The following is a 72089-nucleotide window of genomic DNA, read 5'->3' on the forward strand; positions in this document are numbered from 1 at the left end:
ATATTACACCTGTCAGACCTGCTACCCTGGCCTTTTCCTCTGGCAGTCCTCCCCTCCCTCCCTTTTCCCCCATGTCCTACAGTGTCTCTCTTTCCCTTCCCCTTATAAATCTACAGTTGTTACAGACCCAGTCCTGACATGGTGTCTAGTCCTGCATGATACTAGGGAGAGTTCTATCTTCTTTCCTTAGGGAAAGCTGAGCTTTCCAAGAGCCTCTCTCTGAAGGAAAACTGACTCTTATACCAATACCCTCCTAAAATATCTGCTAATATCAAATATTGTGGACTTCAAGAGGTCATGGATTAGGAAATCACGTATGAAAAGAAGTTTGGAAAAGAATCAACCAGAATGCCATTAAATTTGGTGGGTTAGATTGTCTGTTTTATTTGTCTATCCTCAGGAATGGTTAAGGAAAGGTATTTTCAACTTTTCTTACATTTTTAGAGTTTTTATATATTTATAAATTCATCTTCAAAAAATTTTTAAAAATGCAGATGATTAAATATTTAGAATCTTTAAACCTTTGATTTTAAGGTACTATACAAAAAGAGTGTCTTATTTATATCTCAAATTCCCATGATGAGACTGTGACATTCTAAATTTTCTTCTGTAAAATCCAAGCTGAGCTTCAAGTGTTTAGCGCTATTGGTACCATAATCTTTGTCATGTTAAAAGGCAGAAAATGACCCTGGAATTTGTTGAATGACTGTCAGTTTCTCACAGTCAAGTGATAAGAAGATAGAAGAAAAAAAAAAAAAATTGACACCTCCTTAGCACTGCTTCCCCAGGTTGTCTTGATAACCATGAGTATCATGGTGAAACAGATTAGGTCAAGAAGCTTAGACCAAGGACAAAGAAGAGAGAGAATAAGGGCTTAAACCACGCTTTAAAGCAAAGAGAATGGAGCAGTGCTTAGGAGGGGCTTTCCTCAGCCACCCATTTGCTGGGACTCTCAGGTGGAGAGATGTCAAGGGGTCTCTGGAGGCGGCTGAGCTGAGTGGTAGGGGGTCCAGCTCTGTCCAAGTCACTGCTCCAAAAACTGGAAATAAATCAAGCAGAGCACTGTTAGTCTTTATTCAAAATACCTGGCCTGAGAAGACTCCCAAGGAACATTCTGATTTGGGTTAGAAATGTTTATTGTTTTATGGAGCTCTAGCATGGGAAGGTGTGTTGAGGTTCAGCTACTGTCAAGAAAAAAGGAAATGTTCTTGAAAATTAGCAAACATAACTTGGGTCATCTAGATTTTCTCTAAATGAGGGAAGAGATACAGGGGCTGATTTTCTGTACAAGGTGGGGGTGGTTGGGAGAGAGGTGGAAAATTGCCACAGGGGCAAATACAAGCAAATCCCAGAGGAAATGTTTCCATCTCCAATCTTTCAGGTGCTTTCATATAAGAGATAGGGAGATTATTCTCATTATACAGGTTTGAGTGAGGTTCATCTCAGGGAAGCATGAGGGCAGACAAACCTGCATTATATAGAATGCCAAAGACCCCCAATGAACTTTGATCTTATATGTTGTCTCCCCTTGATTGTGAAAAGAGCTTTTAGCATGATGAGATACTAACCCCTCATTATGTGATATTATATGGCAAAATGGATTCTTGAAGAAGCAATTCAAGTCACTAATCAGTTAACTGAGTCAATAAAATGAGAACTTCCTGGGAGATTATTGAACTGGGCCCAATCTAATTACATGAGCCATTTAGATGCAGTTTTCTCAGATTGACAGTGTAAGGGGAAGTCAAAAGATTCAAAGCACCAAAAAGATTTATTGTGTCTTTGCTGGTTTAGTAGATGGAGGTGACCCTGTACCAAGGTGTGCAGTTGAGAGTGGCACCTCAGTGGACAGTCAGCAGGAAATGGGACCTCAGTCCTACAACTACCAGGAACTGAATTCTGCCAATAACCTGAAAGCAAGTGGGAGTTTGTTACACAGCAAAATTAAACTAATACAGTAGGGTTTCCAGGGGATAAAATATGTGGGGCTTAGGCTGGAATCACTCTTGTTGAGTGAAAATTACCTTCTCTGAGTATCAAAGGCCCTATGCCTGTCAGATCTTAATGAACACAGTTAGCTTATCTTCTGGTGTATCCTAAGCCTGTATCAGGCCATGCTTAAGGAAAATATTGTGAAAGAGAATTCTCTGTCTGACCCTATTGTACTCTGAAGTTAGAAAAATAAGGAAAACACCAGTGTTGAAAACATCCACCAGATGCCAGGTCTGAGGACAGACCAGCAAGGTCTTATCAGAGAGATGTTTAAAGATTCCAGGAGCTCCATTTGCAAGGGATGGTGTGTGATCCTGACAGATCTTAAAGTGTGCTCAGTGGAAAAACAGCAGCATGGGCTTACAGGCTACTTGGGAGATGGTCACAGTGCAAATGAAGGAGTGGTTTGGTCAATCCGTTGAAATCATATCAGAGCAATGCAGGCAGAGGACGGGTCAGGAAACTGATGGCAGGGGAGGGCCAACAAGACAAGGACCCAGTAGGAAATCTGCAAGTGGGGGTGTTCAGAGATAAGAACAGCATGGATTTTGAAAGAAAGCAAAAGAAGAAAAAAATATACTGGAAGAATGAAGTATTGAATTTTAGCCCCTCTTTCTTTGACAGTAAGATATTGGACAAGTCAGTTAAGTTCGGTGATTTCAAACTGCTTTCCCCACTTGCCCCAAGCAGAGTTGCTCCATATTTTGCTCCATTGTCTCCCTTGTCCCTGTGTCCCACAGATTGCCTCATTACAGGTTTACACTCTCCCTGCCTGCCCCCTGCTGCCCTCCCTCTCACACCAGCCATCATTCTTCCTGGAAAGACTCAGTTCCTTCCCCTTGTGCTCGGGATCATGGGAACAGAGCATCTGGTTGCTGCTGGGGAAGGGCAAATCCTGCCTTTGACTTGGACAGTTTGCCAACGTGCCTGGGGGATGGGACCACACCTGTGACAATTCCCAGGGTGTTCCAGGAAGAGGCTACTCCTGATGCTGTAATTTCCTTATGTCAGGACACAGCTTTCACCCGTGCCTTCCCCTTATAATTCAAATTCAAGGCTTTATAGAGGAGGAATCTAGAGGAAAAAAAGCTACTTCTGAATGGGATAAATTTACAATGTTTCTAGAGACTTCTTGCTCAAATTAAGTAAATTAAATAACTGGTGGCTTGATGGAGAATGTGTTTCTGACCCTTCAAAGATAATGCGATTTAGAGGAGGGAGAGACCATGGATGCTTTTCTATAATATCTGGTTCTTTTCCTAATGCTTTTATGTTCTTTATTTCCATGGACACACACTGAGTCATGAGTGAGAGGTGGAGGCTCTATCCTTCCAGTCTCCATCCAGATTTTAATTTATCTGACCCCATGTGTTTGGGACCATGGGTGGGGCTTGCTTACAACTATGTTGAGATGAGAAAGTACAACATCCTTTCCCCTCCATGTTAGTGAATTTGCTGTATGTAAATACGTAAAGGACAAATTAATTTGTGGGTCAAAGGACTTGGTGCTTGATGTCTCACCTTTATTCACTTTTTAAGCTCTTCTCATGGGGTCTGTAGTTATAGCCATGATCGATAGGTGGTTATTTATTAAAATCAGTCAGGCCTCAGAAAGCTGGATAGGTTGAATCTAAAGATACTAAAGAAAAGGAAAACAGAAAGTTTTAGTAATATAAAAATTACCTGGAAGGAAAACTTCTTGGTTTCAAATCAATCCAACTCCAACACTTTGTAGCTATTTGATCTTAAGTTTCTTATCCTCTGTGATCTTCAAGTCCTTCCTCTGTTAAATATGCTCAATAACATCACCTGTATTTTCAGATTGTTATGTGATGGAGATGAATTAGTCTACTATTTGTAAAGCATTTAAGATAGTAGCTGCCAGTAGAACATGCAATAAAATTGTGTGTTAAATCCTCTAGACTTTTGCTTTGAAGTAAAAACTGTTGTGTTGTAAGTAGACCAGAAATGGCCTCAGTCCATCATGTGCTCTTTTAGCCCCTTTTCTCCCAGGTCAAATTTTTCTAGACAGGTTCTTACCCACAGGACTGCCAAGAATTAAAGCAATTTGGAGATAATCTCTCTATAGAAAGTTTTCAATACCTAGTACAAGGGTGGAACGTAGTGAACAACTACCAGAAGACAGCCAACAGCACCACTTATCAGTCACAGCCTTGAACTGCCCTAAGCCTTACTGGGGGCTTATTAAGGAATTACTCTACTTGGGACACATGAACTCTAGAAATCCAGCATTCTGCTTTCCATCTAACAGAAAACTTTCAGAGGACGTGTGATGGGAAAGAATTGAAATGAGCTCCTCTGTACATGGTGAAACGAAGTCAGAAGCGAGTATGTTGAGGCCCCTGAGGACAAGGAGGTACATATTGAAGCGATGGGAGTAAAGCTTCCCTGAAAATGGCATCACTATGGAGAGAGCAAAAGTCCTCAATTTTATTACCTTGCATGTGAAATTTGGCCGGCCATATATGTAAGGAAAAAGGATAATTATCTCAATAAGGATGCAGCTATTGGGGGCAATAAAGACTTTGATGAGACAACTGTGTCAATTGTTGTTTTAAATCTTCCTCTTTTATCTTGCAGCAGCTCCCTCTCTATATCACACTAGCCACAATATATTTATATGCATTTTAAAGTATTAGATCTTTTATTCTGGAAACTCATTGTGTGTTTAAAGTCTTCTTGAAAAATGAAATAACTCAAATTTAAAAAAGCAACAATCCTGATTGTATTAATGTTCAAAAATAAGTTGCTTGCTTACTTTTATCAAGAGAAATATATCATGGTACTGTTGGGGATGGGGAAGTTTCCCCCTCTACCATTCTTGAGTCCTTGTGGCTGAAATAAAATTGGAACAAGACATTAGCTGGTGAAAAATAAACAAATTTTAATTTATGTACATGGAGGCCCCATAGAAATGGAACCTAAGAAGGGGACAAAGTAGGAGGCTTTTATACTTTTAGACAAAGAAATAATAAATTTGTGAGGAATTGACAGAATAAAGAAACTTAGGCTTTGGGTACCTAATTAGTGAAGAACCTAAACAGAGCTTGGGCTTGGGGCAGTAAATTAAAGAAATAACAAAGTGTGTTTCCATGGGCCTCTCAGCTGAAATTCCCTACCATTGGTGGAAAGGGTGTCCTCCTACCTCCAGATGCAGGGAGTGTACATTTCACCTGAGACGTTTACTTCTTGTTTTCAGGGAGACAGAAAGGAGGGTCAGAGTGTCCCTCTTCCTTAGCTACTTCTTAAGTAACTTTAATTCAATAAGATCAATGTACCATTGAAGTACATTTATGGGCAGCCTAGCCTGGTCCCCAACATCTACTTCCTCTGAAACTTGGAAGTTTCTCATATTTAAAGCTGAGCTGTTGACCATATAGAAAGAGAACAGGTTAGTAGGATTCTCCATTTCATTGAACCAACTTTTTAGTTCTGAGAACAGATCAGTTAAACAGTTGTATCTCATTTACGAGGTGATGATGCAGATGGGCTCCCCAAGCCAGATATATGTGTAAGGAATCAGGTATTTAATAAGAGACACTTCTGTGGGAACAAAAGGAAAACAAAGGTTAATGAGACAGCAGATTATAAACCAGTTTCTGAGCCCAGGTTGCCGTCAGTCAAGCAGATTGCTAGATGTCAGGGACAAAGCATCTTTTGCAGTTTGAATTATCTCTGAGGAAGTAATAGGATGTGTGGGTAAACTTTCTGAGTGGTTTATACAGAAACAGGCACAAGGATTGTTTAAATATGAGCTGTTGTAGCTATTGTAGTGATTTCTTTGAAATTTATATCACATCATCTAGCTTCAACTTTCAGGGCTTCGGGAAAAGGGCAGTTTTAGTTCTCAATAATCCCAAGACAAAAGAATAGGGAAAAATTGGAAACTTTAGAGAACTGTAGTTAGATATTGGAGAAAACTAGAAAAATGCAGTATCCAGTCCAATTTTCAGGTAAGTAACAAAACCTCAAAAGAAAGTAATAGCACTAGAATTTAATGTCTACAAGTGGGTATTATAGTTTAATTGAAACATATTTTTTCTCTCTAAAATCACCTTCATTTTACAAAGCCAAATAAAGACTAATTTGTTTGCAAAATGTTTTAATTTAATAAACTTGACCTGATTATTTTCATAAGTCCAGCAAGAATAGTGATTGACCATATAGGCTCTTTTAAGTATGTTTTGCTGGAACTTGTTATAAGAAGTCTCCATATTAAACTTTTAATAACCTCTCAGGGCCAGTAAGTCACACCAGATGCTCGCCATCAGGTTTGCCTATAATAACTATTGATTTTCTGAATTCCACTCCTCTCGAAGTCCCCAAAGTATCCTAAGTTTCCTGGGTCTTCCAGGAAGGATTCTTCCTTATTTACCAGGTAAGGCTGCTGGGAACCCTGTTAACATGGTACAAGGAATTTTTTCCAAGGGGCCTATTGGCTCCAAGAAGTCAGCCTTAGTTCCTCCAAGCTCTCTTGTCATATTTGTTTATGCATGTCTCTTTCCAATATGACATTCCAGTCAAAGCCTTGGTAATATAATCAGTGTTTCTAATTGCATTGTATTATAAAGAGAACAGATTCTTATTGAACTTATGCAAATAACTATACTGCCAAGAAAATAAGAATGCTGACTGAGAGTTTCTGAATTCTAGAAGGATCAATTAGGGAGAAAAAGATCAATGTCTCAACTCTGCTTATAACAGTATGTCTTACCAAATCGTTGTAAATATTTTTTAAAATTTCCTTGTATCTATAAAACAAAAGATTAAAAAATCAGTAGTATTTTAGACAAAAGTTATAAAAATTATAATCATTTATTAGTTCATTCATTCCCATGTAATTAACTCTTGCTTTTTTAGTCCAGTTTTCCATTATTTCTGTTGACCTTGCCTCATAATTGAGGGTAACAGGGACAGTGCTAATCCAAGATGTTTGCAAGTTTGTTGTTAAGGCTCATAGTATTTGCCCAGTGAAGTGAGTTCCTGATCACTGGAGATTGTGGTAGGTAGACCCCAAGCAGAAAACACAGTTTTAAAAGTCTCTTTACCATTGTGAGGGCATCAGCTTTGCAACAGGGGAAGGATTCAACCCATTTGAAAACCATACATACAGTAACAAGAACATTTTGATAACCCAGTATTAAGTGATAGTTGAATAAAGTCCATCTGTGGATGTTCAAAAGGTCCAGAGAAAGGAAGTCTGAGGCCACTGAGGACAAAATTATTTTTTCCCCAGTGTTATGAACCCAGCAGCTCAGACATTGCAGGTAGAATGTTTTCTCAATTTTATAGAAATCTTCCTGCCAATGTCTATTTACAATTTGAATTATTTTAACTGCACTATTGTGGGTGAAGAAATGCAAGAAAAAAAAAAAACAAAAAAATGAGGTTTTCCAGAAAGCCAAGAAGAACCAAATGGCCGTTTTGGTTTCCCATAGCCTTGACTGTTTGTTAATTTACAGCTATTGCTTATCCATCTTAATTTCTCTCATTTAGGTGCAGACTGTTGCTTTGTCACGAGCACCTTGAGATCACAAAAGTCTGCCAATAAGTGTTTATTTGTTTTGTTTTTGTTTTGTTTTTGTTTTTGCAGAAGCAGAATGAACTTCAACCACATGTGCCACACCCTACAGATTCTGTTGTTGCTGCTCTTTCACGAAAATCAGTTAGGGCTTTTCCCTGATACTTGGGTTCAGTCCCTTGATCATAAGCCTCAATTTTAATGACAGAAAACATCTTATGTCAGAACATATCTGACTTCCACGACTTTTATGTAGTTTCTGGGAACACTTATAGTACAAATCCATACAAACACAACAAAAAGAAGACAATGTTACATCTTATTTGACAATGTGTCCCATGTAATTTAACATATCAAATATACTTAGTTTAACATTGCTCTTTTCATAAAGGAGAGAAAAGAAATTTTTTAGATACTTCAAGAGCCCTCTAACGTATTTCATATCTCAGTTAGTTCTATATCAAAAAGACTTTATTTAGAATTTGCTTTTGGGAAAGTTTGTCAAAATTATCAAAAAAGCTTAAAAACACTTAGTCAAATAGGTGACACTAGAAGAAATCAGGGTTATCCATTTAACTAAAACAACAATTAAATACTTCATAGGCAAATATAGAAGGTTATATTAAACTTTGCTCTTTATTATTGAGAGAACTAGGCTTCCTTAAGGAAGCAAAGGCCTGATAAAGATAACATATAATGTAGCGATTATTTTGATAAGACACAGGTTGTTTTTTCTAGCAGATTACTTAAATATAAAGAAAAACCTTTCATAATCTCTTATTATCAGGAGCAGACCAATAGAAAACAAAAAAACAAACAAAAAAAAACCCTTTGTCCTTTTAACAAAGAGAGAAAACCAATTCTAATTTTCTACCAGCTTGATTTTGATATTAAAACTCACCTATTTACTTAAATTCATTCCAATCTTACTCAGTCCTGACCACACATACAGTTCCTTTCCAAAGATTCCTTTATTTACAAATATTTTACAGTTTTCGAGGTCCATTTTAATTTGTCCCTGCTTTTCTTTCCCATTTAGAAATAACCTACTTTGGGGCAAAATCATTTTCTTTTTCCTAAACAAAAAACATCTCCATCCCTTATACCTTTTCTTACTCCCAAACACATCCTTTTTGTATTATTATATCTGGTAGTTTTAAACACATATATTAATTGAAGTACTTAAACCTTTGAAATCTTAATTTCTTTAGTGAAAATAAACAGTTGTGAATTGTATTACCATTTTGTGGCTTAGCAAGCACAAATACATTTTATAATTTTAGAAACATATATTATTTCATAGTACAGTCTTTCAGTAAAGCACAAGATATAATTACTAACAAATACAAACAAACTTAGTTTCTGTGCTAAGAAATAAAAAGTAAGTATAAACATATTGTTTAACAATTAATGTTTCAATATTTTATCTTACATGGAAATCATGCAGATATTCAATGAATTCCCATCATTTAATTTAACTTAGCAAAAAATCTAAGGATGTAATTACCAAAGAGACTAAGAAATTATTTCAGTAGACATTTTTAAAACAAATATTGTTAAGAAGTTCACCTAACAACTCTTAACTCATTTACATCTGTTTAATCTATTTGTTCTTAATAATCATACTAGATTACTCATGAAAATTTCCTGAGACATTAAAGCAGTTAGACATTATGTCATTTTTTTATTTGCTTTTCTAACAAAGTTTGCCTCAGAAGCAACATTAGCCCATTTGACAAGTAAACCCAGGTGGAATAAAAGTTGTTTATCTGCATTATATTTAATGTTAATTCTGAAGACATACCTGTATTTATTGAACCAACAAGCTTAAAATTAGCTTTTATTTACTAAAGATTATCTTAAATCATGTGAACTTGAAGCACATTCAAGTTAGCTTTTAATATCTTTTTGACAATTTTCTTATAGGCACTTGTTTGTTAAAGCCAACTAAGTAGAGCTGTTTGCCAAATTAATTTGGCAATCCTACCCAGGGGTAACATACACATACAGACAGTCACGACAAGAGGTCTCATATTTTCATGTTAAAAATTTAGTCATGACGCAGATGCAATACAAAACTCACTAGTTTATAGAAATCATTATTCACTGTGATGGCTAAAGTCCTTAATTATTTTAGAGAAGATGTTTAATATCTGTATTTGCCCTGGACATACAATTTTAAGTAGGTTGTTATTTATAAGAGTTTAGGAACAAGAGTACTTTTAGCATTTTGTGCTGAAAAAGGCCCCCTTCTCTCTTTTCTTTTTTTTTTTTTTTTTAAATTGTAGTTTCATGTTCTACCCATTGAGTTACTTAATAAGGGCTCAGTCTCAAGCTATGTGAGGTACCTTTACATTTCAAAGACATGGTAAGGTTTATAACTTTAAGGGACAGAGAAAGAAAATGTAAGTTTCCTCCTAAGAGTTTTGGAATATATTGGTCTATTATCATAAGTTTTAGGGTAATTATTGTTAAAATATTTTTTCTTAAGTGTAGGACAATTTTCATCCAATATCTTGATCTTTTATAATATCTAAATGCACTTTGAGAGGAATAAGTGAGGCTTTGGGACTAGTAAAGATAGGTGGGCCTCGACATGTTTCTAGAGTTGTACTTCTGGTTTTATAGAGATTTGCAAGAAAAAGACAGATTCTGTTAGCCCTTGAATATTGGCCTCCAGCTGATTTATTTCTTCACTATTTGTAGGAAGGTCTGGGGAATTGCTGAAGTAATGGGGTGATTATTAAGAAAGGGAATTTATATTAGATTTTTGTTTAAGTTGGATTTCTGTTCTTTTAATAAAAGATTCTTTAGAACTCTTTTTTTCCCCTTATAATTTGATTCTCTCATAAGTACCAATCTGGCAGCTGTTTATGATGACAGCTTTCAAACATTTATTTCCTTTTAAGTATAGCCAATTGAAAGGATCCGTCATCAGGCCATTGATGAGTAGGCTCATATACTGATTTCAACGAGGGACTCAAACCAATAAACATTTTATCATGGCTTAACCAAAGAAACAAGACAAGTGTCACGAGCTAGTATATGGCTCTCACAAGATTTAGAAAGTTCACTTCCAGTGTTTGTTAGTCTAAGAAAGTAAAGTCCCTTTGTTGCTATAGGCGGTAAGAATGGTGTAGAGAAAACGGTGTCTCCGGCGTCGAACAGAAACACGAGGTGCCCCCAGACATAAAGGCGCTGCTAGTCAATGGCACCATGCAGGGGCAGCGGGAATGGGACGGTTCCAGCACTGACAAGCAATGCAGGCTGAGACGAGGAAGGCCCCTTAAGCATTGGGGCTCCTTATGACAAACTCCCCTGAGAGCTTGCACAGCCGGACAAAGAGAGAGTGGTGCTCGTGACTTCATGCGTTGGAACCCCAGTCAGTTCCATTGGCCGAAACATGCACCCCAGTAAATGCACCTTCCTGAAGGCAGAGACCAGAGAGAGTATTTTCACTGGACGTAAGCCAAGCTCTCAGAACACATAATATGACTGAAGGAAAAAAACTTCAGCTGTTTTTTCATAAGGGACCCACAGTAAAGCTTGTCTAATTGACACCAGTTTGGTAAGAACTATTAACGCACCAGTCTGAGATTGGCTCCGAGGGCCGACTTAGAGGGCCTATGCCTGTGTTCTGCCCTATGGTTCTTGCTCCTTATGAAAAACATCACAAGAGACAGAGACAAAGAAAAACAGTGACCAACTCTGGGAGGTAAAAGATTCCCAAGAGTTGCTCATCCAAGGATCTAGCTTCACTAAAATATTCTCTTGCTTATCTAAATTTAGAGAAAGAGAAAAGGGACTCTCATCACTTTCCTTTCCATCAGACCCTACAGGCAGAGATTTGAGAGGCTGACATGGTAAGAAATCTGACCTTCTACAGGCCTTTGTCAGATTTCCCAGGATCTGTCAGTTACAGCAGGCTTAGGGTGGGAAGCAGGGTCCAGCCAGCCTCCTGCCTGGCTCAACAAGTGTCTGGGAGGGGGACATTTTCCATTCTACCCCTTTAGAGTTCTTGTACCTGGACTAATAATAAAATTGACACAAGACAGATTAACAGGAGAAAATGAGATAACTTTTATTTCATGTGCATGGAGGTCCCATAGAAATGGAACCTAAGAAGTGGCCAAAGCAGGCAGGCTTTATACTTTTACATAAAGAAAAAATAAATTTGGAGGAATTGACAGAATAAAGAAACTTAGGTTTGGGAGGCCCAGTTAGTGAAGAACCTAAACAGAGTTTGGGTTTGGGGTAGTCAATTAAAGAAGTAATAAGGTTTTTTAACATAGGCTTCTCAGTCTGAATTCCTTGTCTTTGTCATAAGAGTGTCCTTCTACCTCTAGATGCAGGGAGGCTGTCTTTCACATGGCATTTATTTCCTGCTTTCAGGGAGACAGAAAGGAAGTTCAGAGTGTCCCTTGTGCTTAGCTGCTCTGATGGTAACGTTAATTCAAAATAAACAAGATATCATTGAGGCCCATTTTGGGGTGACCTACTCTGGGCCCCAGTAGCACCAAGTATACTGGACTCCACACATCTGCATCCTCTGATAACTCTGAAGAATATGACTGAATATCTTATTTATTGAAAAAGTAAAAAGTTTTCTGTCCTTGCTTACAAGCTCTTAAGAAAGTAAAACTATTTTTACTACATGCAGAAATAAAATGTGCTAGTGAAACAAACACATGTAAATCTGACAATCAGGGGGAAAATTTATCATTTATAAGCCTGTGTTGATTTGAAACACTTCCAATGGTTGCTTCTTCCCTGTCATAAGACAGCTTATTTGGAGCCCGATGGTGTGGGGAGCCGTCAGCCTGAAGCTGGCAAGAGTTAGCTACCAGCTGTTTTCACTTCATATCAAGATCCGGAGAGTGGCTAGGATCTACTGAAAAGATTTCACACTTCTCTTTCTTGGTGAGCATTCCTGAGTTTCTCCTCAAGGGACAGCTGGCACTGCTGGGATGGAAAAACAGATTGTCTCTGTAATGTGCCGAGCTCAGATGATGTTGGTGGGTGGGGGTGGAGGAGTGTCCCGCTTGCCAGGAGTCTAAGTGGTGACATGCCACATTTAGTAAGCTGCCAGCATGTGCATATTTTGTTTAATCAGCAGTTTTGTAAGTCACAGCATATGCTTTGTCACTTCTTGTTGTTTTATTCGTAAGCTACTATGTTCTTTAGTGAAATCTTACGTCTTCTCTGAGTGAGATTTGCTTATCATCAGCAGCTCAGCACCACATGTCATGCCCAGACTTTCCTGTACATGCCTCCCACCCCCTTGCTCCAGCACCTTGTCTCTTGCCATCCTGAAAATACAGATTCCTCTTTGAGCTTCCCTATGGGAATGGAGTAGCGGAATGGGCCAGAGAAAGCTTAGAGACCAAGAGTGAAAAACATTTATCCAGAATGAGGGTTGCAGCCTGTTAAATTCTGGTAAGAAAGGCAGTGGAAGCCAGAGGCTCACAGTGGAGTGGGTAACAAAGACTTAGCGAAATCTGGGGGCAAAATCTAGACAGAGACAGAGAACAGACCAAGGATGCCACCAGCAAGAATAGCACCTGATGCTGAATTGAAAAGTTTCTGAGTAGGGGTCCTTGTCTGTGCTCCTAGGTTGTCAGGTCCCCAGAAGTATTTGACCACCAAATGAGGTGACACTGCCCAGTTCACCAAAATGAGCTGTCATCCCACTTGACTCTTTGAAACCCAAGTTTTTATGAAGTTCCCTACTTGGCTTATTCTGGGGATTCCCAAGAACATGCCTGCATGTTCCCCAGAAGGGGTCTCCTGGATCTTCAAAAATATTCCACCCAATGCAGAGCTTTATGAAAGTCAGAGCTATCAGTAAGGGTTTCTTGTTTTTTTCTCTTCTGAAAAATTTAGTCTAAGATGATATTGCAGCTTTCTCAAAAGGAGCAATATAAATGAAGAGGCAGAAGCAGGTCCTTTTTCTAACCTTCACTACAATCAAGATACTTAACTGTATCACAAGACTCTCTCTTGTTATCCCTGAAGAAACTCACCTACTCTTCTCCCTCATCCTTAAACCTTTGCTATCACTAATCTGTTCTCTTTCACTATAATTGGGTTATTTCATGAATGATTTATAAATAGAATCAACTAGTATGTATCTTTTGATATTGGATTTTTCACTTGCATTATTTCCTAGAGGTTTTCCAAATTATTGTCTTTATCAATGTTTGCTCCCTTTTCTTGCTGAATAGTGATTGTGGTGTGGACAAAAGGTACTTTGTTAAACCATTCACATACTGAAGGGCATTTGGGTGGTATCCAGTTTTGTGCTATTACAAATAAACCTGTTATAAACTTTTCTTTACAAGTTTCTTTGTGTAAATACATATTTTTAAATTTCTCTTGGATATTTGTTTAGCAGTGCTCAGGGGGAAGCTACAGCATTAAATACCTACATTAGAGAAGAAGACAGTTCTCAAATCAACAAACAAGGTTGTTGCCTAAAATCTAAACTAAACCCAATAGCAGGAGAATAAAGGAAACTATCCAGATAAGAGCAAAAATCAGTAATTAACGTTCTGATAGAAACGCAGCTTAAAAGACTTTGATAAACTCCTACACCTCTCAAAAGAGGAATACACATTCTTTTCAAGTGCACATACACATGTACCAATATCAACCATATTCTGAACCATAAAACAAATCTCGATAAATTTAAGTATTCAAATCATACAAAATATGTTTTCTGACCTGAGCTGCAAGCAGAACAGTAATTCAAGCCATAAAACCCGAAGATAGCTCTTTAAGATGGTCCATAAAATTGACAAAACCTCTAACCTAACTGAAGAAAAAGAGTGAGATCCCAATGGCTAATACCAATAATGGGAACAGAGACATCACTACAAATCCAATGAAACTTAAAAGGCACTGGAAATGTTATAGGTAACTTCACAGCAACAAATATGGCAAATTTATATGAAATAGACAAGTTCCTTGAAAGACACAAACCAAAAAGCTCATTCAAGCCTTCCCATAAAGAAAAGTTTGCAAAGAAATTACTTCACTAGTGAATGCTACCAGATAGTTAAGGAAGAATTAATGTCAATTCTATGTAAATTCTTTCATTAAATAGAAGATAAAAGAACATTTTCCAGCACATTTTATAAAGTCAGCATTATCCTGATATGAAAACCAGAAAAAATATATGAAAAAACTAAGCAAAAATACTCATCATGAACAAGACTATAAAATGTCCTACAAAATTTTAGTACATTGAATAAAGAAATATATTAAAGAATAAACCATGACCAAGGATAATTTACCTCAGAAATATATGTTGTTTTATCACTCAAAAGCATCAGTATAATTCAACATACTAATAGAATATAAAAGAAAAATACGTCTGGATATTATTATTTTAAAGGAGCGAATACTCCAACTGTAATCCAGAATTACAAGGTTCTCTTTAGAATCCCTCCTTATCTTATTTGTAATTCATTCTCCCATAGACAGATAACTGGCTCTGATTACCTACAGTATATTTACTTATGTATTTACCCAACTCCAGTATCTATATAGTGTATTTTCAGATTGTTATTCTAGATCCTTGTGAGAAACAAACTTATCTGCTAGAGTACAGTGTGTGCAGTTCTTTTTGTCGTTAGTGTGTATAAGTATCTGGTCAAAATATTGTTTTCCAAAGTCACATATATGAGCTCATTTTCCCCACCCTCCTAGTATGGTTATTTGGTTTATTGTAAAGGAAGTTTGGTCCATTTGCTTTCATCTGCATTCTATCTTGGGTTTCTTACAATTTTATCAAAACATCATGTTGTATATCTTAAATATATAACATTTTTATTTGTCAAATAGATGTCAATAAAGCTAAGGGAAAAAAACAACAGAAAAAATAGCCATTCAATGGGTAGTCTTTTGAGAAATGGTGTGAGAAACAATTTGATGTCCACATGCAAAATAAATTGTCTGACCAAGAATCTATCTTATTCAAAAATGAACTCAAAATGGATTTCAGACCTAAACACAAAGTATAAAATTATAATAATTGAAAAAGAAAATATAGGAGATAATCTTGTAAGTTAAGCAAGGATTGAAAAAACAATACAAACTACATAAGAACAGAAATAGATAAGTTGTACTTGATAAAATGAAAAGCTTTTGCTCTTCATGAGACCCTGTTTAGAATATGAAAGGCAAGCTACCAACTGGGAGAAAGTATTTCCAAAACATATATCCACAAAGAAATTTTATCTAGAATATATGAAGAACTCTTACGACTTGATAATACGACAAACAACCTAATACAAAATGGGCAAAAGGTTTAAATAATTATTTCCCCGAAAAGATATGCAGATGGAAAATTAGCACATGAAAAATTTCTCAACATCATTCATTATTAAGATAGGCAGATTAAATCACAATGAGAAGTAACTATGTGCTTATAAGAATCGCTAAAATTAGAAAGCGGACCATACTGAGAATTCAAAACAGCTGGAACTCTCAAACACTGCTGGTGGTGATGTAAATAATATTATGACTTCAGAAAATGTGTGGCAGGTTTTAAAACATTAGCGATATGCCTTTTGTGCAACACAGATATTCCACTCCTAGCTATCTACCCAGGATAGATGAAAGCATTTGTCTCTACATAAATTTGTACAATAACATTCACAGCAGCTCTATTTATAATACACAAAACTGAAAATCACCCAACTGTCTATCAATAGAAGAATAAATTGTGCCATACCCACACAATAGAATTTACTCAACAATGAAAATAAATGAAGTGTTGAAACAAGCAATAATATGAATGAATCTTGAAATAAAATTGCTTAGTATAAGAAACCAGGAAGGAAAGCATGCCATGTATTATTCTACTTATACACAGTTCAAGAAAATGCAAGTTAAACGTATCTATAGTGTCTGAAAACAGATCAGTGGTTACCTTGGATTGAGGGGATTGGAGAAGTTGAGGGTGAGAAGTAGGGGTGGGAGAGGAAACCTTCATGGTGATGGCTATGTTTATTATAGGGGTTACTTTGATGGTTTCATTGGGTGCATCTGTATGTCAAGACATCAATATTTAAATGCACTTTAAAAATGTACCCTTGACTGCACCTCAGAAATACCTTGAAAAAGCTGAAAAGTAAAAAACAAAACATAAAGGTTATTCATTGGATCAAAGTTTCACTGGGAGGCTGGAGCACCAGGTCCGGACAGCAAGAAAGGAACCAGGAAAGTCTGGCGGCTAAAAGCAAGATCATGTAGTTAGAGCAAGTTGATGATGAAGCTCTGTGTGAGCCACAGCCATTGAACCCTCACTACCAGCACTGCAGGGCCCCCAGCTCCATACCCACTGGGAATGATCTCTAATTGCTTCTTCCTCTTTGTGCCACTACCTGGCTGGGTGTCCCATAGTCATGCCTCCATCACAATGAAGGATATCCTAGCCTCCAGAGAACTGGAAGGTGGAGGATATCTGTCACCTTTTCTTCTGTACTGGGAGCTGTGACCCTGCCTCTCGCCATGACCCACACCAAGGGGTGTCCCTCGACACAAAGGAAGCCCTCTCATTCTGAGTAGCCAAGAGGGGAAAAAGACAAATGGCTCCCTGAGTATTCACATCAGTCATCGTTTCTGAAGGATCAGGAGCCCTCGAATCCCAGGTCTCTCTCTGACTCACTCCTGTGTATACAGCATTCTGCATCACACAAGCCTGCCTCTCTACTTGCTTAGGGACACAGCTCAGCTACCCAATTCTGACCCTTGTGTTATTACAACCCTGCATTTTCATTTGCAAGATGTGTTTCCTCTGTCCCCTGCGATGTGCAACTGTGGCAGTCATTTAATCTTAGAGGATGCAGGAGTAGATTAAACTTTATTTTTTCTCCTGATGCCTTTTTCTAATCCACTCTGTATTTAGAAGCAGCTTGCTCCTGCTTCGAGTTTTCCCCAGCACTAAACCGTGTGCTCAGCCCACTCACCCCCTAGTGGTAGTTTGTTTAATCCTCCCATAGTTACCTAAAAGCCTATTCTTTAGAATAGTGGGTTTTTGTTTGTTTGTCTTGTTTTGTTTTTGTTTTTTTGTTTTTGTTGTTTTTGATGTTGTTGTTGTTGTAGAGCCTCTAGTTTATTATGAAAGGGTTCTTCCAGTATGTACACAGGAACCAAACTTATCAGTTTATCCTTCCCACCCGACTCCCAAAGCCATACCAGCAACAACAGAGTTCCTTCGTGTTACCTAGAAGAACCGCAAAACTGCTGGGGTAAAAACGTTATCTATGCACCCTGTGTTTATGACTTTACATACTCTGGGGCAGTGTGATAAAGCTCTCAACACAGCGGTCTATCCAGGTAAGGTCATCAACCAAATGCATTCTCCCAGGGCTAAGAGAGAATCTCACTACACATGAGGGTACTGAGACCCAAACTCCAAAAGCCAGAGCTAGGGTCCAGGGCACTGGCTCTTCTACGGCACCAGCGGCACACATCAGAATGCCTGGGAGGCTTTCAACACTACACCTGTAGGACCCCACTCGGAGTCAGAGGGTTTGAGGACACCCGGGCAGTCAGACGGCTCTGCCACGTGATCGGGTGCAGAAGAATGAGTGCTCAGAGAGCAGGGACACAGGAGGTCATCGTCATTCTTTGTCTTCCTTTTTTCCCAGTTGTATTTAACCAGATATATACGAAAACATACAGTTCGCTTTTATTTATAATCAAATGGGTTCTATACTTTCAAGTGCCTAATTCCCACTTTAAAACTTCATACTGGATGATGGTGGCAAGCCGAGAAATTAGTTTTCTATGCATTAAACCCCACACTGGGCTTCAGGAGATAGATTATAAGAGAAAATAACTCACTATCATCCCCCTTTGCCATGAGACCAGTAGCTCTGGTCTGCCAGGTATTGATAAAATAAGAAAAGGCAGCAAATCAGTGGACCAAAATCTTATGGGAGAGACGCCTGGCTGAAATACCAGACCACACCTTAGAGGAAGACTGGCGATATTCAAAATTTTGGCTGCTATTTACAATAAGAAATATATTTTATATTTCAACACTTTTAAATCATATGTATGCTGAAAACCAAAATTAAAAGTTCACAAAACACTGTTTACCCGCTTTATGTTATATACTGTGGAATTTTCTATTCTATTCTCCTTGTGTTTGCAAAGAATATGTTAGTTATTGCCCACTAAATTGATTTAATAATTTCAGACACCAGTAAGTTGCAAGCCATGATTTGACAAGTGGTGCTTTCAACTATTAATAAAACTGAAGTAACGTAGTGATCTATTAACAGGTATTTCTCCCAAGTAGGAATACACAAACATACCCACAAAAACCTATGGCCAAATGCCTGTTGAACTGCAAACCCTATTACTTTCCTTCATTTTTGTGCATTTGCACACAGAGTCTGAGAATAGCCCTGCAGTAAAGAAACTTGCTTAACTTTGCATAACAGTGTTTCCTGAACTTAACCACGAAAAAAGTATTCCCAAAGTATTTGCAGACAGCAAAATGAAACAAATCTAGGACTAGCTCTTGAAAGAGTGTTTGAAGGAATGAGATTCGGGGGAATTCTGCTTTAGACATGAAGTAGAAATCCATAAATAAATCCAAGTGCCAAATATGCTCATAAATTGTAGCACAGACCTATGCAGCTGGGGCGCAATGGTCCCCCCGAGGTGCACTCTAAAAACTACTTGGGAAGAGTACACAAATATGGTTTGGTGGTGTCACCGGGTTGACGTGCGTTGTAACAAAATAGCTTCAACGGAGGAGGTCAACAGAAGACCCCGACCAGCAATCTCAGTCCCACCGTAGTAAGCAAAGAATCGCCAACTACCACTTTAAGCTTAAGCACATAGCAAAGTTTATTTAAGCATAGGTACACTGTAAAAGAGGGAGTGAGAGAAAGAGAGCGAGCGAGAGCGGGCTGTTTCTGAGAGCAGCCTGTTTCAGCGAAGTGAAGAAAGCCCAAAGCAAAGCTTATCTAAGCAAACTTACACTCTCAAAGGGAGAGAGCGGGCAGTTTCTGCGAATTGAAAGCAGCATTCCTGTACAGGTTTAAGGGCGCCTTTAAGGAGCATTCTGCAGGGAGGCGGGGGTGAGTGACAGGGGATCATTATTTGATTGAAGGTCCTGATCCATGTAACAAGTTTACTGCTGCGCCTGCTCTCAGCCTTAAATTGCTAAGAAATGCCCACGGGGTTGGGGCGGGGGGGCAAGACCACATGGAGATTTTATTATAATGATGGTATAATGAGTTTGGGTTTACTATAGGTCATACACCTGTCTGGTCTGGGCATGCGCAACCCAGAGAAGTTCCCTTGTGTTACTGTGCCCCTCTGTATCAGGATAAGCTGCCCACCACACTACCCTAGTTTTGCCCGTTCTGGGCGGGGTCAGGGGAGTGTCCTCGGATGGTTGGGTGCGACTCGGTGACTTCTTGTCTTTCTTGCCACTGTCACCTCCTTGCTGCTAATGTCTGACTAACTACCTAACATTGGTAGGAGGTTTGGAGGTGGAGAGAGAAGAACGCTGTTAAAAGTAAAAGGGGTGAATCACTAAGGTACATTCAGGGATATTAGGATACTAGAGTCACTTGGTTTACAGGTCTCTTATCCAGATGTTCTCTGTGTCTGCGATTGCTATCAAGTTCTTTTGTCTCCTGAACTCTAGATGGAAGGTAAAATCAATGATAGAGGCACCACCAGAGACCCAGGAACCTGTGGGGGTGTACTGATCCAACTGGAGAAAAGGTTTTGTTCTCTTCTTTGCCCCCCAGTGACTGGCAGATATCCAAATCAGGACAGGTTAAATGCATCATTCTTGACGCAGAGGAGGACTGAATACATACCATAAGAGCAGTGAATACAACAGCCAGCTGGACAACTCCTGCAAGTCTGGAGGACAGTCCAAGGGCAGAAGCAGATGTGGTGTGTGGGGCAACATCCAAGGAAGGAATCTAGGTCTGAAAACAAGCCAAGGTCAAAACAAGAGGCTGAGACAATTAAGTCTTGTTTGCTGCAGTAAACTTCTGTTGGGGTGCCTTTCTGGCTCCCTTCTCTAAGAACTAGGTCTCATCCACAGGTCCTACTTAAGTGGTGAGTGCAGTTCCCATAATAACACCAAGTGACTCAAATTCCTTGCCCCAGTTGATTGGCCTGGTGTGAATAACCAGGCCTAGCTAGATGAATCAGATATTATCCTGAAAATGAATTTGTTCACCAAGAATATAGTTAATCTTTTGAGTCCCTGCAGTGAAGGTTTGGAAGAACTCTAATGTGTTAACCATGTTTGATCATGCTGCATGTATCCGAAAAGCAAGGAAACTGACTGGATCAAAGAGAATGACCCAAACCCCGTGAAATAAAGAAAGAAAATGAAGGAGAGCATAACTTCACTTTCTGACATTTTTCTTCCTTTCTCTAGGCCTTCGTGAGACTTGGCTGTGCCCTAACGTTGGGTGCATTGAGATAAGCCCATATCCTTCTAAAAACATCCCCTTTTGCTTGAGTGAGTAGCAATGTATGTCAGCATCTTATATGCGAATAGCCTAAACTTATATGCAAATAAGCCAACCTAAAAGAAGCCTGTGCCCTATCTCAGTCAAGGCCCCTTTGAGCTATTAGTGACCCAGTAGAGTATGAACTGTGGAAGAGGAAATTGTGGGGAACTCAGGAATTGGATAAGATACAAAGTTTCTCATACAAATTTCATGCATTGGGGGATCACACACAAATTGGAGAACCCCCACCTTATTACACCCAAACTGAGGTGGAATAGTGTCTAGAGAGAGAAAATAAGAGCTAACAATTATTAGGAGGGGGAGACTTTTTTATCAAGTGTTTCAGGAGAAGAAGAGCTCTGGTCAGCTTGAAAGGCACTAAATTATGGAGGGTTCAGTGGGGTAGAATGGAACCAGGGGGAGGAAGGATAGAAACAGCTTTCGTACCTCTGTTCTAGACTTCTAGACAGAAAGCTTCATGAGAGTTTACCAGGGGAAGAAAATTTATGACATGGTTCAGGACACAAACTGGTCAACCATAAAGACTATGAATTTAGGAAATGATCCTCTGTGATCAGTATCTCGGGAACTTAAGTATGACCATAGGTACAGTAGGCAATGTTGATTGCCTTGACAACATCTATTCTTATATATAGTGGTGTATATCTATTAATCCCATACTCCTAATTTATCCCACCACCCCCCTCCCCTTTGGTAACCAAAAGTGTGTTTTCTGTGTCTGTGAATCTGTTTCTGTTTTGTAAATAAATTTATTTGTATTTTTTTTTTTTAGATTTCACATATAAATGATATATTATGTGTCTTTCTCTGCCTACTTCACTTGGTATGATAATCTCTTGATCTATCCATGTTGTTACAAATGGCAATATTTCATTCTTTTTTATGGATGATTAATATACCGTTGTGCATGTGTGTGTGTGTGTGTGTGTGTGTGTGTGTGTGTGTGTGTGTATGTATATTTATATGTGTATACATATATATGTGTATATATATATATATATGCATATATATATGACACCTTCCTTATTCATTCATTTCTTGATGGACACTTAGGTTGCTTCCATGTCTTGGTTATTGTAAATAGTGCTGCTATGAACATTGGTGTGCATGTATCTTTTCATATTAGAGTTTTATCTTTTCCAGACCGATGTCCAAGAGTAGGATTGCTAGATCATATGGTAGCTCTATTTTTAGTTTTTTAAGGACCTCTATATTGTTCTCCATAGTGGCTGCACCAATTTACATTCCCACCAAGAGCATAGGAGGGTTCCCTTTTCTCCACACCCTCTCCAGCATTTATTATTTGTAGACTCTTTAATGACAGCCATCCTGACCAGTGTGAGGCGCTACTTCATTGTAGTTTTGATTTGCATTTCTCTAATAGTTAGCGATGGTGATCATCTTTTCACGTGCCTATTGGCCATCTGAATGTGTTCTTTGGAGAAATGTCTATGTATGTCTTCTGCCCATTTTTTGTTGGGCTGTTTGGTTTTTTGTTATTCAGTTGACTGTGCTGTTCATATATTTTGGAAATTAAGCCCTTGTGGGTCGCATCATTTGCAAATGTTTCCTCCTAGTTCATAGGTTGCTTTTTCATTTTTTTGATGGTATCCTTTGTTGTGCAAAAGATTATAAGTTTGATTAGGTCCAATTTGTTTACGTTTGCTTTTATTTTTCTTGCCTTGTGAGACTGACCAAAGAAAACATTGCTAAGATTCATGTCAGAGAATGTTTTTCCTAAGTTCTCTTCTAGCAGTTTTCTGGTGTCATATCTTATATTTAAGGCTTTAAGCCATTTTGAGTTTATTTTTGTGTATGGTTTGAGGGAGTGTTTTCACTTCATTGATTTACATGAGGCTGTCCAGCTTTCCCAGCACCACTTGCTGAAGAGACTGTCTTTTCTCCATTGTATATTCTTGCTTCCTTTGTTGAAGATTAATTGACCGTAGGTGTGTGGGTTTATTTCTGGGATCTCTAGTCTGTTCCTTTGATCTATATGTCTATTTTTGTGCCAGTACTACACTGTTTTGATTGCTATAGATTTGTAGGATTGTCTGAAGTCTGGAGGGTTATGCCTCCAGCTTTGTTCTTTTTCCTCAGTATTGCTTTGGCAATTCTGGTTATTTTGTGGTTCCATACAAATTTTAAGGTTATGTGTTCTAGTTCTGTGGAAAGTGTCATAGGTAATTGTAAAGGTATCCCATTAAATCTGTAGATTGCTTTGGGTAGTAGGGCCATTTTAACAATATTAATTCTTCCAATCCATGAGCATGGACTATCTTTCCACTCTGAGTCATCTTCAGGTTCCTTTATCAATGTTTTATAGTTCTCAGCATACAAATCTTTCACCTCCTTGGTCACATTTATTCCTAAATATTTTTTTGATGCGTATTACAAGGAATTGTTTCTTTTCTTATTCTTTCTGATATTTCATTGTTAGTGGAAAGAAATGAAACACAGTTCTGTATGCTAATCACATATGCTGCTACCTTGCCGAATTCATTTATCAGTTCTAATAGTTTTTGACTGGAGTCTTTTGTGTTTTCTATATAGAGTATCATGTCATCTGCATTTAATGACAATTTTACCTTTTCCCTTCCGATCTGGATAACTTTTATTTATTTTTCTTGTCTAATTGCTGTTGCTAGTACTTCCAATACTATGTTGAATAGAAGTGGTAAGAGTGGTCATCCTTGTCTTCTTCCAGATTTTAGAAGGAAAGCTTTCCACTTCTCATCATTGAGTATTATGTTGGCTGTGGGTATATCATAAATAGCTTTTATTATGTTGAGATGTGCTCCCTCTATACACATTTTGTTTAGAGTTTTTATCATGAATGAATGCTGAATATGTTTTTTAACATCTTTATTGGAATATAACTGCTTTACAATATTGTGTTAGTTCCTACTGTATAACAAAGTGAATCAGCTATACGTATACATATACCCCCCCCCCTTTGCATCTCCCTCCCACCTTCCCTATCTCATCCCTCTAGGTGGTCACAAAGCACGGAGCTGATCTCCCTGTGCTATGCGGCTGCTTCCCACTAGCTATCTATTTTACATTTGGTAGTGCATATATGTCAATGCCACTCTCTCACTTCATCCCAGCTTACCCTTCCCCCTCCCCATGTCCTCAAGTCCATTCTCTATGTCTGCATCTTTATTCCTGTCCTGACCCTAGATTCTTCAGAAACATGTTTTTTTTTTTTTTAATTTATTTTAGATTCTATAGGGATGCTGAATTTTATCACATGCTTTTTCTGCATCTATTGAAGTGATCATGTGTTATTTGGCCCCTCTTTTCTTGATGTTGTGTATCACACTGATTGATTTGCCTATGTTGAAACATCTTTGTGACCCTGGGATGAATTCAACTTGATCATGGTATATGAGCTTTTTTATGTGTTCTTGGATTTGGTTTGCTAATATTTTGTTGAGAAGTTTTGCATGTATATTCATGAAAGATATTGGCTTGTAATTTCCCTTTTTGGTAGTGTCTTTGTCTGGTTTTGGTATCAGGGCGGGCGATTCTCCCTTTTTTTTTAATTTGTAAGGTGTAGGTTGTTATTCTCCTCTTTTGCCTCTTATTTTTGTTAATTTAGATCCTCTCTCTTTTCTTCATGGTGAGACTGGGCCAAGATTTGTTAATTTTGTTTACCCTTGCAAAGAACCAGCTCTTGGTTTTACTGATTTTTTCCTTTTTTTTTTTTTTTTTAGTCTCCATTTTATTTATTTCATCTCTAATCTTATTATTTTCTTCCTTCTGCTGACTTTAGGCATTTTTTGATCTTCTTTTTCTAATTCTTTTAGATGGTAGCGTAGGTTGTTTATTTGAGATTTTTCTTGTTTTTTGAAGAAAGCCTGTAGCACTAGGAACCTCCCTCTAAGAACTGCTGTTTCTGCATCCCATAGATTTGTATGATTCTGTTTTCATTGTCATTTGTCTCAAGCTATTTTTAAATCTCCTCTTTGACATCATAGTTGAGCCATTTGCTTCCTAGTAGCATGTTGTTTAGTCTCCATGTAATCATTTTTTCTCATTTCTCTTTATTTGGTTGATTTCTAGTTTCATGCTGTTGTGATCAGAAAAGAGGCTTGAAATAATTTCTATCCTCTTAAATTTGTTGACGATTGTTTTGTTTCCTAGTGTGTGGTCTATCCTCGAGAATGTTCCATGTGCACCTGAAAAGAATGTGTATACTGGGTGGTTTTGGATTTAATATCCTGATAAAATAAGTCTAACTGTTCTATTTTTGTCATTTAGGATCTCTGTTTTCTTATTGATTTTCCGTCTGGAAGATCTGTCTATCAATGTGAGTAGGGTGTTAAATTCTTCTACTATCATGATATTCCCATCAATTTCTCCCTTTACATCTGTTAGTAGTTATTTTATGTACTTAGGTGCTCCTATATTGGGTGCATATATGTTAACAAATGTAATATCCTCTTCTTGTACTGATCCTTTTATCATTATAGAGTGTCCTTCTTTGTCTTTCTTTATGGTCTTTGTTTTAAAGTCTATTTTGTCTGTTAGGAGTATTGCTACCCCTGCTTTCTTGTCATTTCCATTTGCATGAAATTTTTTCCACCACTTCAGTTTCAATCTATATGTATCATTTGCCCTAAAGTGGTTTTCTTGTAGGCAGCATATTGTAGGTTCTTGTTTTATTGGCCAATCTGCCACTCTATGCCTTTTGATTGGAGCATTTAGTCCATTGACTTTTAAATTAATTATTGTTAGGTATGATTTTATTGCTATTTTAAACCTTGTTTTCCAGTTGATTTTGTATTTCTTCTTCGTTCCTTTCTTTTTCTTTTTGTTTTTCATTTTGTGGTTTAATGCTTTTCTTTTGTATTATACTTGTGTTCTCTTCTTTTTTTTGTTTTTGTGAATCTATTGTATGTTTTTGATTTGTGGTTACCCTGTTTTTCAAGTGTATTAACCAATTACTATGTCTACTTGCTTTAGACTTGTAGTCATATAGACTCAAACACCTTCTTTAAAAAATCTACATTTTCTTATCCCACCTCCCAACATTTTATGATTTTGATGTCCTCTTTTACATCTTCATGTTTATCCTTTTGCATTTCATTGTCGTTATCATTGTTTTCACAAATTTTTTTCTTATTTTTTTAAAAATCTGTGTACTGCCTTATTTAAGTGATTTACTTCACAATTTTGATATTCTCTTTCTCCTAGATTCTTACTTATTTTCTATAAAGAAAGACCTCTCAATATTTCTTTTAGGAATATTTAGTTGAGTATTGCTGTATTATTTTAGGTTTTGCTTTTCTGAGAAATCTTCTATCTCTCCTATACTGAAAAATTAGCTTTCTGGGTAGAGTATCGTAGGTTGCAGGTTTTCCCTTTCTGGATTTTAAGTATATCTTGCCACTTTCTTCTGGCCTACAACGAATTTGTAGAGAAATCAGTTAATAGCCTTATGTGGGTTCCCTTATAATTAATTATTTATATTTCTCTTCTGCCTTTAGAATCCTCTCTTTATCTTTAAATTTTGTCATTTTAAGTATAATATGTTTTGATGTAGATCTATTACATTCATATTGTTTAGGACCCTCTGTGCATCCTGTACCTGGATATCTGTTTCTTTTTCTAGGTTTGGGAATTTTTCATCCATAATTTCTTCAAATATATTTTCAATCCCCTTTTCTCATTCTTCTCCTTTTGGGATCCCTATTATGTGTAGATTGGCATGCTTTATAGTATATCATAGGTCTCATATACTGCTTTCATTTTTTTTTTTTTTTTTTTTTGTCTTTTTGTCTGCTCTTCTGATTGGGTGATTTCCATTATTCTATTTTCCAGGTCACTCATTCATTCTTCAGCATTATTTAGTTTGTTATCTATTGCCTTTAGCTCAGCTTGGTCTTGGCAAGTGAGTTTTCTAATTTTAAGTGGTTTGACTTTAAGTTTCTAGTTCCTTTTTACAGTGGTCTCCCTTTATACTGACTGTTTTTCTTAATTCCTTTAGTGTTTTTATTACCTCCTATGTGAACTCAGGATCTAGTAGAATGGAAAAGTCTGTTTCACTGTTTGTTCTTTCAGGGGACTTCTCTTGTTCTTTTAATTGGGAGTGGTTCCTCTCCTTCTTCATTTTACTTATATTTCTCTGACTCTCTGAGTTTAAGAGAAGCGGTTATCTCCTGTGGTCTTGAAGGGCTAACTTCAAGTGGGAGCATCCCTGTGTAGCCTGTATGAGCCTCATATTTTTGGTGCAAGGGCTGTTTTTTTATATGGATGCCTCCATATCTTTCCTCAGTGTGTGCTGGGCAGATCGCCCAGATAGGGGGTGTGATTGTGGTTGTGGTGACCAGAGCCTGCACTTGACATTGAGCAGGGTCTCCTCTTTGCTCTGTGGTTGTCACAGCCCTGTTGGAGCATGGTCTGCTCCCCAGTTGTTGGAGTAGAAACCCCCATATCCATTCCCAAGCTTTGGTGGGAGGTAGGCAGGACTGGAGCACTCCTGCTGGGAGAGGAGCCACTTAGTATTCCTCTGCAGGTGCTGTCCACCAGGAAGTGTGGTCTGTGGTGTCACCTGTCACCCTTTGTGTGGCCTCACAAAGTACTGTTGATGGCATTGCCCTTGGCCCAGCCTCAACCATGGGAATGCAGGCAATCATCCTAGGTGTGCCTCAGGCCTTGTGCTCACAAAGCCACCAGCGCAAATCCACAGGTGCACATCCACTGAAATCTGGCTCCGGGACCACAGGAGTCACATCTGGAAACAAAAGGCATGGTGATCCAAATACTGCTTAAAGACTTCTGGTGGACTACTAAATCTGCTTAACTGAGCAAATAAGTGTAGGGTCATTTGTGGTATAGTCTGATGGTACTAGACAAATCATGACCCAGTTGAATACTTCCTGGATCTGTAACTCAGAATGTTAATGTTTAATGCTTTGCCAAGCACTTTTTGTTTTATGTCATGTATTATAGAGTGTTAGAGCTAAGTGTCATTATAGATCATTTAAGCCTAATGGGAAATCACATAAAACAGATACCAGGAAGAGAGTTCAAGGGTTTGGCTCACAGCAAAGATCTTGGGGCTAGTGGAAAATAGGAATGAAGTATGAATAAAGCTAAAGGTAGAAAAACATAGATGGGGGGAAGTGGTTTCAGTAACTGCCAGTGTTTGCAAATCACCTTCCTGGGCTGGAAAGGGCATTGATAGGCTGTCTCTCTTAAAAAACGAGGGGCAGCATAGACACATAGCTAAGAAGAGGTATAGCAGAAATTAAAATCCAGTTTACCGACTTCCAGTCCATTTCCTTTTCCACTTTATACCCATTGTTGAGCTAAAGCTGTACAAAGGATGGTAAAGCTCATAAATTGGTGAGTTACAAAATCAGACCAACCCTGGAAAGACCCCAAGGCTTCCCACATCAACCTGCTGATGTGATCAAAATCCCATCTGCTTGAGAACTTAAATCCCCTTGAAGCTGAAAGCCAAGAGTTTTCTCTCATGCTCAAGTCATTCAGTCCTCCTGGCAACACAGTGCTGAGAGGTACCACTGGAAAAGGACCTTACCTTCTTAAGGGAATGTCGTTTTTTCTTATTAAATCATTGAGTCCATCTTGTGGTTTTTAGGGGGGAGGTTTGTTTACTTTTTGTCTTTGATTTTTGGTTTTTGTCATTTCTGAAATTTTGGTAGAAAAATGACACAAAGGACCCTTTCCTAGAGGGGGCAATGTTTACCTGTTCCCCTTTCTGTCTTCTGGCTCTCCCATGAGCGTGACCCTCCCCTAGGGAATGTTATCACTTTTAATTTAGTTACAAGTAGTCGAATTGATAGTAGTTCGGTATTTTTTCCTCTTTTCTTGTACTTAGGAAAAATATGTCAATTTTGAAAAATTGGTCGAAAATTCAGCAATGCCCTCTTCTCATTCCTTCTAAGCCCATGAATCCAGCCCTCTCCACCAATGTGAGTGACTTTAAAGACAATGGCTAATGAATACGTGTTTTGCTCTGATAGAGGAAGAAGAAAGGAATAGGGCACTTACTGACTATGGATCAGGCTGGGGCTGCTGCCATTGCCTTCATTCGTCAAATTGGGGTGATATGCTACAGAGCCACCTTCACTCATTTAGTTTTCCCAGGATTGGGGAATGCGGTCACTGACACAGCCCAGAGCCTTGGATGAGCTCTTATATTCCTTCGCAAGACACACCCATATTTAGAGCAAAGAGAGGGTTGGAAGTTTCAGTCACCCACCTTAAGGAGTTGGAGGGCAGGATGCCTGTCAATTTAACTATGACACTTTTACCACAAGAAAGAAATGTGAAAATTCTGTCATTATCAAAAATGAGTTCCTATTCATATTTTACAATTGTCCCCCAAAGGCATGCTTTATTAATCAAGACCCTATTACAATTTACTCACTAGGATAGATTGTTATATCTTTCCAGAGTCTTTTAATCTAAATGGTATCTTTCCCCACAACACTGTGTTTCTCAGGAATTCAAGAAACATGGGTCATTCTGAGTTTCTGATTGCTATTATTTACTTTTTCTCAAATAATTGTTTTACTGTAGCAAGACTACTTCTCAACTCATCCTATCTATCATATTTCCATGAAATATTGTTTTTTCAAACTTGAATTTCCACTGAGCTCTAAATATAGTTATGCCTTTGCATTTAAATATTTTTTGTGCAGTAAGTTCTTTTTCCTTTGTAACAAAAGTATCTGTTGGCTGTCCTTTTCCTTCCTGTTAGATTATTTGTGTGTTCTACTGACTTTTGGATTCTGAGGACATGAATCAAACACAAGGTCAGTTGCATTGACTCCATCTCACACAAGCTGACCGATAAAAACCACTTGAGAGTCAGGGTCTGCAGAGAATTCCAGCTTAACATATTCCCAGACTGACCAAAATAAACCTGAGCCACTTAGTATGTATCTCATACTTGCCAAAATTGCCAACTCAGAAGTAAACATGACTAAGGAGCTTTTCTCAGTATCCCCACATGAAGCTGATCACCCTTCCAGGTAGAATGCAAAAGGAAATGATACTTCTTCTACAGCCAAATGACAGTTTGCGAGGCGGTTGTCAGCAGCCCAGGGGAGTGAGCACCTTGATGAAGTAGAGATCTAACTTACATGCAATGTAGGATCAGGTCTACAATTTCATTCAGCTCTTGCTCTTACCCTTCCTTAACCCTCTCTCATTCTTCCTTTGACTCTGCATCATTTGACTCTAGTCCTCCTAGGCTTGAAATTCCTCCATTGCCTCTTATTATATCACATTACTATTATCCATCAAGGAAGTTCCATCTCTCAGAAGATCAGCAAGGCAAGTTTCCACATTTCATTTTCCTTAAGATTTTGGCTCACATATTGAGGTGTGAGATGATTCTGAAGTTGCTTTAAAACTAGCTACCATGTAGAAGAGGCAACCCTGAACCACCGTCTCCTCTTACTTTCATTTCCTTCTCTGACCTCACTTATCTGTGACACTTGTCATTCCCGTACTCACCTCCACTTATCATCCAACATTTATTTAATTCTACTGAACAGTTAGAAAGAAATGCATGTGCATGCCTACAGGAGTGAGCACTTGAGACATCAACCAGAAGAAATACTCCAGTAGATGTGCCCCTTAAAAGTTAATACCACATTTTCTGCCACAGTTGCCTATCAGGAAAGAGTCGGGGAAAGAATAAACTTCACCTGTTCCTGGAAAAGGTGCTGACCTGCTAATGAGAAACAGGCAATATCTGTGGCAATTCCCAGGCTTTGCAGGGAAGAGACTCCTCCCCATGGCGGGAATCTCCTTGAACCAAAGCCAGGCCCTTCCCATGACCCCTGTCCTGGCTCCATCATCCTGTTATTCATTTCAGTGCCCCTCCCTCACATCCTCTTATAAAAACCCAGTCTTTTCTGCCCCGACAAACCAGTGCAGATCCCTTGCAAGAGAGGTAAGTGGGAGCTGAGACAAGATGAGACCTCTGACAGGGGTTTCACCTCACATATTTCAGGGAAGGTATACAAGGATCCCTGTCCTCAGAGAATGCAGGAGCTCTGAGACCAGGCAAAGGCAGTCCTGGGAGGCCTCAGGTGTAGGAGGATGTACAGATTTTCAAATTCTTTCCAGAACTATGGAAGGGGATGGATGCCATCAAGATGGATTTATTCCTAGGGAACTAGACAGAGGAAAAGACAAGAGGTACAACAGGGCGTTTCTCACATCCTCTCTCTTACCGTCCTTCCTTTATTTCTCTGGTTGTCTCTGAACATCACAGACAAGATGATGCCTTCCATGGGCCTCCCCAGCCTGTCCTGGATGCTGCTCTCCTGCCTGATGCTCCTGTCTCAAGTCCAAGGTGAGACTTCTCTGCCTCTAGCACTGGGTTCCCAGTGTTTGCTCAGGGCCAAGAAGAGGAGGAAAGCTCCTGTGTGCCTCCCGTGGTAATGGTACATCCCCACACAACAACACTGCCTGCAATTCCTGCATCATCATCCTTCCTTCTGGGTGACTAGTGGTGGGAGGCACCTCAGTGGTCCAGTAACAGTGGGATGAGATGATTCTCAATTTTCAGTAGAGTCTGATTTTTGTGGGTAGATTAAGGAGGGAAGCATAGAGTGTCATTAATGAGATGAGTAGAAGGAGAATGACTGGAGGATCCAGTGTAGAGACAGTCAGCCAAGACGAGGAGAAGCCTTGGACTTTTGAATAAGGCAGATGAATAAAAAGAAAACAGACCATCTCCCAATTACTAGGTCTAGTTCATGATTAAGAAAAACTCCTGGAAATGTTGGCATTGGTGACAGGCAGTCAGGAGTTTGGTGTCACTGCTCCAAGCCGTGGCCCCACAGATATTCCCCAAGGTCACCTCCCCATTCCAATCCCCTCTCTCCATTTCACCCCATCCCTCTCCTTTATTTCTTCTTCCCTAGGGGAAGATTCCCAGAAGAAACTGCCCTCTGCACGGATCAGCTGTCCCAAAGGCTCCATGGCCTATGCGTCCTACTGCTATGCCTTGTTTATAACACCTAAAACCTGGATGGATGCAGACGTGAGTGCTGGGATTCGCAGTTAGGGCTGATAAGGAGAAGCAAATTAGAGACAGGGTTTGGGGGCTGGGAGTCTCCATTCTCTAGAGTTTCTTGAGGGTGAGAATGAGCACCTCATCTTTTGCAAACACAACCCCTTCTCACCTACCTTGTCTCTGCCCTTCCCTCAGTGAGGGTCTCAAGCTCCTCCTCAGTCTCTCCCTTCTCCACACAGATGGCCTGCCAGAAGAGACCCTCAGGCCACCTTGTGTCTGTGCTCAGTGGGGCTGAGGGATCCTTCGTGGCCTCCCTGGTGAAGAACAACTTGAAAACCCTCTCAGACGTCTGGATTGGGCTCCATGACCCCACAGAGGTACACTTACATCCTCTCTAGTCTGTTACCTCCCAGGATGCTATGGCCAGCCAGGCCTGCTCGCTGTCCCCTGTGCCTGCCTAGGAAATAACGTAGAGATCCCTAGAGCTCGGAGATCAAGGGGGTAATTGGAGAATGGAAGGCCTTGAGGCCAGCTGCAGAGCTGAGTTCTGTGCAAGTCTCCAGTCTCCAGCTAAGGTTAATCTGCCTCTTGTCAAGCTTTTACACAATTCACACACCATGCCTTGATTCAGTTCGCTGTGCATCCCTGAGTCTGCACATGCTGCGCTTAGCAAGTGCTAAATGAATATTTAGGATTGATGCATTTTTCCCTTATAAAACGTATGTTGTCTTGGATGTTCAGAGGGTAATCACAAATGTACCACCAAGTGTAGTTCACACAGTGACAAGTTACTCTGAGGGGTTCTATTCGTCTTTGTGATTACTGACTTTTGAATTTGCCAATGGAAGCAAAGAGTTACGGAGTGTTTCCCAGAGGAGAGCTGTGGGTCATCACCTGCTAGAGCAGAACTAATTCCATGATGCTGGGGAGGGTATCAGATGTTCCAGCTGAGGGAATCAGGCCAGGAGAACTCTAAAGGCCTTTCCACCTCACCTGACTCCATCCTCTGCTCTATAGGGCTCTGAGCCCAATGCCAGTGGATGGGAGTGGAGTAGCACTGATGTGCTCAATTACGTTGCCTGGGAGAGAAATCCAGCCACCGTCTCAAACCCAGGCTACTGTGGGAGCCTGTCCAGAAGCTCAGGTACGAAACAGAGGAGATCACTTCTGCCCAGCCTTTTCCATCCCCTCATCCCCTATTTCTGGGTCTGGTCTTCAGAGAATCCTCCTGGGCTGGAACTGCTTGTCTGTTCCCATCCCCTCTCACCTCTCCTTTCTTTCTCTCTCTTTCCCCTGGAGTGGGACCCTGGTGAAGATGAGGGAGAGCCTTTGAGTCCTAGGCCAGAATCTGGGATGCGTCCCCATTGGGTTCTCAAGCTCCACCAGCCCCATTCACTTGAGCTCTTCTGTCTCTTCAGGGTATCTGAGGTGGAGAGATTATAACTGTTATGTGAACTTACCCTATGTCTGCAAGTTCAAGGACTAAGTCAGATGGGAAGTCAGTAGCCTGAGTCTGGTGTGCAGCTCATCATGGACTTGGAACCAAGTATGAAGACCCATCCCGGAAAGGGAAATCCTCCCCACACCCCCAACCTGACCACCTCATTCTGGCCTTCCCTGTCTCTCAGCCTCATTTCAGGCATTTGTGTGTGTGTGTGTGTGTGTGTGTGTGTGTGTGTGCGTGCCATGGCCTGAGGTCTTGGAGAAGAGTAATAAATATCTTATTCCAAACTTACCTGCTTTTGTGCTCTTGTCTTATAACAAGACTCTGAGGAAGAAGTTTGTATGGGAAGAATCTAGGGGTGACCTCTGTCAAGTTTCATCCAGTTTCCTTGGAAAATGACTGAATGTACATTCCCACCAGTGTATTTGTGATGAGTATGTAGACCCTGTTCCCTTAGGAATTGGGTTGTGTTATACAAAGGCATTGCTTCCCCACACACTGTACTGCCCATTCCTCCTGATGGTATGACACAAGCAGCCTTAGTGCGGTCCCATGCTATTTATTATAGAATGCACTTCTGAAATCATTTGCTGTGAAGGATCATGAAGGATCTATTCTTTTTCTTTAATGTGCAATCCACCTTGGATCATGACTTTTATAAAATATAGTCAAGAAGAAATTACTTGGACTGACATGCAGATCATTGGAAGTTGTCACTCTCTTTCTTAAAACAGGAAAAAGTCTGAATAATTTTAGCACCAACAACTTTTCCTGGGGTAATCTCCTTTTCCTGGGGAATCTGCAGTGGCACTGCATTACACAGATACCTTCTCATTTCTGCTTAGCTGCATCAGAACTGCTAGATCTATAAACTTTAGAAACATGAAATTGTAATTTTGACCACTTGTTGGGTGCTGAGTGTGGATTGGATTTATGAGTGCGAGACACCTGGAGGCCCCTGTCTAGGGAGTCTCCACTCTTTCATGGTTTTTTCTTTCTGGAAACCCACTAGATTCTTGTGGTGAAGAGATAAGTAACCATTCTGAAATATGTTCAGATAAAGACACCATAAAAAAGGAACTCTTCAGATCAATATTCTTGATATACATGGTTGCAAAAATCCTCAACAAAATATCAGCAACTCGAATTCAACAGAACATTGAAAGTATAATACACCCTTACCAAGTGGTTCTTATTCCTCGGATGCAAATATTGTTCAACATATGCAAATCAATCAACAGTGTACACCACATTAATAGAATAAAGGGTAAATAGCACACAATCATCAATAGATGTAGGAAAAGCTTACAGAATCTGTGGTACAACACAGTGGCTATAGTTAGCAATAAGATATTGTGCACTTAAAAAACTGTTTAAAAAAAAGAAAAAAACTATTAAGAGTGTATTTCTCATGATAAGTGTTGTTACCACAGGAACAAAGAAACAAACAAAGAAGCGGGACACAAGGAAACTTTCAAAGGTGATGGATATATTTACTACCTAGGTTGCAGTGATGGTAACACATGTGTATACATATGTCCAAATTATCCAAATTATATACATTATGTGCAGATTTTTGTGTTTACCAAGTATTCCTCAATAAAGCTGTAATAAAAGTGGAACACAATCTAGGAACTATGGAGCACCACTACTGCTGAGATCCTGGATTTAATACAGAGTGCCAGGAATCATTGTCATTATTGTTTTTTTGATCATGCCATCCCTAAATGAGCTTTTTTTTTTTTTTTTCTTCAATATCTAGGTTGAAAAATTCGGAATTCTTCTAGGGGAAATCAAGAAAATCTTAAAATCTACTATATCCATCTTAAAAAAGTTAATCTATGTTAAAAATATCTTCTTACAAAGAAAAATTTAGGTCTAGAGTGTTTTTGGAAGAGTCCCACCAAACTACCCCAAAACACATATTTTAAATCTTATATACAGGCTTGTAGAGAATAAAGGGAAAATACTTCCTAACTCTGACAGATAATAATAGAAAAAATCCTCTACGGAAAGGAAAAGATATGCTTTTACCTAGCTTCAGATATAATGGGTGATTCTCTCTCTTTGAAGAAAGATTGCCTATCTTAAAAGGCTATAGGAAACTTGCCAAATGTCAATTAAGGAAAGTAGACACTGTCAATTCATCTGATCTATTTATTTGAGAATGAAAACCTCCATATGTAGTATCACCAGATTTGGCAAATATGCAACATCTGTCAAATTGAGCAAAGATGTAATATTTGAATATACACTAATACCAAGAAACAATTTGTGGCTTATCTGAAATTCAAATTTAGCTAGGAGTCCTCTATTTTATCTGGCAAACATACCTATGTAGCAATGCTGAGTGGTTCTTGGCTCACATAGAAGATTTTGATCAAGGTGACATCCCCCTTTCAGATGAGGCAATTGGCCAAATATTTTTACACAAGATATGAGGCTGAGAATGTGTCGGAATTGAGGTAGTGAGTAGTATAATGGTCTAAAAATATTTCGGTTCAATGAAAATTTCAACCGTCTTCACCCATGTAAGTGGTTCTTTTCAAATAAATCATCATTTATTCACTTTTTTATTTATTCAAGAAATATTAGTAGAAACCCCGCAGGCTATTAAGCCTTCCCAACTCTAGTCCCGACTGAGGCCAGAGCATGTTTCCAGGACACAGGACAGAAAACCCACTGGGCTTTTCTTGAAAGTACTGAGGAAAGTGATACCATTCAGCAACTATAGGGATAAGGAACTAATTGTGTGGTCCATGAAATGGTGCTAGTCCTCAAACTGTTTGTTGCTGTACCTGTGCAAGATAACTACAGAAATCCAGAGTAAAATCTTAGAAGTTTTTATAGCAATTTGGCAGATTAGTTTTGTCTATGAAATCTAAAATTTTATACATGTATTCTTAACATATGTAACTCTTTTTTTTTTTTTTTTAATTTATTTATTTAATTAATTAATTTATTTATTTTTGGCTGTGCTGGGTCTTCGGTTCGTGCGAGGGCTTTCTCTAGTTGCAGCAAGTGGGGGCCACTCTTCATCGCGGTGCGCGGGCCTTTCACTATCGCGGCCCCTCCCGTTGTGGGGCACAGGCTCCAGACGCGCAGGCTCAGCAGCTGTGGCTCACGGGCCCAGCCGCTCCGTGGCATGTGGGATCTTCCCAGACCAGGGCTCGAACCCGTGTCTCCTGCATTAGCAGGCAGATTCTTAACCACTGCGCCACCAGGGAAGCCCCCTGTAACTCTTTTTTATATTTCAATTTTAGTAATTCATTTTTTAAAAAGGCTTTAATTCTTAGAATAGTTTTAGATGTATGGAATTATTGAAATGGTAATACAGGGACTTACCACTTGATACAACTGATGAACCATACTGATACATTATTACTGATATTTCTAATTGAAATATTGTTGACATACAATATTATGTTAGTTTCAGCTATACTACATAACGATTGGACATTTGCATACATTATAAAATGGTCAGCATGATAAGTCTAGTAATCATCTGTTCCCATACAAAGTTATTACAATATTATTGACCATAGGAATATATTGCATCCCCATGGCTTATTTATTTTATAACTGGGGGTTTGCACCTCTTAATCCCCTTCCCATATTTCACACCCCTTCCCACTGGCAACTTCCTGTTTGTTCTCTGTATCTATGAATGATTTTATTTCTTTTCATTTGTTTGTTTTATATTTTAGAATTCACATATAAGTAAGGTTATATGGTATTTGTCTTTCTCTGTCTGATTTAATTCACTTGGCACAATACCCTCTAGATTTATGCATATTGTCACAAAATCTTTCAGTTTTTTTCGTGGCTGAGTAATATTCCATTATATATATTTTATACATATAAAATATATATTCCTCATCTTCTTTATCCATTGATATGTTTATGAATAGTTAGGTTTATTCTGTACATTAGCCATTGTAAATAATGCAACAATGAACATTGGAGTGTACCTATCTTTTCAAATTAGTGTTTTTCTTTTCTTCAGGTAAATACCCAGAGGTGAATTTGCTGGATTACATGGCAGTTCTAGTTTTAATTTTGTGAAGAAATGTTTCCCATAGTGGCTGTACCAATTTACATGCTCACCAACAGTGCATGAGCGCTCTCTTTTCTCCACATCCTCACCAACACTTGTAATTTGTTGTCTTTTTGATGATACCCATTATTCCAGGTGTGAGGTGGTTCCTCACTGTGGTTTAGATTTGCATTTCCATGAAGGTTAGTGATGCTGAGCATCTTTTCATATGCTTATTGGCCGTCTTCTTTGGAAAAGTATCTACTCAGGTCCTCTGTCTGTTTTTTAATCAGAGTACTTGATTTTTCTTGATGTTGAGTTGCATGAGTTCTTCAAATATGTTGGACATTGATCCCCTATTGCAAATATTTTCTCCCAGTAAGAAGGCTGTTTTACTGTTTTGTTGATAGTTTCCTTCACTGTGGAAAAGCTTTTTATTTTGCCTTAATCACGTTTGATTATTTTTGCTTTTGTTTCACTTGTGTGAGGAGACAGATCCATAAATATATTGCTAAGAAGGATGTCACAGACAATACTGCCTATGTTTTTCTACTAGTAATTTTATTGTTTCAGGTATTAAATGCAAGTTTTTTATCCATATTGAGTTCAATTTTGTATATGTGTGAGAAAGCAGTCCTGTTTGATTCTTTTGCATGAAGCTGTCAGTTTTCAAATACTATTATTGAAGAGACTGTCTTTTTCCCATTGTATATTCTGGACTTCATTGTTGAAGATTAACTGACCATATAAGCATGGGTTTACTTTAAGGCTCTCTATTCTGTTCAATTGACCTATATGTCTCTTTTTGTTCGAGTACAATATTGTTTTTATTACTGTTGCTTTGTAGTGAAGTCTGGGATCACGGAGTGCCACACCTACAGTTTGCTCCTTTCTTAAAACAGAGTGACAACATCCAATGATCTGCATGTCAGTCCAAGTAATTTCTTCTTGACTATATTTTATAAAAGTCATGATCCAAGGTGGATTGCACATTAAAGAAAAAGAATAGATCCTTCATGATCCTTCACAGCAAATGATTTCAGAAGTGCATTCTATAATAAATAGCATGGGACCGCACTAAGGCTGCTTGTGTCATACCATCAGGAGGAATGGGCAGTACAGTGTGTGGGGAAGCAATGCCTTTGTATAACACAACCCAATTCCTAAGGGAACAGGGTCTACATACTCATCACAAATACACTGGTGGGAATGTACATTCAGTCATTTTCCAAGGAAACTGGATGAAACTTGACAGAGGTCACCCCTAGATTCTTCCCATACAAACTTCTTCCTCAGAGTCTTGTTATAAGACAAGAGCACAAAAGCAGGTAAGTTTGGAATAAGATATTTATTACTCTTCTCCAAGACCTCAGGCCATGGCACGCACACACACACACACACACACACACACACACACACAAATGCCTGAAATGAGGCTGAGAGACAGGGAAGGCCAGAATGAGGTGGTCAGGTTGGGGGTGTGGGGAGGATTTCCCTTTCCGGGATGGGTCTTCATACTTGGTTCCAAGTCCATGATGAGCTGCACACCAGACTCAGGCTACTGACTTCCCATCTGACTTAGTCCTTGAACTTGCAGACATAGGGTAAGTTCACATAACAGTTATAATCTCTCCACCTCAGATACCCTGAAGAGACAGAAGAGCTCAAGTGAATGGGGCTGGTGGAGCTTGAGAACCCAATGGGGACGCATCCCAGATTCTGGCCTAGGACTCAAAGGCTCTCCCTCATCTTCACCAGGGTCCCACTCCAGGGGAAAGAGAGAGAAAGAAAGGAGAGGTGAGAGGGGATGGGAACAGACAAGCAGTTCCAGCCCAGGAGGATTCTCTGAAGACCAGACCCAGAAATAGGGGATGAGGGGATGGAAAAGGCTGGGCAGAAGTGATCTCCTCTGTTTCGTACCTGAGCTTCTGGACAGGCTCCCACAGTAGCCTGGGTTTGAGACGGTGGCTGGATTTCTCTCCCAGGCAACGTAATTGAGCACATCAGTGCTACTCCACTCCCATCCACTGGCATTGGGCTCAGAGCCCTATAGAGCAGAGGATGGAGTCAGGTGAGGTGGAAAGGCCTTTAGAGTTCTCCTGGCCTGATTCCCTCAGCTGGAACATCTGATACCCTCCCCAGCATCATGGAATTAGTTCTGCTCTAGCAGGTGATGACCCACAGCTCTCCTCTGGGAAACACTCCGTAACTCTTTGCTTCCATTGGCAAATTCAAAAGTCAGTAATCACAAAGACGAATAGAACCCCTCAGAGTAACTTGTCACTGTGTGAACTACACTTGGTGGTACATTTGTGATTACCCTCTGAACATCCAAGACAACATACGTTTTATAAGGGAAAAATGCATCAATCCTAAATATTCATTTAGCACTTGCTAAGCGCAGCATGTGCAGACTCAGGGATGCACAGCGAACTGAATCAAGGCATGGTGTGTGAATTGTGTAAAAGCTTGACAAGAGGCAGATTAACCTTAGCTGGAGACTGGAGACTTGCACAGAACTCAGCTCTGCAGCTGGCCTCAAGGCCTTCCATTCTCCAATTACCCCCTTGATCTCCGAGCTCTAGGGATCTCTACGTTATTTCCTAGGCAGGCACAGGGGACAGCGAGCAGGCCTGGCTGGCCATAGCATCCTGGGAGGTAACAGACTAGAGAGGATGTAAGTGTACCTCTGTGGGGTCATGGAGCCCAATCCAGACGTCTGAGAGGGTTTTCAAGTTGTTCTTCACCAGGGAGGCCACGAAGGATCCCTCAGCCCCACTGAGCACAGACACAAGGTGGCCTGAGGGTCTCTTCTGGCAGGCCATCTGTGTGGAGAAGGGAGAGACTGAGGAGGAGCTTGAGACCCTCACTGAGGGAAGGGCAGAGACAAGGTAGGTGAGAAGGGGTTGTGTTTGCAAAAGATGAGGTGCTCATTCTCACCCTCAAGAAACTCTAGAGAATGGAGACTCCCAGCCCCCAAACCCTGTCTCTAATTTGCTTCTCCTTATCAGCCCTAACTGCGAATCCCAGCACTCACGTCTGCATCCATCCAGGTTTTAGGTGTTATAAACAAGGCATAGCAGTAGGACGCATAGGCCATGGAGCCTTTGGGACAGCTGATCCGTGCAGAGGGCAGTTTCTTCTGGGAATCTTCCCCTAGGGAAGAAGAAATAAAGGAGAGGGATGGGGTGAAATGGAGAGAGGGGATTGGAATGGGGAGGTGACCTTGGGGAATATCTGTGGGGCCACGGCTTGGAGCAGTGACACCAAACTCCTGACTGCCTGTCACCAATGCCAACATTTCCAGGAGTTTTTCTTAATCATGAACTAGACCTAGTAATTGGGAGATGGTCTGTTTTCTTTTTATTCATCTGCCTTATTCAAAAGTCCAAGGCTTCTCCTCGTCTTGGCTGACTGTCTCTACACTGGATCCTCCAGTCATTCTCCTTCTACTCATCTCATTAATGACACTCTATGCTTCCCTCCTTAATCTACCCACAAAAATCAGACTCTACTGAAAATTGAGAATCATCTCATCCCACTGTTACTGGACCACTGAGGTGCCTCCCACCACTAGTCACCCAGAAGGAAGGATGATGATGCAGGAATTGCAGGCAGTGTTGTTGTGTGGGGATGTACCATTACCACGGGAGGCACACAGGAGCTTTCCTCCTCTTCTTGGCCCTGAGCAAACACTGGGAACCCAGTGCTAGAGGCAGAGAAGTCTCACCTTGGACTTGAGACAGGAGCATCAGGCAGGAGAGCAGCATCCAGGACAGGCTGGGGAGGCCCATGGAAGGCATCATCTTGTCTGTGATGTTCAGAGACAACCAGAGAAATAAAGGAAGGACGGTAAGAGAGAGGATGTGAGAAACGCCCTGTTGTACCTCTTGTCTTTTCCTCTGTCTAGTTCCCTAGGAATAAATCCATCTTGATGGCATCCATCCCCTTCCATAGTTCTGGAAAGAATTTGAAAATCTGTACATCCTCCTACACCTGAGGCCTCCCAGGACTGCCTTTGCCTGGTCTCAGAGCTCCTGCATTCTCTGAGGACAGGGATCCTTGTATACCTTCCCTGAAATATGTGAGGTGAAACCCCTGTCAGAGGTCTCATCTTGTCTCAGCTCCCACTTACCTCTCTTGCAAGGGATCTGCACTGGTTTGTCGGGGCAGAAAAGACTGGGTTTTTATAAGAGGATGTGAGGGAGGGGCACTGAAATGAATAACAGGATGATGGAGCCAGGACAGGGGTCATGGGAAGGGCCTGGCTTTGGTTCAAGGAGATTCCCGCCATGGGGAGGAGTCTCTTCCCTGCAAAGCCTGGGAATTGCCACAGATATTGCCTGTTTCTCATTAGCAGGTCAGCACCTTTTCCAGGAACAGGTGAAGTTTATTCTTTCCCCGACTCTTTCCTGATAGGCAACTGTGGCAGAAAATGTGGTATTAACTTTTAAGGGGCACATCTACTGGAGTATTTCTTCTGGTTGATGTCTCAAGTGCTCACTCCTGTAGGCATGCACATGCATTTCTTTCTAACTGTTCAGTAGAATTAAATAAATGTTGGATGATAAGTGGAGGTGAGTACGGGAATGACAAGTGTCACAGATAAGTGAGGTCAGAGAAGGAAATGAAAGTAAGAGGAGACGGTGGTTCAGGGTTGCCTCTTCTACATGGTAGCTAGTTTTAAAGCAACTTCAGAATCATCTCACACCTCAATATGTGAGCCAAAATCTTAAGGAAAATGAAATGTGGAAACTTGCCTTGCTGATCTTCTGAGAGATGGAACTTCCTTGATGGATAATAGTAATGTGATATAATAAGAGGCAATGGAGGAATTTCAAGCCTAGGAGGACTAGAGTCAAATGATGCAGAGTCAAAGGAAGAATGAGAGAGGGTTAAGGAAGGGTAAGAGCAAGAGCTGAATGAAATTGTAGACCTGATCCTACATTGCATGTAAGTTAGATCTCTACTTCATCAAGGTGCTCACTCCCCTGGGCTGCTGACAACCGCCTCGCAAACTGTCATTTGGCTGTAGAAGAAGTATCATTTCCTTTTGCATTCTACCTGGAAGGGTGATCAGCTTCATGTGGGGATACTGAGAAAAGCTCCTTAGTCATGTTTACTTCTGAGTTGGCAATTTTGGCAAGTATGAGATACATACTAAGTGGCTCAGGTTTATTTTGGTCAGTCTGGGAATATGTTAAGCTGGAATTCTCTGCAGACCCTGACTCTCAAGTGGTTTTTATCGGTCAGCTTGTGTGAGATGGAGTCAATGCAACTGACCTTGTGTTTGATTCATGTCCTCAGAATCCAAAAGTCAGTAGAACACACAAATAATCTAACAGGAAGGAAAAGGACAGCCAACAGATACTTTTGTTACAAAGGAAAAAGAACTTACTGCACAAAAAATATTTAAATGCAAAGGCATAACTATATTTAGAGCTCAGTGGAAATTCAAGTTTGAAAAAACAATATTTCATGGAAATATGATAGATAGGATGAGTTGAGAAGTAGTCTTGCTACAGTAAAACAATTATTTGAGAAAAAGTAAATAATAGCAATCAGAAACTCAGAATGACCCATGTTTCTTGAATTCCTGAGAAACACAGTGTTGTGGGGAAAGATACCATTTAGATTAAAAGACTCTGGAAAGATATAACAATCTATCCTAGTGAGTAAATTGTAATAGGGTCTTGATTAATAAAGCATGCCTTTGGGGGACAATTGTAAAATATGAATAGGAACTCATTTTTGATAATGACAGAATTTTCACATTTCTTTCTTGTGGTAAAAGTGTCATAGTTAAATTGACAGGCATCCTGCCCTCCAACTCCTTAAGGTGGGTGACTGAAACTTCCAACCCTCTCTTTGCTCTAAATATGGGTGTGTCTTGCGAAGGAATATAAGAGCTCATCCAAGGCTCTGGGCTGTGTCAGTGACCGCATTCCCCAATCCTGGGAAAACTAAATGAGTGAAGGTGGCTCTGTAGCATATCACCCCAATTTGACGAATGAAGGCAATGGCAGCAGCCCCAGCCTGATCCATAGTCAGTAAGTGCCCTATTCCTTTCTTCTTCCTCTATCAGAGCAAAACACGTATTCATTAGCCATTGTCTTTAAAGTCACTCACATTGGTGGAGAGGGCTGGATTCATGGGCTTAGAAGGAATGAGAAGAGGGCATTGCTGAATTTTCGACCAATTTTTCAAAATTGACATATTTTTCCTAAGTACAAGAAAAGAGGAAAAAATACCGAACTACTATCAATTCGACTACTTGTAACTAAATTAAAAGTGATAACATTCCCTAGGGGAGGGTCACGCTCATGGGAGAGCCAGAAGACAGAAAGGGGAACAGGTAAACATTGCCCCCTCTAGGAAAGGGTCCTTTGTGTCATTTTTCTACCAAAATTTCAGAAATGACAAAAACCAAAAATCAAAGACAAAAAGTAAACAAACCTCCCCCCTAAAAACCACAAGATGGACTCAATGATTTAATAAGAAAAAACGACATTCCCTTAAGAAGGTAAGGTCCTTTTCCAGTGGTACCTCTCAGCACTGTGTTGCCAGGAGGACTGAATGACTTGAGCATGAGAGAAAACTCTTGGCTTTCAGCTTCAAGGGGATTTAAGTTCTCAAGCAGATGGGATTTTGATCACATCAGCAGGTTGATGTGGGAAGCCTTGGGGTCTTTCCAGGGTTGGTCTGATTTTGTAACTCACCAATTTATGAGCTTTACCATCCTTTGTACAGCTTTAGCTCAACAATGGGTATAAAGTGGAAAAGGAAATGGACTGGAAGTCGGTAAACTGGATTTTAATTTCTGCTATACCTCTTCTTAGCTATGTGTCTATGCTGCCCCTCGTTTTTTAAGAGAGACAGCCTATCAATGCCCTTTCCAGCCCAGGAAGGTGATTTGCAAACACTGGCAGTTACTGAAACCACTTCCCCCCATCTATGTTTTTCTACCTTTAGCTTTATTCATACTTCATTCCTATTTTCCACTAGCCCCAAGATCTTTGCTGTGAGCCAAACCCTTGAACTCTCTTCCTGGTATCTGTTTTATGTGATTTCCCATTAGGCTTAAATGATCTATAATGACACTTAGCTCTAACACTCTATAATACATGACATAAAACAAAAAGTGCTTGGCAAAGCATTAAACATTAACATTCTGAGTTACAGATCCAGGAAGTATTCAACTGGGTCATGATTTGTCTAGTACCATCAGACTATACCACAAATGACCCTACACTTATTTGCTCAGTTAAGCAGATTTAGTAGTCCACCAGAAGTCTTTAAGCAGTATTTGGATCACCATGCCTTTTGTTTCCAGATGTGACTCCTGTGGTCCCGGAGCCAGATTTCAGTGGATGTGCACCTGTGGATTTGCGCTGGTGGCTTTGTGAGCACAAGGCCTGAGGCACACCTAGGATGATTGCCTGCATTCCCATGGTTGAGGCTGGGCCAAGGGCAATGCCATCAACAGTACTTTGTGAGGCCACACAAAGGGTGACAGGTGACACCACAGACCACACTTCCTGGTGGACAGCACCTGCAGAGGAATACTAAGTGGCTCCTCTCCCAGCAGGAGTGCTCCAGTCCTGCCTACCTCCCACCAAAGCTTGGGAATGGATATGGGGGTTTCTACTCCAACAACTGGGGAGCAGACCATGCCCCAACAGGGCTGTGACAACCACAGAGCAAAGAGGAGATCCTGCTCAATGTCAAGTGCAGGCTCTGGTCACCACAACCACAATCACACCCCCTATCTGGGCGATCTGCCCAGCACACACTGAGGAAAGATATGGAGGCATCCATATAAAAAAACAGCCCTTGCACCAAAAATATGAGGCTCATACAGGCTACACAGGGATGCTCCCACTTGAAGTTAGCCCTTCAAGACCACAGGAGATAACTGCTTCTCTTAAACTCAGAGAGTCAGAGAAATATAAGTAAAATGAAGAAGGAGAGGAACCACTCCCAATTAAAAGAACAAGAGAAGTCCCCTGAAAGAACAAACAGTGAAACAGACTTTTCCATTCTACTAGATCCTGAGTTCACATAGGAGGTAATAAAAACACTAAAGGAATTAAGAAAAACAGTCAGTATAAAGGGAGACCACTGTAAAAAGGAACTAGAAACTTAAAGTCAAACCACTTAAAATTAGAAAACTCACTTGCCAAGACCAAGCTGAGCTAAAGGCAATAGATAACAAACTAAATAATGCTGAAGAATGAATGAGTGACCTGGAAAATAGAATAATGGAAATCACCCAATCAGAAGAGCAGACAAAAAGACAAAAAAAAAAAAAAAAAAAAATGAAAGCAGTATATGAGACCTATGATATACTATAAAGCATGCCAATCTACACATAATAGGGATCCCAAAAGGAGAAGAATGAGAAAAGGGGATTGAAAATATATTTGAAGAAATTATGGATGAAAAATTCCCAAACCTAGAAAAAGAAACAGATATCCAGGTACAGGATGCACAGAGGGTCCTAAACAATATGAATGTAATAGATCTACATCAAAACATATTATACTTAAAATGACAAAATTTAAAGATAAAGAGAGGATTCTAAAGGCAGAAGAGAAATATAAATAATTAATTATAAGGGAACCCACATAAGGCTATTAACTGATTTCTCTACAAATTCGTTGTAGGCCAGAAGAAAGTGGCAAGATATACTTAAAATCCAGAAAGGGAAAACCTGCAACCTACGATACTCTACCCAGAAAGCTAATTTTTCAGTATAGGAGAGATAGAAGATTTCTCAGAAAAGCAAAACCTAAAATAATACAGCAATACTCAACTAAATATTCCTAAAAGAAATATTGAGAGGTCTTTCTTTATAGAAAATAAGTAAGAATCTAGGAGAAAGAGAATATCAAAATTGTGAAGTAAATCACTTAAATAAGGCAGTACACAGATTTTTAAAAAAATAAGAAAAAAATTTGTGAAAACAATGATAACGACAATGAAATGCAAAAGGATAAACATGAAGATGTAAAAGAGGACATCAAAATCATAAAATGTTGGGAGGTGGGATAAGAAAATGTAGATTTTTTAAAGAAGGTGTTTGAGTCTATATGACTACAAGTCTAAAGCAAGTAGACATAGTAATTGGTTAATACACTTGAAAAACAGGGTAACCACAAATCAAAAACATACAATAGATTCACAAAAACAAAAAAAAGAAGAGAACACAAGTATAATACAAAAGAAAAGCATTAAACCACAAAATGAAAAACAAAAAGAAAAAGAAAGGAACGAAGAAGAAATACAAAATCAACTGGAAAACAAGGTTTAAAATAGCAATAAAATCATACCTAACAATAATTAACTTAAAAGTCAATGGACTAAATGCTCCAATCAAAAGGCATAGAGTGGCAGATTGGCCAATAAAACAAGAACCTACAATATGCTGCCTACAAGAAAACCACTTTAGGGCAAATGATACATATAGATTGAAACTGAAGTGGTGGAAAAAATTTCATGCAAATGGAAATGACAAGAAAGCAGGGGTAGCAATACTCCTAACAGACAAAATAGACTTTAAAACAAAGACCATAAAGAAAGACAAAGAAGGACACTCTATAATGATAAAAGGATCAGTACAAGAAGAGGATATTACATTTGTTAACATATATGCACCCAATATAGGAGCACCTAAGTACATAAAATAACTACTAACAGATGTAAAGGGAGAAATTGATGGGAATATCATGATAGTAGAAGAATTTAACACCCTACTCACATTGATAGACAGATCTTCCAGACGGAAAATCAATAAGAAAACAGAGATCCTAAATGACAAAAATAGAACAGTTAGACTTATTTTATCAGGATATTAAATCCAAAACCACCCAGTATACACATTCTTTTCAGGTGCACATGGAACATTCTCGAGGATAGACCACACACTAGGAAACAAAACAATCGTCAACAAATTTAAGAGGATAGAAATTATTTCAAGCCTCTTTTCTGATCACAACAGCATGAAACTAGAAATCAACCAAATAAAGAGAAATGAGAAAAAATGATTACATGGAGACTAAACAACATGCTACTAGGAAGCAAATGGCTCAACTATGATGTCAAAGAGGAGATTTAAAAATAGCTTGAGACAAATGACAATGAAAACAGAATCATACAAATCTATGGGATGCAGAAACAGCAGTTCTTAGAGGGAGGTTCCTAGTGCTACAGGCTTTCTTCAAAAAACAAGAAAAATCTCAAATAAACAACCTACGCTACCATCTAAAAGAATTAGAAAAAGAAGATCAAAAAAAGCCTAAAGTCAGCAGAAGGAAGAAAATAATAAGATTAGAGATGAAATAAATAAAATGGAGACTAAAAAAAAAAAAAAAAGGAAAAAATCAGTAAAACCAAGAGCTGGTTCTTTGCAAGGGTAAACAAAATTAACAAATCTTGGCCCAGTCTCACCATGAAGAAAAGAGAGAGGATCTAAATTAACAAAAATAAGAGGCAAAAGAGGAGAATAACAACCTACACCTTACAAATTAAAAAAAAAGGGAGAATCGCCCACCCTGATACCAAAACCAGACAAAGACACTACCAAAAAGGGAAATTACAAGCCAATATCTTTCATGAATATACATGCAAAACTTCTCAACAAAATATTAGCAAACCAAATCCAAGAACACATAAAAAAGCTCATATACCATGATCAAGTTGAATTCATCCCAGGGTCACAAAGATGTTTCAACATAGGCAAATCAATCAGTGTGATACACAACATCAAGAAAAGAGGGGCCAAATAACACATGATCACTTCAATAGATGCAGAAAAAGCATGTGATAAAATTCAGCATCCCTATAGAATCTAAAATAAATTAAAAAAAAAAAAACATGTTTCTGAAGAATCTAGGGTCAGGACAGGAATAAAGATGCAGACATAGAGAATGGACTTGAGGACATGGGGAGGGGGAAGGGTAAGCTGGGATGAAGTGAGAGAGTGGCATTGACATATATGCACTACCAAATGTAAAATAGATAGCTAGTGGGAAGCAGCCGCATAGCACAGGGAGATCAGCTCCGTGCTTTGTGACCACCTAGAGGGATGAGATAGGGAAGGTGGGAGGGAGATGCAAGGGGGGGGGGTATATGTATACGTATAGCTGATTCACTTTGTTATACAGTAGGAACTAACACAATATTGTAAAGCAGTTATATTCCAATAAAGATGTTAAAAAACATATTCAGCATTCATTCATGATAAAAACTCTAAACAAAATGTGTATAGAGGGAGCACATCTCAACATAATAAAAGCTATTTATGATATACCCACAGCCAACATAATACTCAATGATGAGAAGTGGAAAGCTTTCCTTCTAAAATCTGGAAGAAGACAAGGATGACCACTCTTACCACTTCTATTCAACATAGTATTGGAAGTACTAGCAACAGCAATTAGACAAGAAAAATAAATAAAAGTTATCCAGATCGGAAGGGAAAAGGTAAAATTGTCATTAAATGCAGATGACATGATACTCTATATAGAAAACACAAAAGACTCCAGTCAAAAACTATTAGAACTGATAAATGAATTCGGCAAGGTAGCAGCATATGTGATTAGCATACAGAACTGTGTTTCATTTCTTTCCACTAACAATGAAATATCAGAAAGAATAAGAAAAGAAACAATTCCTTGTAATACGCATCAAAAAAATATTTAGGAATAAATGTGACCAAGGAGGTGAAAGATTTGTATGCTGAGAACTATAAAACATTGATAAAGGAACCTGAAGATGACTCAGAGTGGAAAGATAGTCCATGCTCATGGATTGGAAGAATTAATATTGTTAAAATGGCCCTACTACCCAAAGCAATCTACAGATTTAATGGGATACCTTTACAATTACCTATGACACTTTCCACAGAACTAGAACACATAACCTTAAAATTTGTATGGAACCACAAAATAACCAGAATTGCCAAAGCAATACTGAGGAAAAAGAACAAAGCTGGAGGCATAACCCTCCAGACTTCAGACAATCCTACAAATCTATAGCAATCAAAACAGTGTAGTACTGGCACAAAAATAGACATATAGATCAAAGGAACAGACTAGAGATCCCAGAAATAAACCCACACACCTACGGTCAATTAATCTTCAACAAAGGAAGCAAGAATATACAATGGAGAAAAGACAGTCTCTTCAGCAAGTGGTGCTGGGAAAGCTGGACAGCCTCATGTAAATCAATGAAGTGAAAACACTCCCTCAAACCATACACAAAAATAAACTCAAAATGGCTTAAAGCCTTAAATATAAGATATGACACCAGAAAACTGCTAGAAGAGAACTTAGGAAAAACATTCTCTGACATGAATCTTAGCAATGTTTTCTTTGGTCAGTCTCACAAGGCAAGAAAAATAAAAGCAAACGTAAACAAATTGGACCTAATCAAACTTATAATCTTTTGCACAACAAAGGATACCATCAAAAAAATGAAAAAGCAACCTATGAACTAGGAGGAAACATTTGCAAATGATGCGACCCACAAGGGCTTAATTTCCAAAATATATGAACAGCACAGTCAACTGAATAACAAAAAACCAAACAGCCCAACAAAAAATGGGCAGAAGACATACATAGACATTTCTCCAAAGAACACATTCAGATGGCCAATAGGCACGTGAAAAGATGATCACCATCGCTAACTATTAGAGAAATGCAAATCAAAACTACAATGAAGTAGCGCCTCACACTGGTCAGGATGGCTGTCATTAAAGAGTCTACAAATAATAAATGCTGGAGAGGGTGTGGAGAAAAGGGAACCCTCCTATGCTCTTGGTGGGAATGTAAATTGGTGCAGCCACTATGGAGAACAATATAGAGGTCCTTAAAAAACTAAAAATAGAGCTACCATATGATCTAGCAATCCTACTCTTGGACATCGGTCTGGAAAAGATAAAACTCTAATATGAAAAGATACATGCACACCAATGTTCATAGCAGCACTATTTACAATAACCAAGACATGGAAGCAACCTAAGTGTCCATCAAGAAATGAATGAATAAGGAAGGTGTCATATATATATACATATATATATATATATACACATATATATGTATACACATATAAATATACATACACACACACACACACACACACACACACACACACACATGCACAACGGTATATTAATCATCCATAAAAAAGAATGAAATATTGCCATTTGTAACAACATGGATAGATCAAGAGATTATCATACCAAGTGAAGTAGGCAGAGAAAGACACATAATATATCATTTATATGTGAAATCTAAAAAAAAAAAAATACAAATAAATTTATTTACAAAACAGAAACAGATTCACAGACACAGAAAACACACTTTTGGTTACCAAAGGGGAGGGGGGTGGTGGGATAAATTAGGAGTATGGGATTAATAGATATACACCACTATATATAAGAATAGATGTTGTCAAGGCAATCAACATTGCCTACTGTACCTATGGTCATACTTAAGTTCCCGAGATACTGATCACAGAGGATCATTTCCTAAATTCATAGTCTTTATGGTTGACCAGTTTGTGTCCTGAACCATGTCATAAATTTTCTTCCCCTGGTAAACTCTCATAAAGCTTTCTGTCTAGAAGTCTAGAACAGAGGTACGAAAGCTGTTTCTATCCTTCCTCCCCCTGGTTCCATTCTACCCCACTGAACCCTCCATAATTTAGTGCCTTTCAAGCTGACCAGAGCTCTTCTTCTCCTGAAACACTTGATAAAAAAGTCTCCCCCTCCTAATAATTGTTAGCTCTTATTTTCTCTCTCTAGACACTATTCCACCTCAGTTTGGGCGTAATAAGGTGGGGGTTCTCCAATTTGTGTGTGATCCCCCAATGCATGAAATTTGTATGAGAAACTTTGTATCTTATCCAATTCCTGAGTTCCCCACAATTTCCTCTTCCACAGTTCATACTCTACTGGGTCACTAATAGCTCAAAGGGGCCTTGACTGAGATAGGGCACAGGCTTCTTTTAGGTTGGCTTATTTGCATATAAGTTTAGGCTATTTGCATATAAGATGCTGACATACATTGCTACTCACTCAAGCAAAAGGGGATGTTTTTAGAAGGATATGGGCTTATCTCAACGCACCCAACGTTAGGGCACAGCCAAGTCTCACGAAGGCCTAGAGAAAGGAAGAAAAATGTCAGAAAGTGAAGTTATGCTCTCCTTCATTTTCTTTCTTTATTTCACGGGGTTTGGGTCATTCTCTTTGATCCAGTCAGTTTCCTTGCCTTTCGGATACATGCAGCATGATCAAACATGGTTAACACATTAGAGTTCTTCCAAACCTTCACTGCAGGGACTCAAAAGATTAACTATATTCTTGGTGAACAAATTCATTTTCAGGATAATATCTGATTCATCTAGCTAGGCCTGGTTATTCACACCAGGCCAATCAACTGGGGCAAGGAATTTGAGTCACTTGGTGTTATTATGGGAACTGCACTCACCACTTAAGTAGGACCTGTGGATGAGACCTAGTTCTTAGAGAAGGGAGCCAGAAAGGCACCCCAACAGAAGTTTACTGCAGCAAACAAGACTTAATTGTCTCAGCCTCTTGTTTTGACCTTGGCTTGTTTTCAGACCTAGATTCCTTCCTTGGATGTTGCTCCACACACCACATCTGCTTCTGCCCTTGGACTGTCCTCCAGACTTGCAGGAGTTGTCCAGCTGGCTGTTGTATTCACTGCTCTTATGGTATGTATTCAGTCCTCCTCTGCGTCAAGAATGATGCATTTAACCTGTCCTGATTTGGATATCTGCCAGTCACTGGGGGGCAAAGAAGAGAACAAAACCTTTTCTCCAGTTGGATCAGTACACCCCCACAGGTTCCTGGGTCTCTGGTGGTGCCTCTATCATTGATTTTACCTTCCATCTAGAGTTCAGGAGACAAAAGAACTTGATAGCAATCGCAGACACAGAGAACATCTGGATAAGAGACCTGTAAACCAAGTGACTCTAGTATCCTAATATCCCTGAATGTACCTTAGTGATTCACCCCTTTTACTTTTAACAGCGTTCTTCTCTCTCCACCTCCAAACCTCCTACCAATGTTAGGTAGTTAGTCAGACATTAGCAGCAAGGAGGTGACAGTGGCAAGAAAGACAAGAAGTCACCGAGTCGCACCCAACCATCCGAGGACACTCCCCTGACCCCGCCCAGAACGGGCAAAACTAGGGTAGTGTGGTGGGCAGCTTATCCTGATACAGAGGGGCACAGTAACACAAGGGAACTTCTCTGGGTTGCGCATGCCCAGACCAGACAGGTGTATGACCTATAGTAAACCCAAACTCATTATACCATCATTATAATAAAATCTCCATGTGGTCTTGCCCCCCCGCCCCAACCCCGTGGGCATTTCTTAGCAATTTAAGGCTGAGAGCAGGCGCAGCAGTAAACTTGTTACATGGATCAGGACCTTCAATCAAATAATGATCCCCTGTCACTCACCCCCGCCTCCCTGCAGAATGCTCCTTAAAGGCGCCCTTAAACCTGTACAGGAATGCTGCTTTCAATTCGCAGAAACTGCCCGCTCTCTCCCTTTGAGAGTGTAAGTTTGCTTAGATAAGCTTTGCTTTGGGCTTTCTTCACTTCGCTGAAACAGGCTGCTCTCAGAAACAGCCCGCTCTCGCTCGCTCTCTTTCTCTCACTCCCTCTTTTACAGTGTACCTATGCTTAAATAAACTTTGCTATGTGCTTAAGCTTAAAGTGGTAGTTGGCGATTCTTTGCTTACTACGGTGGGACTGAGATTGCTGGTCGGGGTCTTCTGTTGACCTCCTCCGTTGAAGCTATTTTGTTACAACGCACGTCAACCCGGTGACACCACCAAACCGTATTTGTGTACTCTTCCCAAGTAGTTTTTAGAGTGCACCTCGGGGGGACCATTGCGCCCCAGCTGCATAGGTCTGTGCTACAATTTATGAGCATATTTGGCACTTGGATTTATTTATGGATTTCTACTTCATGTCTAAAGCAGAATTCCCCCGAATCTCATTCCTTCAAACACTCTTTCAAGAGCTAGTCCTAGATTTGTTTCATTTTGCTGTCTGCAAATACTTTGGGAATACTTTTTTCGTGGTTAAGTTCAGGAAACACTGTTATGCAAAGTTAAGCAAGTTTCTTTACTGCAGGGCTATTCTCAGACTCTGTGTGCAAATGCACAAAAATGAAGGAAAGTAATAGGGTTTGCAGTTCAACAGGCATTTGGCCATAGGTTTTTGTGGGTATGTTTGTGTATTCCTACTTGGGAGAAATACCTGTTAATAGATCACTACGTTACTTCAGTTTTATTAATAGTTGAAAGCACCACTTGTCAAATCATGGCTTGCAACTTACTGGTGTCTGAAATTATTAAATCAATTTAGTGGGCAATAACTAACATATTCTTTGCAAACACAAGGAGAATAGAATAGAAAATTCCACAGTATATAACATAAAGCGGGTAAACAGTGTTTTGTGAACTTTTAATTTTGGTTTTCAGCATACATATGATTTAAAAGTGTTGAAATATAAAATATATTTCTTATTGTAAATAGCAGCCAAAATTTTGAATATCGCCAGTCTTCCTCTAAGGTGTGGTCTGGTATTTCAGCCAGGCGTCTCTCCCATAAGATTTTGGTCCACTGATTTGCTGCCTTTTCTTATTTTATCAATACCTGGCAGACCAGAGCTACTGGTCTCATGGCAAAGGGGGATGATAGTGAGTTATTTTCTCTTATAATCTATCTCCTGAAGCCCAGTGTGGGGTTTAATGCATAGAAAACTAATTTCTCGGCTTGCCACCATCATCCAGTATGAAGTTTTAAAGTGGGAATTAGGCACTTGAAAGTATAGAACCCATTTGATTATAAATAAAAGCGAACTGTATGTTTTCGTATATATCTGGTTAAATACAACTGGGAAAAAAGGAAGACAAAGAATGACGATGACCTCCTGTGTCCCTGCTCTCTGAGCACTCATTCTTCTGCACCCGATCACGTGGCAGAGCCGTCTGACTGCCCGGGTGTCCTCAAACCCTCTGACTCCGAGTGGGGTCCTACAGGTGTAGTGTTGAAAGCCTCCCAGGCATTCTGATGTGTGCCGCTGGTGCCGTAGAAGAGCCAGTGCCCTGGACCCTAGCTCTGGCTTTTGGAGTTTGGGTCTCAGTACCCTCATGTGTAGTGAGATTCTCTCTTAGCCCTGGGAGAATGCATTTGGTTGATGACCTTACCTGGATAGACCGCTGTGTTGAGAGCTTTATCACACTGCCCCAGAGTATGTAAAGTCATAAACACAGGGTGCATAGATAACGTTTTTACCCCAGCAGTTTTGCGGTTCTTCTAGGTAACACGAAGGAACTCTGTTGTTGCTGGTATGGCTTTGGGAGTCGGGTGGGAAGGATAAACTGATAAGTTTGGTTCCTGTGTACATACTGGAAGAACCCTTTCATAATAAACTAGAGGCTCTACAACAACAACAACATCAAAAACAACAAAAACAAAAAAACAAAAACAAAACAAGACAAACAAACAAAAACCCACTATTCTAAAGAATAGGCTTTTAGGTAACTATGGGAGGATTAAACAAACTACCACTAGGGGGTGAGTGGGCTGAGCACACGGTTTAGTGCTGGGGAAAACTCGAAGCAGGAGCAAGCTGCTTCTAAATACAGAGTGGATTAGAAAAAGGCATCAGGAGAAAAAATAAAGTTTAATCTACTCCTGCATCCTCTAAGATTAAATGACTGCCACAGTTGCACATCGCAGGGGACAGAGGAAACACATCTTGCAAATGAAAATGCAGGGTTGTAATAACACAAGGGTCAGAATTGGGTAGCTGAGCTGTGTCCCTAAGCAAGTAGAGAGGCAGGCTTGTGTGATGCAGAATGCTGTATACACAGGAGTGAGTCAGAGAGAGACCTGGGATTCGAGGGCTCCTGATCCTTCAGAAACGATGACTGATGTGAATACTCAGGGAGCCATTTGTCTTTTTCCCCTCTTGGCTACTCAGAATGAGAGGGCTTCCTTTGTGTCGAGGGACACCCCTTGGTGTGGGTCATGGCGAGAGGCAGGGTCACAGCTCCCAGTACAGAAGAAAAGGTGACAGATATCCTCCACCTTCCAGTTCTCTGGAGGCTAGGATATCCTTCATTGTGATGGAGGCATGACTATGGGACACCCAGCCAGGTAGTGGCACAAAGAGGAAGAAGCAATTAGAGATCATTCCCAGTGGGTATGGAGCTGGGGGCCCTGCAGTGCTGGTAGTGAGGGTTCAATGGCTGTGGCTCACACGGAGCTTCATCATCAACTTGCTCTAACTACATGATCTTGCTTTTAGCCGCCAGACTTTCCTGGTTCCTTTCTTGCTGTCCGGACCTGGTGCTCCAGCCTCCCAGTGAAACTTTGATCCAATGAATAACCTTTATGTTTTGTTTTTTACTTTTCAGCTTTTTCAAGGTATTTCTGAGGTGCAGTCAAGGGTACATTTTTAAAGTGCATTTAAATATTGATGTCTTGACATACAGATGCACCCAATGAAACCATCAAAGTAACCCCTATAATAAACATAGCCATCACCATGAAGGTTTCCTCTCCCACCCCTACTTCTCACCCTCAACTTCTCCAATCCCCTCAATCCAAGGTAACCACTGATCTGTTTTCAGACACTATAGATACGTTTAACTTGCATTTTCTTGAACTGTGTATAAGTAGAATAATACATGGCATGCTTTCCTTCCTGGTTTCTTATACTAAGCAATTTTATTTCAAGATTCATTCATATTATTGCTTGTTTCAACACTTCATTTATTTTCATTGTTGAGTAAATTCTATTGTGTGGGTATGGCACAATTTATTCTTCTATTGATAGACAGTTGGGTGATTTTCAGTTTTGTGTATTATAAATAGAGCTGCTGTGAATGTTATTGTACAAATTTATGTAGAGACAAATGCTTTCATCTATCCTGGGTAGATAGCTAGGAGTGGAATATCTGTGTTGCACAAAAGGCATATCGCTAATGTTTTAAAACCTGCCACACATTTTCTGAAGTCATAATATTATTTACATCACCACCAGCAGTGTTTGAGAGTTCCAGCTGTTTTGAATTCTCAGTATGGTCCGCTTTCTAATTTTAGCGATTCTTATAAGCACATAGTTACTTCTCATTGTGATTTAATCTGCCTATCTTAATAATGAATGATGTTGAGAAATTTTTCATGTGCTAATTTTCCATCTGCATATCTTTTCGGGGAAATAATTATTTAAACCTTTTGCCCATTTTGTATTAGGTTGTTTGTCGTATTATCAAGTCGTAAGAGTTCTTCATATATTCTAGATAAAATTTCTTTGTGGATATATGTTTTGGAAATACTTTCTCCCAGTTGGTAGCTTGCCTTTCATATTCTAAACAGGGTCTCATGAAGAGCAAAAGCTTTTCATTTTATCAAGTACAACTTATCTATTTCTGTTCTTATGTAGTTTGTATTGTTTTTTCAATCCTTGCTTAACTTACAAGATTATCTCCTATATTTTCTTTTTCAATTATTATAATTTTATACTTTGTGTTTAGGTCTGAAATCCATTTTGAGTTCATTTTTGAATAAGATAGATTCTTGGTCAGACAATTTATTTTGCATGTGGACATCAAATTGTTTCTCACACCATTTCTCAAAAGACTACCCATTGAATGGCTATTTTTTCTGTTGTTTTTTTCCCTTAGCTTTATTGACATCTATTTGACAAATAAAAATGTTATATATTTAAGATATACAACATGATGTTTTGATAAAATTGTAAGAAACCCAAGATAGAATGCAGATGAAAGCAAATGGACCAAACTTCCTTTACAATAAACCAAATAACCATACTAGGAGGGTGGGGAAAATGAGCTCATATATGTGACTTTGGAAAACAATATTTTGACCAGATACTTATACACACTAACGACAAAAAGAACTGCACACACTGTACTCTAGCAGATAAGTTTGTTTCTCACAAGGATCTAGAATAACAATCTGAAAATACACTATATAGATACTGGAGTTGGGTAAATACATAAGTAAATATACTGTAGGTAATCAGAGCCAGTTATCTGTCTATGGGAGAATGAATTACAAATAAGATAAGGAGGGATTCTAAAGAGAACCTTGTAATTCTGGATTACAGTTGGAGTATTCGCTCCTTTAAAATAATAATATCCAGACGTATTTTTCTTTTATATTCTATTAGTATGTTGAATTATACTGATGCTTTTGACTGATAAAACAACATATATTTCTGAGGTAAATTATCCTTGGTCATGGTTTATTCTTTAATATATTTCTTTATTCAATGTACTAAAATTTTGTAGGACATTTTATAGTCTTGTTCATGATGAGTATTTTTGCTTAGTTTTTTCATATATTTTTTCTGGTTTTCATATCAGGATAATGCTGACTTTATAAAATGTGCTGGAAAATGTTCTTTTATCTTCTATTTAATGAAAGAATTTACATAGAATTGACATTAATTCTTCCTTAACTATCTGGTAGCATTCACTAGTGAAGTAATTTCTTTGCAAACTTTTCTTTATGGGAAGGCTTGAATGAGCTTTTTGGTTTGTGTCTTTCAAGGAACTTGTCTATTTCATATAAATTTGCCATATTTGTTGCTGTGAAGTTACCTATAACATTTCCAGTGCCTTTTAAGTTTCATTGGATTTGTAGTGATGTCTCTGTTCCCATTATTGGTATTAGCCATTGGGATCTCACTCTTTTTCTTCAGTTAGGTTAGAGGTTTTGTCAATTTTATGGACCATCTTAAAGAGCTATCTTCGGGTTTTATGGCTTGAATTACTGTTCTGCTTGCAGCTCAGGTCAGAAAACATATTTTGTATGATTTGAATACTTAAATTTATCGAGATTTGTTTTATGGTTCAGAATATGGTTGATATTGGTACATGTGTATGTGCACTTGAAAAGAATGTGTATTCCTCTTTTGAGAGGTGTAGGAGTTTATCAAAGTCTTTTAAGCTGCGTTTCTATCAGAACGTTAATTACTGATTTTTGCTCTTATCTGGATAGTTTCCTTTATTCTCCTGCTATTGGGTTTAGTTTAGATTTTAGGCAACAACTTTGTTTGTTGATTTGAGAACTGTCTTCTTCTCTAATGTAGGTATTTAATGCTGTAGCTTCCCCCTGAGCACTGCTAAACAAATATCCAAGAGAAATTTAAAAATATGTATTTACACAAAGAAACTTGTAAAGAAAAGTTTATAACAGGTTTATTTGTAATAGCACAAAACTGGATACCACCCAAATGCCCTTCAGTATGTGAATGGTTTAACAAAGTACCTTTTGTCCACACCACAATCACTATTCAGCAAGAAAAGGGAGCAAACATTGATAAAGACAATAATTTGGAAAACCTCTAGGAAATAATGCAAGTGAAAAATCCAATATCAAAAGATACATACTAGTTGATTCTATTTATAAATCATTCATGAAATAACCCAATTATAGTGAAAGAGAACAGATTAGTGATAGCAAAGGTTTAAGGATGAGGGAGAAGAGTAGGTGAGTTTCTTCAGGGATAACAAGAGAGAGTCTTGTGATACAGTTAAGTATCTTGATTGTAGTGAAGGTTAGAAAAAGGACCTGCTTCTGCCTCTTCATTTATATTGCTCCTTTTGAGAAAGCTGCAATATCATCTTAGACTAAATTTTTCAGAAGAGAAAAAAACAAGAAACCCTTACTGATAGCTCTGACTTTCATAAAGCTCTGCATTGGGTGGAATATTTTTGAAGATCCAGGAGACCCCTTCTGGGGAACATGCAGGCATGTTCTTGGGAATCCCCAGAATAAGCCAAGTAGGGAACTTCATAAAAACTTGGGTTTCAAAGAGTCAAGTGGGATGACAGCTCATTTTGGTGAACTGGGCAGTGTCACCTCATTTGGTGGTCAAATACTTCTGGGGACCTGACAACCTAGGAGCACAGACAAGGACCCCTACTCAGAAACTTTTCAATTCAGCATCAGGTGCTATTCTTGCTGGTGGCATCCTTGGTCTGTTCTCTGTCTCTGTCTAGATTTTGCCCCCAGATTTCGCTAAGTCTTTGTTACCCACTCCACTGTGAGCCTCTGGCTTCCACTGCCTTTCTTACCAGAATTTAACAGGCTGCAACCCTCATTCTGGATAAATGTTTTTCACTCTTGGTCTCTAAGCTTTCTCTGGCCCATTCCCCTACTCCATTCCCATAGGGAAGCTCAAAGAGGAATCTGTATTTGCAGGATGGCAAGAGACAAGGTGCTGGAGCAAGGGGGTGGGAGGCATGTACAGGAAAGTCTGGGCATGACATGTGGTGCTGAGCTGCTGATGATAAGCAAATCTCACTCAGAGAAGACGTAAGATTTCACTAAAGAACATAGTAGCTTACGAATAAAACAACAAGAAGTGACAAAGCATATGCTGTGACTTACAAAACTGCTGATTAAACAAAATATGCACATGCTGGCAGCTTACTAAATGTGGCATGTCACCACTTAGACTCCTGGCAAGCGGGACACTCCTCCACCCCCACCCACCAACATCATCTGAGCTCGGCACATTACAGAGACAATCTGTTTTTCCATCCCAGCAGTGCCAGCTGTCCCTTGAGGAGAAACTCAGGAATGCTCACCAAGAAAGAGAAGTGTGAAATCTTTTCAGTAGATCCTAGCCACTCTCTGGATCTTGATATGAAGTGAAAACAGCTGGTAGCTAACTCTTGCCAGCTTCAGGCTGACGGCTCCCCACACCATCGGGCTCCAAATAAGCTGTCTTATGACAGGGAAGAAGCAACCATTGGAAGTGTTTCAAATCAACACAGGCTTATAAATGATAAATTTTCCCCCTGATTGTCAGATTTACATGTGTTTGTTTCACTAGCACATTTTATTTCTGCATGTAGTAAAAATAGTTTTACTTTCTTAAGAGCTTGTAAGCAAGGACAGAAAACTTTTTACTTTTTCAATAAATAAGATATTCAGTCATATTCTTCAGAGTTATCAGAGGATGCAGATGTGTGGAGTCCAGTATACTTGGTGCTACTGGGGCCCAGAGTAGGCCACCCCAAAATGGGCCTCAAGGATATCTTGTTTATTTTGAATTAACGTTACCATCGGAGCAGCTAAACACAAGGGACACTCTGAACTTCCTTTCTGTCTCCCTGAAAGCAGGAAATAAATGCCATGTGAAAGACAGCCTCCCTGCATCTAGAGGTAGAAGGACACTCTTATGACAAAGACAAGGAATTCAGACTGAGAAGCCTATGTTAAAAAACCTTATTACTTCTTTAATTGACTACCCCAAACCCAAACTCTGTTTAGGTTCTTCACTAACTGGGCCTCCCAAACCTAAGTTTCTTTATTCTGTCAATTCCTCCAAATTTATTTTTTCTTTATGTAAAAGTATAAAGCCTGCCTGCTTTGGCCACTTCTTAGGTTCCATTTCTATGGGACCTCCATGCACATGAAATAAAAGTTATCTCATTTTCTCCTGTTAATCTGTCTTGTGTCAATTTTATTATTAGTCCAGGTACAAGAACTCTAAAGGGGTAGAATGGAAAATGTCCCCCTCCCAGACACTTGTTGAGCCAGGCAGGAGGCTGGCTGGACCCTGCTTCCCACCCTAAGCCTGCTGTAACTGACAGATCCTGGGAAATCTGACAAAGGCCTGTAGAAGGTCAGATTTCTTACCATGTCAGCCTCTCAAATCTCTGCCTGTAGGGTCTGATGGAAAGGAAAGTGATGAGAGTCCCTTTTCTCTTTCTCTAAATTTAGATAAGCAAGAGAATATTTTAGTGAAGCTAGATCCTTGGATGAGCAACTCTTGGGAATCTTTTACCTCCCAGAGTTGGTCACTGTTTTTCTTTGTCTCTGTCTCTTGTGATGTTTTTCATAAGGAGCAAGAACCATAGGGCAGAACACAGGCATAGGCCCTCTAAGTCGGCCCTCGGAGCCAATCTCAGACTGGTGCGTTAATAGTTCTTACCAAACTGGTGTCAATTAGACAAGCTTTACTGTGGGTCCCTTATGAAAAAACAGCTGAAGTTTTTTTCCTTCCGTCTTATTATGTGTTCTGAGAGCTTGGCTTACGTCCAGTGAAAATACTCTCTCTGGTCTCTGCCTTCAGGAAGGTGCATTTACTGGGGTGCATGTTTCGGCCAATGGAACTGACTGGGGTTCCAACGCATGAAGTCACGAGCACCACTCTCTCTTTGTCCGGCTGTGCAAGCTCTCAGGGGAGTTTGTCATAAGGAGCCCCAATGCTTAAGGGGCCTTCCTCGTCTCAGCCTGCATTGCTTGTCAGTGCTGGAACCGTCCCATTCCCGCTGCCCCTGCATGGTGCCATTGACTAGCAGCGCCTTTATGTCTGGGGGCACCTCGTGTTTCTGTTCGACGCCGGAGACACCGTTTTCTCTACACCATTCTTACCGCCTATAGCAACAAAGGGACTTTACTTTCTTAGACTAACAAACACTGGAAGTGAACTTTCTAAATCTTGTGAGAGCCATATACTAGCTCGTGACACTTGTCTTGTTTCTTTGGTTAAGCCATGATAAAAAGTTTATTGGTTTGAGTCCCTCGTTGAAATCAGTATATGAGCCTACTCATCAATGGCCTGATGACGGATCCTTTCAATTGGCTATACTTAAAAGGAAATAAATGTTTGAAAGCTGTCATCATAAACAGCTGCCAGATTGGTACTTACGAGAGAATCAAATTATAAGGGGACAAAAAGAGTTCTAAAGAATCTTTTATTAAAAGAACAGAAATCCAACTTTAACCAAAATCTAATATAAATTCCCTTTCTTAAAAATCACCCCAGTACTTCAGCAATTCCCCAGACCTTCCTACAAATAGTGAAGAAGTAAATCAGCTGGAGGCCAATATTCAAGGGCTAACAGAATCTGTCTTTTTCTTGCAAATCTCTATAAAACCAGAAGTACAACTCAAGAAACATGTCAAGGCCCACCTATCTTTACTAGTCCCAAGGCCTCACCTATTCCTCTCAAAGTGCTTTTAGGTATTATAAAAGATCAAGATATTGGATGAAAATTGTCCTGCACTTAAGAAAAAGTATTTTAACAATAATTACCCTAAAACTTATGACAATAGACCAATATATTCCAAAACTCTTAGGAGGAAACTTACATTTTCTTTCTCTGTTCCTTAAAGTTATAAACCTTACCATGTCTTTGAAATGTAAAGGTACCTCACATAGCTTGAGACTGAGCCCTTATTAACTAACTCAATAGGTAGAACATGAAACTACAATTAAAAAAAAAAAAAGAAAAGAGAGAAAGGGGCCATTTTCAGCACAAAATGCTAAAAAGACTCTTGTTCCTAAACTCTTATAAATAACAACCCACTTAAAATTGTATGTCCAGGGCAAATACAGGTACTAAACATCTTCTCTAAAATACTTAAGGACTTTAGCCATCACAGTGAATAATGATTTCTATAAACTAGTGAGTTTTGTATTGCATCTGGTTCATGACTAAATTTTTAACATGAAAATATGAGACCTCTTGTTGTGACTGTCTGTATGTGTATGTTACCTCTGGGTAGGATTGCCAAATTAATTTGGCAAACAGCTCTACTTAGTTGGCTTTAACAAACAAGTGCCTATATGAAAATTGTCAAAAAGATATTAAAAGCTAACTTGAATGTGCTTCAAGTTCACATGATCTAAGATAATCTTTAGTAAATAAAAGCTAATTTTAAGCTTGTTGGTTCAATAAATACAGGTATGTCTTCAGAGTTAACATTAAATATAATGCAGATAAACAACTTTTATTCCACCTGGGTTTACTTGTCAAATGGACTAATGTTGCTTCTGAGGCAAACTTTGTTAGAAAAGCAAATTAAAAAAATGACATAATGTCTAACTGCCTTAATGTCTCAGGAAATTTTCATGAGTAATCTAAGTATGATTATTAAGAGCAAATAGATTAAATAGATGTAAATGATTTAAGAGTTGTTAGGTGAACTTCTTAACAATATTTGTTTTAAAAATGTCTACTGAAATAGTTTCTTAGTCTCTTTGGTAATTACATCCTTAGATTTTTTGCTAAGTTAAATTAAATGATGGGAATTCATTGAATATCTACATCATTTCCATGTAAGATAAAATGTTGAAACATTAATTGTTAAACAACATAAGTTTATACTTATTTTTTATCTCTTAGCACAGAGAAACTAATTATGTTTGTATTTGTTAGTAATTATATCTTGTGCTTTACTGAAAGACTACTATGAAATAACATATGTTTCTAAAATTATAAAATGTATTTGTGCTTGCTAAGCCACAAAATGGTAATACAATTCACAATTGTTTATTTTCACTAAAGAAATTAAGATTTCAAAGGTTTAAGAACTGTAATTAATATATGTGGTTAAAACTACTAGGTATAATAATACAAAAAGGATGTGTTTGGGGGTAAGAAAAGGTATAAGGGATGGAGATGTTTTTTGTTTAGGAAAAAGAAAATGATTTTGTCCCAAAGTTGGTTATTTCTAAATGGGAAAGAAAAGCAGGGACAAATTAAAATGGACATAGAAAACTGTAAAATATTTGTAAATAAAGGAATCTTTGGAAAGGAACTGTATGTGTGGTCAGGACTGAGTAAGATTGGAATGAATTTAATTAAATAGGTGAGTTTTAATATCAAAATCAAGCTGGTAGAAAATTAGAATTGGTTTTCTCTCTTTGTTAAAAGGACAAAGGTTTTTTTTTGTTTTTTTTTCTATTGGTCTGCTCCTGATAATAAGAGATTATGAAAGTTTTTTCTTTATATTTAAGTAATCTGCTAGAAACAACAACCTGTGTCTTATCAAAATAATCGCTACATTATATGTTATCTTTATCAGGCCTTTGCTTCCTTAAGGAAGCCTAGTTCTCTCAATAATAAAGAGCAAAGTTTAATATAACCTTCTATATTTGCCTATGAAGTCTTTAATTGCTGTTTTAGTTAAATGGATAACCCTGATTTCTTCTAGTGTCACCTATTTGACTAAGTGTTTTTAAGCTTTTTTGATAATTTTGACAAACTTTCCCAAAAGCAAATTCTAAATAAAGTCTTTTTGATTTAGATCTAACTTTGAGATATGAAATATGTTAGAGGGTTCTTGAAATATCTAAAAAATTTGTTTTCTCTCCTTTATGAAAAGAGCAATGTTAAACTAAGTATATCTGGTATGTTAAATTACATGGGACACATTGTCAAATAAGAAGTAACATTAAGTCTTCTTTATGTTGTGTCTGTATGGATTTGTACTATAAGTGTTCCCAGAGACTACATAAAAGTCGTGGAAGTCATATATGTTCTGACGTAAGATGTTATCTGTCATTAAAATTGAGGCTTATGCTAAAGGGACTGAACCCAAGTATCAGGGAAAAGCCCTAACTGACTTTCATGAAAAAGCAGCAACAACATAATTTGTAAGGTTGTGGCACATGTGGTTTAAGCTCATTTTGCTTCTGCAAAAACAAAAACAAAACAAAAACAAAACAAATAAACGCTTATTGGCAGACTTTTGTGATCTCAAGGTGCTCGTGACAAAGCAACAGTCTGCACCTAAATGAGAGAAATTAAGATGGATAAGCAATAGCTGTAAATTAACAAACAGTCAGGGCTATGGGAAACCAAAACGGCCATTTGGTTCTTTTTGGTTTTCTGGAAAACCTCATTTTTTTTTTCTTTTTTTTCTTGCATTTCTTCACCCACCATAGTGCAGTTAAAATAATTCAAATTGTAAATAGACATTGGCAGGAAGATTTCTATAAAATTGAGAAAACATTCTACCTGCAATGTCTGAGCTGCTGGGTTCATAACCCTGGGGAAAAAAATAATTTTGTCCTCAGTGGCCTCAGACTTCCTTTCTCTGGACCTTTTGAACATCCACAGCTGGACTTCATTCAACTATCACTTCATACTGGGTTATCAAAATGTTCTTGTTACTGTATGTATGGTTTTCAAATGGGTTGAATCCTTCCCCTGTTGCAAAGCTGATGCCCTCACAATGGTAAAGAAACTTTTAAAACTGTGTTTTCTGCTTGGGGTCTACCTACCACTATCTCCAGTGATCAGGATCTCACTTCACTGGGCAAATACTATGAGCCTTAACAACAAACTTGCAAACATCTTGGATTAGCACTGTCCCTGTCACCCTCAATTATGAGGCAAGGTCAACAGAACTAATGGAAAACTGGACTAAAAAAGCAACAGTTAATTACATGGGAATGAATGAACTGATGAATGATTATAATTTTTATAACTTTTTGTCTAAAATACTACTGATTTTTTAATATTTTGTTTTATAGATACAAGGAAATTTTTAAAAATATTTACAACAATTTGGTAAGACATACTGTTATAAGCAGAGTTGAGACACTGATCTTTTTCTCCCTAACTGATCCTTCCAGAATTCAGAAACTCAGTGAGCATTCTTATTTTCTTGACAGTATAGTTATTTGCATAAGTTCAATAAGAATCTGTTCTGTTTATAATACAACACAATTAGAAACACTGATTATATTACCAAGACTTTGACTGGAATGTCATATTGGAAAGAGACATGAATAGACAAATATGACCAGAGAACTTGGAAGAACTAAGGCTGACTTCTTGGAGCCAATAAGGTCCTTTGGAAAAAAATCCTTGTACCTTGTTAACAGGGTTCCCAGCACCCTTACATGGTAAATAAGGAAGGATCCTTCCTGGAAGGCCCAGGAAACTTGGGATAATTTGGGGACTTCGAGAGGAGTGGAATTCACAAAATCTATAGTTATTTTAGGCAAACCTGATGGCGAGTATCTGGTGTGACTTACTGGCCCTGACAGGTTATTAAAAGTTTAATCTGGAGACTTCTTATAACAAGTTCCAGCAAAACATACTTAAAAGAGCCTACATGGTCAATCACGATTCTTGGTGGACTTATGAAAATAATCAGGTCAAGTTTATTAAATTAAAACATTTTGCAGACAAATTAGTCTTTATTTGGCTTTGTAAAATGAAGGTGATTTTAGAGAGGAAAAAATACGTTTCAATTAAACTATAATACCCACTTGTAGATATTAAATTCTAGTGCTATTACTTTCTTTTGAGGTTTTGTTACTTACCTGAAAATTGGACTGGATACTGAATTTTTCTACTTTTCTCCAATATCTAACTACAGTTCTCTAAAGTTTCCAGTTTTTCCCTATTCTTTTGTCTTGGGATTATTGAGAACTAAAACTGCCCTTTTCCTGAAGCCCTGCAAATTGAAGCTAGATGATGTGATATAAATTTCAAAGAAATCACTACAATAGCTCGTATTTAAACAATCCTTGTGCCTGTTTCTGTATAAACCACTCAGAAAGTTTACCCACACATCCTATTACTTCCTCAGAGATAATTCAAACTGCAAAAGATGCTTTGTCCCTGACATCTAGCAATCGGCTTGACTGACGGCAACCTGGGCTCAGAAACGGGTTTATAATCTGCTGTCTCATTAACCTTTGCTTTCCTTTTGTTCCCACAGAAGTGTCTCTTATTAAATACCTGATTCCTTGCACATATGTCTGGCTTGGGGAGCCCATCTGCATCATCACCTCGTAAATGAGATACAACTGTTTAACTGATCTGTTCTCAGAACTAAAAAGTTGGTTCAATGAAATGGAGGATCCTACTAACCTGTTCTCTTTCTATATAGTCAACAGCTCAGCTTTAAATATGAGAAACTTCCAAGTTTCAGAGGAAGTAGCTGTTGGGGCCCAGGCTAGGCTACCCCTAAATGTACTTCAATGGTACATTGATCTTATTGAATTAAAGTTACTTAAGAAGTAGCTAAGGAAGAGGGACACTCTGACCCTCCTTTCTGTCTCCCTGAAAACAAGAAGTAAATGTCTCAGGTGAAATGTACACTCCCTGCATCTGGAGGTAGGAGGACACCCTTTCCACCAATGGTAGGGAATTTCAGCTGAGAGGCCCATGGAAACACACTTTGTTATTTCTTTAATTTACTGCCCCAAGCCCAAGCTCTGTTTAGGTTCTTCACCAATTAGGTACCCAAAGCCTACGTTTCTTTATTCTGTCAATTCCTCACAAATTTATTATTTCTTTGTCTAAAAGTATAAAAGCTTCTTACTTTGTCCCCTTCTTAGGTTCCATTTCTATGGGGCCTCCATGTACATAAATTAAAATTTGTTTATTTTTCATCAGTTAATATCTTGTTTCAATTTCATTTCAGCCACAAGAATTCAAGAATGGTAGAGGGGGAAACTTCCCCATCCCCAACAGTACCATGATATATTTCTCTTGATAAAAGTAAGCAAGCAATTTATTTTTGAACATTAATACATGCAGGATTGTTGCTTTTCTTAATTTGAGATATTTTATTTTTCAAGAAAACTTTAAACACACAATGAGTTTCCAGGAATAAAAGATCTAATACTTTAAAATGCATGTAAATATATTGTGGCTAGTGTGATATAGAGAGGGAGCTGCTGCAAGATAAAAGAGGAAGATTTAAAACAACAATTGACACAGTTGTCTCATCAAAGTCTTTATTGCCCCCAATAGCTGCATCCTTATTGAGATAATTATCCTTTTTCCTTACATATATGGCCGGCCAAATTTCACATGCAAGGTAATAAAATTGAGGACTTTTGCTCTGTCCATAGTGATGCCATTTTCATGGAAGCTTTACTCCCATCGCTTCAACATGTACCTCCTTGTCCTCAGGGGCCTCAACATACTCTCTTCTGACTTCGTTTCACCATGTACAGAGGAGCTCATTTCAGTCCTTTCCCATCACACGTCCTCTGAAAGTCTTCTGATAGATGGAAAGCAGAATGCTGGATTTCTAGAGTTCATGTGTCCCAAATGGAGTAATACCTTAATAAGCCCCCAGTAAGGCTTAGGGCAGTTCAAGGCTGTGACTGATAAGTGGTGCTGTTGGCTGTCTTCTGGTAGTTGTTCACTACATTCCACCCTTGTACTAGGTATTGAAAACTTTCTATAGAGAGATTATCTCCAAATTGCTTTAATTCTTGGCAGTCCTGTGGGTAAGAACCTGTCTAGAAAAATTTGACCTGGGAGAAAAGGGGCTAAAAGAGCACATGATGGACTGAGGCCATTTCTGGTCTACTTACAACACAACAGTTTTTACTTCAAAGCAAAAGTCTAAAGGATTTAACACAATTTTATTGCATGTTCTACTGGCAACTACTATCTTAAATGCTTTACAAATAGTAGACTAGTTCATCTCCATCACATAACAATCTGAAAATACAGGTGCCATTATTGAGCATATTTAACAGAGGAAGGACTTGAAGATCACAGAGGCTAAGAAACTTAAGATCACATAGCTACAAACTGTTGGAGTTGGATTGATTTGAAACCAAGAAGTTTTCCTTCAAGGTAATTTTTATATTACTAAAACTTTCTGTTCCCTTTTCTTTAGTATCTTTATATTCATCCTATCCAGCTCTCTAAGGCCTGACTGATCTTAATAAATAACCACCTTTCGATCATGGCTATAACTACAGACCCCATGAGAAGAGCTTAAAAAGTGAATAAAGGTGAGACATCAAGCACCAAGTCCTTTGACAACTTAATTTGTCCTTTATATATTTACATACACCAGATTCACTAACATGGTGGGGAAACGATGTTGTACTTCCTCATCTCAACATAGTTGTAAGCAAGCCCCACTCATGGTCCCAAACACATGGGGTCAGATAAATTAAAATCAGGATGGAGCCTGGAAGGATAGAGCCTCCACCTCTCACTCATGACTCAGTGTGTGTCCATGGAAATAAAGAACATAAAAGCATTAGGAAAAGAACCAGATATTATAGAAAAGCATCCATGGTCTCTCCCTCCTCTAAATCGCATTATCTTTGAAGGGTCAGAAACACATTCTCCATCAAGCCACCAGTTATTTAATTTACTTAATTTGAGCAAGAAGTCTCTAGAAACATTGTAAATTTCTCACATTCAGAAATAGCTTTTTTTCCTCTGGATTCCTCCTCTATAAAGCCTTGAATTTGAATTATAAGGGGAGGGCAAGGTGAAAACTCAGAGACCCTACAGAGGGTCCTGACATAAGGAAATTCCAGCATCAGGAGTAACCTCTTCCTGGAACACCCTGAGAATTGTCACAGATGTGGTCCCATCCCCCAGGCACGTTGGCAAACTGTCCAAGTCAAAGGCAGGATTTGCCCTTCCCCAGCAGCAACCAGATGCTCTGTTCCCATGATCCCGAGCACAAGGGGAAGGAACTGAGTCTTTCCAGGAAGAGTGATGGCTGGTGTGAGAGGGAGGGCAGCAGGGGGCAGGCAGGGAGAGTGTAAACCTGTAATGAGGCAATCTGTGGGACACAGGGACAAGGGAGACAATGGAGCAAAATGTGGAGCAACTCTGCTTGGGGCAAGTGAGGAAAGCAGCTTGAAGTCACTGAACTTAACTGACTTGTCCAATATCTTACTGTCAAAGAAAGAGGGACTAAAATTCAACACTTCTGTCTTCCAGTATATTTTTTCCTTCTTTTGCTTTCTTTCAAAATCCATGCTGTTCTTATCTCTGAACATCTCCACTTGCAGATTTCCTACTGGGTCCTTGTCTTGTTGGCCCTCCCCTGCCATCAGTTTCCTGACCCGTCCTCTGCCTGCATTGCTCTGATATGATTTCAACGGATTGACCGAACCACTCCTTCATTTGAACTGTGACCATCTCCCAAGTAGCCTGTAAGCCCATGCTCTTTTTCTTCCATTGAGCACATTTTAAGGTCAGTCAGGATCACACACCATCCCTTGCAAATGGACCTCCTGGAATCTTTAAACATCTCTCTGATGGGACCTTGCTGGTCTGTCCTCAGACCCTGCCATCTGGTGGATGTTTTCAACACTGGTGTTTTCCTTATTTTTCTAACTTCAGAGTACAATAGGGTCAGACAGAGAATTCTCTTTCACAATGTTTTCCTTAAGCATGGCCTGATACAGGCTTAGGATACACCAGAACATAAGCTAAATGTGTTCATTAAGATCTGACAGGCATAGGGCCTTTGATACTCAGAGAAGGTAATTTTCACTCAACAAGAGTGATTCCAGCCTAAGCCCCACATATTTTATACCATGGAAACCCCACTGTATTAGTTTAATTTTGCTGTGTAACATACTCCCACTTGCTTTCAGGTTATTGACAGAATTCAGTTCCTGGTAGTTGTAGGACTGAGGTCCATTTCCTGCTGGCTGTCCACTGAGGTGCCACTCTCAACTGCACACCTTGGTACAGGGTCACCTCCATCTACTAAACCAGCAAAGACAGAATAAATCTTTTTGGTGCTTTGAATCTTTTGACTTCCCCTTACACTGTCAATCAGAGAAAACTGCATCTAAATGGCTCATGTAATTAGATTGGGCCCAGTTCAATAATCTCCCAGGAAGTTCTCATTTTATTGACTCAGTTAACTGATTAGTGACTTGAATTGCTTCTTCAAGAATCCATTTTGCCATATAATATCACATAATGAGGGGTTAGTATCTCATCATGCTAAAAGCTCTTTTCACAATCAAGGGGAGACAACATATAAGATCAAAGATCATTGGGGGTCTTTGGCATTCTATATAACGCAGGTTTGTCTGCCCTCATGCTTCCCTGAGATGAACCTCACTCAAACCTGTATAATGAGAATAATCTCCCTATCTCTTATATGAAAGCACCTGAAAGATTGGAGATGGAAACATTTCCTCTGGGATTTGCTTGTATTTGCCCCTGTGGCCATTTTCCACCTCTCTCCCAACCACCCCCACCTTGTACAGAAAATCAGTCCCTGTATCTCTTCCCTCACTTAGAGAAAATCTAGGTCGCCCAAGTTATGTTTGCTAATTTTTTTTTTTTTAACATCTTTATTGAAGTTTAATTGCCTTACAATAGTGTGTTAGCTTCTGCTTTATAACAAAGTGAATCAGTTATACATATACAATATGTTCCCATTTCTCTCCCCTCTTGCATCTCCCTCCCTCCCACCCTCCCCATCCCACCCCTCTAGGTGGTCACAAAGCACCGAGCTGATCTCCCTGTGCTGTGCGGCTGCTTCCCACTAGTTATCTATTTTACATTTGGTAGTGTATATATGTCCATGACACTCTCTTACCCTGTCACATCTCACCCCACCCCCTCCCCATATCCTCAAGTCCATTCTCTAGTAGGTCTGTGTCTTTATTCCCGTCTTGCCACTAGGTTCTTCATGGCCTTTTTTGTTTTGTTTTGTTTTTCCCTTAGATTCCGTATATATGTGTTAGCATACTGTATTTGTTTTTCTCTTTCTGACTTACTTCACTCTGTATGACAGACTCTAACTCCATCCACCTCATTACGAATACCTCCATTTCATTTCTTTTTATGGCTGAGTAATATTCCATTGTATATATGTGCCACATCTTCTTCATCCATTCATCTGTCGATGGACATTTAGGTTGCTTCCATGTCCTGGCTATTGTAAATAGAGCT

The 72089-nt window shown here is 39.0% G+C and overlaps 2 protein-coding genes across 2 annotated transcripts; one reads left to right on the top strand and one right to left on the bottom strand.

The window, feature by feature from the left end:
• The first annotated feature begins 31331 nt into the window (after window positions 1-31331).
• Window positions 31332-33560, top strand: LOC103007444 (lithostathine). The gene is made up of 4 exons (XM_007193013.2): window positions 31332-31408; window positions 31983-32101; window positions 33092-33218; window positions 33493-33560. The coding sequence occupies exons 1-4, from the start codon at window positions 31333-31335 to the stop codon at window positions 33558-33560; spliced, it is 390 nt and encodes a 129-aa protein (XP_007193075.1). The 5' UTR covers window position 31332.
• A 5572-nt stretch (window positions 33561-39132) lies between these two features.
• LOC130704517 (lithostathine-like) lies at window positions 39133-41361 on the bottom strand. The gene is made up of 4 exons (XM_057558481.1): window positions 41285-41361; window positions 40592-40710; window positions 39475-39601; window positions 39133-39200 (listed from the first exon to the last, which is right to left on the bottom strand). Exons 1-4 carry the CDS (start codon window positions 41358-41360, stop codon window positions 39133-39135), a joined length of 390 nt encoding a protein of 129 aa, XP_057414464.1. The 5' UTR covers window position 41361.
• Between the last annotated feature and the right edge of the window lie 30728 nt (window positions 41362-72089).

The sequence above is a fragment of the Balaenoptera acutorostrata genome, chromosome 12, assembly GCF_949987535.1.
Source record: "Balaenoptera acutorostrata chromosome 12, mBalAcu1.1, whole genome shotgun sequence".
NCBI lineage: Eukaryota > Metazoa > Chordata > Mammalia > Artiodactyla > Balaenopteridae > Balaenoptera > Balaenoptera acutorostrata.

Excerpts from the sequence above, each read along its gene's own strand:
- LOC103007444 (XM_007193013.2), top strand. The coding sequence starts at position 31,333 with ATGATGCCTTCCATGGGCCTCCCCAGCCTGTCCTGGATGCTGCTCTCC. Across the intron at positions 31,409-31,982 it reads GCTCCTGTCTCAAGTCCAAG|GGGAAGATTCCCAGAAGAAA; the intron begins GTGAGACTTCTC and ends CTTCTTCCCTAG. Across the intron at positions 32,102-33,091 it reads AAACCTGGATGGATGCAGAC|GGCTCTGAGCCCAATGCCAG; the intron begins GTGAGTGCTGGG and ends TCTGCTCTATAG.
- LOC130704517 (XM_057558481.1), bottom strand. The coding sequence starts at position 41,360 with ATGATGCCTTCCATGGGCCTCCCCAGCCTGTCCTGGATGCTGCTCTCC. Across the intron at positions 40,711-41,284 it reads GCTCCTGTCTCAAGTCCAAG|GGGAAGATTCCCAGAAGAAA; the intron begins GTGAGACTTCTC and ends CTTCTTCCCTAG. Across the intron at positions 39,201-39,474 it reads GAGCCTGTCCAGAAGCTCAG|GGTATCTGAGGTGGAGAGAT; the intron begins GTACGAAACAGA and ends CTGTCTCTTCAG.